We start from the raw sequence: 71,703 nt of genomic DNA on the forward strand, positions 1-71,703 counted from the left end.
ACAAATAAATTGTATCTTTCCTACATCAGGTATCACTTTTTTTCCACTGTTTTTCCTCCATAACAGTATCCTAGAGCTCAGAAGGGATTTTTGCTGTAGGGGCAGATGTGGCAGGTGTCACACTGAAGAATTCCTTTAAAAATACATACATCTATTTTATTTTTTAATTACTTTTGTGGGCATCTACAGCTCAGAAAGGAACACCTGATGTGTAGACGACTGTTAAAAGAAACACTGAAATGGAAGAAATGAGCTCCCCACAGGCAGCTCTGCCAGGTGACCGTTTGTGGGGTGAGATCACCTGTGAGGCAGCTCTGCCCCGAGGGGCCGGGCAGCAACACCCGAGAGAAGGTCGGTGACCTTTGGGTGACCCCGGCCCGGCCGCCCTCAGCTAGGAAGGGTGGGAACGCTCAGGTGAGAAGAGAAAGCGGCGGGAAACGACAGAGGCGTTCTAGGCTCCTATTGGCTGGCCGGCAGCCCGGACATCTATATAAGGTGCGCGGGCGGACAGGTGAGAGACGCAATCTCCACAGTTCGTGAGAAGAAGCGGGGTGCTGTGAGGGAAAGGCAGAGCGTAGAAGCGGCGGCGGAGGCAAGCGGACTCCAGAGCTGAGGTACGGAGGGGCCGGGGTGCGGCGAATTTGGGCTGAGGCGTGATGGGGTCGGAGCCGGACTGAGGTGCAACAGGCGGGGGCTTCGTGAGGCGAGGCGGCGTGCCCGGGGGGGCTTCGTGAGGCGACCCACACCAAGCTTGGCAAACTGCTGTGTGGGATAAGATGCTACGAGACAACGAGAAGCAGCTATAATAAAGGAGATTTATTAGCTGTTGCAGTATTCATTCATACAGGCATACTTAATTTCAAATCTGAAATGGGACTGTGGGTATGGGTGAAGACATGAGATGCTCAGTGTGGTTGGAAGGTGTGAAGTACTGAAGTACAGGTCTGCTGTCTAAGAATCTAAAGGTGATAAACTATAGGAGGAAAAGGTAGGATGCTCCAACAGAAATATAAACTTGAATGCCAGGTTGTTAGTTCTCCTCTAGGGCGATAAAATTTAAAAACTAGCAGTCTCACTTGTATCATCATTAGGGAAGGAGTAAATAAGATAAAATTACGGAACACAGAGTCTGAAATGAACGAAAAGACATGATGATCACTGGTCAAAAAAAACCACAACAAAACGCACCACTGCAGCAAGGGGACCACTCACATGAAAAAAGAGCAAAGTTGGCACAATGATTAACTTGATATGGAAAAATTGCTGCAGAGAGATTGAGTACCATTGCAACAGAGCCAGTGGCTGGGGGTCCCCTGTAAGCAGGGAAGCTGACTCTTTGGCCACCGCTTTTTGCGTGCCCAGTCTGCCCGCCTCTGTGATCTCCCGCGGCACCGGCTGGAAGTCCTCCGTGCGTCAGTGAGGTGAGGAAAAGCTGCTCAAAGTAGTTTTTGATGGGATGAGCTTGGGGGCCGGCTGGGGGGGGGGGGGGGGGGGTCAGGGGGCAGGGGAGAGGGTTGCAAGGCCTTCCTTGGCTGGGTGGTCGCGTGCCGGGTTGTTTGGCGATGCTGCGTTTGCCTTTTCCTTCAGGTGGGGGGCTTGCCACTCCGCAGGTCTAACGGTGTCCCCGCTGATGTTTCAGGAGCTGCTGCAGAAGAAAGAAGAAGCGGCGTGGGGACGTGGGAGGCAGGAGCGAGCAAGAAGAGGAAGCCGAAGCGTGCAGATGCGGGGGGGGAAGGAGAGAGGCACCCTGGGCAAAGCACCTGTCCCGTTAGCGGGGGCGCAGTCCCATTTGAGTCGAGCGTTGCCGGCGCCTTTGGCGATCTGGCCGGCTTTGTGCTGGGCGACCTCCCTGTAAGCAGGGCTCGGGTCTTTGCTGTAGTTGGCCTTTTGCCTTGCTGCTCCTTTGGCTGCCTGGGGAGCGTGGCCCCCTGTAACGCAGGGCGAGAGCCACCTCTCCGCACCCGAGTGGGAAATGGAGCTCGCCGGACCCCGAGGCCACCCTGTAAGCAGGGTAGTGCCGTTTGCCTGCCCCTCTTCCTCCTCCGGCCCCTCGGCATCGTTGCCTGGTGGTGGCCTGTCAATGCGACGGCCCCGTGCTCGGGGTGTGCGTCGAGGCCTCTGGCTTTACCTGCGAAGCCCCTTGGCGCGTTGAGGTCTGTGGCCTCCGTGCAGGCTAGAGTCAGGTCACAGGCTCCTGTCTGTTGCCCGTGGTTGTGGGTTTATTCCCAGGGTTTGGCTGCGCTGCATTGTCCTTCCCTTCTGGAAAGTCGTGCCTGTGTGTGTGTTCCCCTTCCTTTCCGTGTTTGTGTTTGTGGAGCGACTGAGCTTTCCCTTTAGGCCCCCACAGAGATGGCTGCAGCTTAGCTTTGACTTCCCGGGGGGAATGGAGGACTTTGGCGCATGCCGCAAAAGGGGTGTTCCCTCTTAGTCCCACGAGCGCAGCGAGTGTCCTGTCTTCCTCCTTTTTACTTAGTACAGATCAGAGCCACACGGTAGCTCTGTGGCCGAGGCCACCCTGTAGCCAGGGCTTGTGCCTGTCCTTGCTGGCGGCGTGACAGCCCCGTACTCGGGGTGTGTGTCCCAAGCCGCGGAGCCCTCTGTCCCTGAGCAGCCCGCCCGCCCTGTAATCAGGCGTGGGGAGGCTGTGGTGTTGCAGCCGGCTGCTTTAGCCATCCAGCTGGTGGGAATGACCCCTCCCTGTCCCGTCAGAGGGTGCAGGTTGAGGTGCTGCTTGTGTGTGGAGTGACCTCCCCGCTCGGCGGGTCAAGGTTGCTTTCTAGGCTCCGAAAACCAAGACGTTGGTGATGTTGTGCTGCTGCCGGGTGGGCCAGCCTGTAGCTCAGGCGTTGGCGGGAGCCTTGCGCTCCGCGGGGCTTCTTGGAGAGGGTGAGGTGTGGGGGTACCGTCCTGTAGGCAGGGCTGTGCGTGCCCCCTGTGTGTGCTTGGGGAGCTGCGTTCTGAGAGACCCCCCCGTACTCGGGCGGGAATGTGGCCCCGGCCTTTCAGAGGCACGGGGCTGCGAGATGTGGGGTTGGGCTTGCGCCCTCCCTGGAATCAGGGTTGGGATCCTGACAGCAGCCTTTGGCCGTGCCGCCCCGCTGCCTGGCTGCTGAGAGTTGTTCCTGCCGCTGGGGGGGAAACCGAGCTCTGTGGCTCCAGGGGTGTCGTCCGCCCGCCTGTAATCAGGGTCTGGGTGAGTGAGCATTTGTGCTCTGCTGGCAACCTGTGTGGGGTGACCGCCCCGCTAGTGGGGTGTGGGTCGAGGTGCCCCGGACGGGGAGAGAAGGAGCCTCCCTCGGGCGTAGGGATGGGGGCCGCCCTGTAAGTCAGGGAGCAACTGTGCCCCGCAGTCCCAGGCCCTTTGCAACGGAGCCAGTGGCTGGGGGTCCCCTGTAAGCAGGGAAGCTGACTCTTTGGCCACCGCTTTTTGCGTGCCCGGCCTCATTTGCCCAGTCTGCCCGCCTCTGTGATCTCCCACAGCACCGGCTGGAAGTCCTCCGTGCGTCAGTGAGGTGAGGAAAAGCTGCTCAAAGTAGTTTTTGATGGGATGAGCTTGGGGGCCGGCTGGGGGGGGGGGATTGCATGGCCTTCTTTGGCTGGGTGGTTGTGTGTTGAGTTTCTTTGCTTGTCTGGGTATTCCGTTTTTCTTCAGTTGGAGGATTTTTTGCTTATCTTTTCTCATGCTTCTTGTTTCTGTTTCAGGTGCCGCTGCTGAAGAAGAAGCGGCATGTGGAGCTTGGAGGCAGGAGCGAGCATTAAGTGTAAACTACTGGCTGTTAATCTTATGACTTATCTTTGGCCTTTGGGAGCCTCAGTTCTTATGTGTGTGGAGGACTTGATTGCTCTGCTTTTGATTGTGTTGTTTCCTGAGTATTAGTTTGTTTTTCATGTTGGTCTTCTGTTGATTTCTACTATTAGTCTCCTGCCTGTGTTTAATTTTGGTGTTAAATAAAGTCTTTTTTTCTTTAAACCTCTTTTTTCTTACTGGTTGAATTTTTTTGCCGACCTCTATCACAGAATCACAGAATGGGCTTTGTTGGAATTGACCTCAGCTATCATGGTTCTCCCACCACACTGCCACAGGCAGGACCACCACCCTCCTTATTTGATAGTACACCAAGCCTTGATTGCCTGCTGGGACAGGACATCCACAACCTTTCTGGGCTGCCTATTCCAGCACCTCATCCCTCTCCTAGTAGACAACTTCTCTCTGACATCCAACCTAAATCTTCCCTCTTTCAATTTGAAATCATTTCCCCTTGCCCTGCTGTTATCCATCCTTTGTAAGTGTTCGCCCCCCTCCTGTTTGGAGGCTCCCTTTAGGTACTGAAAGACTGCCATTAGGTCATCTTGCAGTCTTCCCTGCTGTTCTCCAGGCTGAACAAGCCCAGCTCACTCAGCTTGTCTTCATAGGGGAGGTACTCCAGCCCCCTGATTATCTTTGTGGCCCTTCTCTGGGCCTTCTCCCACAGCTTTCTGTGTTTTACTCCCTCATTATGGAAAATCATACAAGCTGAAGTGAAGATATTGGTGGATTTTGGTGCCTAGGGCTGACCGATGTAGCACAGCTCTTCCCTTAATCTTGCCCATGTCTTGTGTCAAGCAGCCTCAAGTGCAAGTTTTCATCCAGGTAAGATGCCTCCCTTCCATGTTTGCTTGTGCTTAAATCTTCTCCCATTGCATTTTTCAGAGCCCAATCTAGCCAAATGCTAGACATTTATTTGCATTTATGGGACAAGTGGGTTGTGCTTAGGGGTAGTTGTATGTCCCTGGTTCCCCATGAACTGTCAGTGATGTTCTCTGCTGGTGCTTCATTCCTTCTCTTTTTTCAAACTGGTTGTTACTGCATGTTCTGTGATAACTTGGTCTTGATTGATGGGGTAGGTGATTTTGCTTCTATGATGCTGTGGCTAATTTGGTGGGTAGCTTAGTCATTTGAATCTTTTGGCTCTTTTCTCTGCTTCCTGGGTGGGGGGAAAGGAGGAGAGACCAGGACAGGGGATGCAAGTAGAACTAGCTGCTGTCTAAGAAGGAGAGCGGGGTAAAAAGAGCATTAAAACAACGATGCTAGCAAATGGGAAAGGTAGAAGGTTAAGTCACCACAAAGGGAGTAGCAAAAGGTGTGATATGTTCTGATATCATCTTAACGCTAAGAGTGCTATCTGAAGTTAAGTTCTGAATGTTCTCTCATTGCTGTTGTAAATCCAGTAAAACTTAAATAGGTGTAAGTACTCTGTGTACAAGCTTCAATAATATTTCTGTAGCAATGCATAGGGATACAAATAACTTTTCCAGTATAGATTTTCCTGAACAAGTATCTACAGCGTCCCACCTCAAATATGTGGATCAGCCAGTACCTTGCAAAGACGTCTGTCTTTCACCTCCCTGCTTTGTTAGTTTATCTTTTCAAAGAGAACTGTGAAATCTTTCAGAACTTGCCATATAATATTCTTGTTTCAGGTAGAAAGAAGAAAACCGCTTTTGCCTGTAGGTATACAGAGCATGCTGAAAAGATCGTATTTTCAGACTTCCTGCATAATTTAGAATTGTTCTGGATCAAAGGCCAAACTTTTTTGAATATGGGCTAGAAAATGGGAGCATTAAACTGAGTGTATAAACTTCTATAGTCTGACAGTCTCAATGATACCTTCATAAACTAATTGCCTTAATTTGATGGCTTTTGTAGAAAAAAGAGCTTATAATTAATAGGACGTGCAAAGTTGGAGATAATCCTACAGAGATGATTCTGTATTTTCTAGTAGACTAGATAGAAATTGTGTGCGAGAGAGATGTCTGCGTATACTACATATATCCCAGCTATGTATTTAGAGCCACATGATGCTAGACCCATCGGAGCCTGACTTGTAAGGGGAAATCACCATACACATTGAAAAGAAAAAAAGAAATAAAAAGCAGTGTACTGCTGCCATTTAGCCCTCAAGGAATGGAAAGAATGATTGGATGATCCGCTTACTGCAAAGCTCCTCATGAAAAATAGAAAATGCACACCACCGGTTTTCATAGACTTTACCTAAAAACCTTTGAAGAAAGACAGTATTCAAAAATCATATTTAGATAAACCCAAGCATATTTCAAGAGAGAAGACCTACATCCCTGCCACTGCACAGAATGTTTCTGTGCCGCTCAACTTACCTACTGTATGAAGTCTCCAGCATCAGCCTTAGGACCCTGGAAGGCATCACAGGGGTGAGCCAGAAAAACCCCACAGAAAATAAAGTAGGTACCAATAAGTGTTTCTCTACACGGATTTTAAATTAATTACTCTTGAGACTTTTCTGTGTCTAGCAGTTGAGATGCATTCCGAGTGAAATAATAATAGCTTTTACTTGCATTTTAGCTGGATTATTAAGACTATATAGTAATAAGTTGTTAGATTCATATGTTCCCCTTTGACATTAACAAGTTTTTGAGTGGAAAAAGATATGCCATAACTGGAAGTGCAACAAGCTTGAAATGTGTATCACAAATTATAATTGATTTTGCCTTGCATTAGTTTTGAGCTTTTACAGTACAAAACAACAACAGTATACAGAGTAAAATAATATGGTTTTCATTAAACCAAGTTATTCATGAAAAGTTGGGAAAAAAAGCATAAAAGATCTAAGCAGATGGCAAAAAATTTGATCTTTAATAAAGAAAACTTGTTGTTTAGCTTCTAATGAACAGCAGCATCCTCTACCATTGCAGCCTGTCAGCACCACACAGCTGTAACTCCATCTGTCGGACCACTTAGTTACATATCTGTTCCTCTCCACAATATTCAGTTTCTGTGTTTCACTACCTCAAAAATACAAAGGTTTAAAATACATTTGATTTTGAATTTTTATGTAAAATATATTTCCATATAAAATATAATAGTATCATTTTTTCCAGAACAGTATTTTATATTTTCCCCTTTACCCTTATCTGCTGGTAAAGCAAAGCTGGCACATACAACCCAGTAACTACAGAGAGTGGCTGTAAAACTCCTGCTTGCTTAGGACAAGCTGCCGAAGTGCTTCAGACATGGGGTGAGAAGGGAGAAAGATAGTTCCTTTGAAACAATGGCTGCACACACATTCACTGTTCTGCAACCTGTACTGTTTTCATTTTGTGACATGTTCTTATTTCTTAAATTTACTGGTCCCTTATTTTGGAGAAGTAGCTTCCACTGAGAAATTCTGTTCATAGTTTTAAAAGTTTATTAATAGGCTACTTCTTTCTCAAAAAAAAAAAAAAAAAAAAAAAAGTGTGTTTTCTGTATTGGCATGTGTTATAATTTCCTAATGCACAGTGTTAATTATTGTTGACTGTCCCTATCCAGCCATCCCCTTATCTTTCCTGCCCTCTAGCGACCAACCAGGCTTCTAAGTAAGCGCTCTTCAAAAATCATGTCCCAGTTAGGGCAGGTCATGCCACTAAAATAAATGTGCTGCATAGCTAGAGGCTACTACACAAATTACACACACAGAATGGCCATCATACCACCATGAGTCTCTTCAATGGCTGACAGCAGTGGCATCAAGACTCCACTCTTCCTCTACGAAACCCTCTGCTGCACCCACTGGGTGAGAGCTGGTAAATATATTTCAGCAGTGGTGTTCTAACTCTATTGAATTGTACTGTTTATCTCACGGAAGAAACAAACATTGAAATATGATTTAAAAGTAGATTGATTTTACATGATGTGACCCTGTAAAAGGCAATCGAGTCTGAAAAGCAAGTCTTTGACTCGCTGAATGGCTAATCGAATCTTGCTCTTAGAGTACGTTTAAAAATAATTTTCCATTTGGAGTGTCCTGCTGTGGTTTTACACTCCAGCTGCTGGGAAACTGTAGTGGAAAGGGATGTCAGCCTATAGGTAACTTAGTGTAATGGTATGAAAAGAAAGGGGAGTTCCTCTGTTTAGATCTAAAATAGCAAGACATTTTATACTCAGGGCTTTTTCTAACTCTCATTGTTTTTCAGCAGCATTTCAGAGTGGTTTTTGCCAACGAAGCATAAGTAGAGTTCATACCAAACTAGTAAAATGAGTTCTAGTTGTAAACTTCTTTCAAGGGCCTTGGTAACAGGATGCATTCACACGGACACAGGTATTTATTCTTCCACAGACACATAACCTCTTGGTCTGCTTTGAAGCAGAAGCACTAATACTAAGGAACATGATTTAGTGGGCAAGATTGGTAGCAGGCAGATTGTTGGACTAGATGATCTTACAGGTCCTTTCCAACCTTAATGATCCTATGAATTTGAACTTAATGCATTTGCTACTTCTGCCGTAGGCCTGAAGAAGTATCTATGAACTCAAAAGCCTGTATACTTTTTCCAGCAATGTTTTCTCTCTGCAGATCTTGTTTTCTTACACTTTGTACATCACGCTATTATCATGGGTAAAATGGAGAGCGTTTCTCAGAAGTATGCCTTGTGATTTCTGGCCTGCTCACAGACTGCCTGCTTCTTCCAGACGGGATGATGTGACAAATAAATACTTAAGATCTCTGAGAGGTTCTCTGCCATGAGTCTTCCCAGCAGAAGACAGGTTCAGGGGGACCTGGCAGTGCCCATTCCCTGCCTGCACCACACTAGGGGCTGCCTGGGGCCCACTGGGTCTGACCCACACTACCTCTACAAACCCTGTGACCTGAAGAGGAAAGGCAATGTGATGCTTCAGGGAGTAACCACAATTCTGTCTCTCAGCATTTATGTGCTCTTTTGTTATTTATTCTGTATTTCCTCAGTATTTTTGGACAAGGTAAAGCATCCTGTCAGAGGAAGAGAGTTTTGCAGCTATTTTTTTCATAAACCCCCACCCTGCCTGTACCCTCAGTATTTTCAGCCCTGTTTGCCTAGCTGGAGTTGAATGATACAAACCACAGTGCTGCAGAGGAGCTGCTGGGAAGCTCTGAGATGGCTGCAGGCCCACACACTGTATCTGTGACAGTTTGTGCCAGAGCATTATGACTGCATGCAAAGCTGCAGATGAATTATGTGTGTGACAAGCTGAGGAGGAACAGTGCCCACAGCCTGACGTTTTCATACCTGCGGAGCACAGCTAGCAAATGGAGGAGAGCCAATGGGACGACACAGGGCTGCTTGTCACGGTGTGTGCTTGCTGTCACTGTGCTGGCTGCATCGTTTGGTCTCAGTTCTACTGTTGGCTGTGCGCTTGTTTTTGGGCTAAACTACACAGCCAGGAGCACTGGACCTTGACCTCTTCCTGCAGCACTGCTGTGGCCTGGGCAGCTGGTACTCTCCCTGCAAAAAAACATGGGCACAATTAGGGTTAGATTACCTTATTGCAGAGAGGGGTGGTGTTTAACAGAATGGAAGTGACTAAACTGCACAAATTAGCAGCTAGATCCCTTTCCTGGCTCTCAGGCCATTTAGTTTACTGCTGTAACAATAGCCTACAAGTTCAACAAGTTTGAGGTACTTATCCTTCCTGCCTGTGGAACAGGAAGCTCCTGGCCCCTGTCAACTACCTTTTCCAAAGTGTTTTTGAAAGATTACAGCATGAGTGGAAAAATGCATTTCAAAATTACCTAATTAATCCCTTTCTAGTTAGTCCCAACTAAGCTCAGACTTCCCCATCAGGCTTGTTAGGCTTAAAAGAAGAAAAAAAAAAAAGATACTCTCCATTCCTCCTCAGATCCTTGAACTGGCAGTCATGGAATCGCGGTATCATATAACAGCTTGGGTTGGAAATGACCTCAGAGCTCTAACCCTGGTCAGGGCCCAGGGCCCCACCCGGCCCAATCCTGATCATCTGCAGAGATGAGGCACACACAGCTCTCTGGGCAGCTGTGCTAGGGCCTCACCCCCCTTTTGCCAGGATAGAGCAAACTGTTTAAGTTATATCACTCCTATTTCATAAGTATGCAAACACTTATTTTTGAGTAATGTTTTTTGTTATGTAAATAAATACTTCAGGATTTATTTTGTAATTGCATCAGGAAGTTATTAGCACCATAATGCACTCAACATTTTTTTGAAAAAAAAGTCCTTTATTAGCACAACCTAATCGACATTTCATTAAGTACCATGGGAACGCTTCTACAGCTGTGGGACAAATCATCAGCTCTCGTGAAGATTTTCCCCTAGTAAGGATCAGGCAGCACGTATCTGTTGTCTGTTGTGATTCCTGCCAATCTGTGAAAAAACGTTGGAAAAACTGTTCTACCAGGAATGCAATGCCAGACTGTATTCATAGCGGTAAGAGCCTCTGCGAAGCAGAACAAGAGCCAGCACTACGGCCGCAAGACGTTCTTGCGGGGAAGCAGCACGAAAAGGGACGTTGCAAATCCACCGACTACCGGTACCCGCAATCGTCAGCCCGCACAGCGGGCACAGACCCCCCAGATCCGCGGCGGCCGGCCGGCACCACGTATGGCGCATGCGCGCCGCCTCCCGCCCGCCCCTTCCCGGCCGCAGCGAGGCCGCCGCCGGCTGCGGTTGCGCGGCCGTTCCGCTCGGATCCTTCCGCCGCGATGCGTCGGGCCCAGCGCCCTGCTCAGCGGCGCGCGTCCGGGGCCGCCGCCTTGCGGGGCCGCGGCCTGTGAGCGGAGCAGGGAAGGCCGCTCGGCCGCCTTCGGGGGGCCCGTCCCGGCATGGCGGCGCGGCGGTGCGCGGGCGGCGCGGCCGCTTTAGCCGAGGCGCCGGGCTGCGGCGCGGCGGTGGAGCCGGCCAGGGAGCTGTTCGAGGCCTGCAGGAACGGAGACGTGGAGCGGGTCAAGCGGCTGGTGCGGCCCGAGAACGTGAACGGCCGCGACACGGCGGGCAGGAAGTCCAGCCCGCTGCACTTCGCCGCAGGTACGGCCTGTGGCCGCGGCGCCGGGGAAGGGCCGAGGGTGGCCAGGCCGCGCATCTCCGCCTCCCCGAGGCGCGGAGCCTGTTCGGGCCGGGCGGCGGGGCGGCCCTCGGCCCGGTTCTCTGCCCTGGGCGCGCTGCCCTGCCCCCGCGTCCGGCTGCTGGGCTTGGACGGGCTGGCGGCCTCCCGCGTTCTATGGGTAAACGGGACGGCCCGGCCGGCCGCGGGCCGCGGCACCTAGTGCCGCCTGTGCTGCGGCGTGTGGGCTCGGCAGCGCCGAGTGCTTCTGTAGTGCTCCCGGCCCCTCGGCAGGCCTGCTTCGCAGCCTTTCGCCGGCGGAGGGTGCCGGACAGACAGCACGATTCCGAAGTTTTTTTGCATTTGTGTCGCTAACAAATAGACTTTGTTAATTTGGCACTTAGGCAAATAGCTGACATCACAGAACAACTGCTGTCTCTTCTGGCTGGCCGGAAGACTGTATACTACCTTTTCAGACAAAGGCACGATTGTGGCTGTTGTTTTCGTGGTGTTTCTCTGGTTGGATTGCAGCCTTAGTGGCAGGATCGTGGAGCAGGCAGGGTGCGAGGGCAGCTTTTAGCTAGGCATTGTGCATAACTAAGAAACGTGTTTGTTTCCCTGGTGAATTATTTTGGAAAAGGTTTCTAATTAAGGTGTTATTTTCTTACATTCAGTAAGTTTAATGGATTTGAGTTCCTGAGAGCTGCTTTTTTCAGACAGCTGTGATTCGCAGATTTGGGAATCTTGGTCAGCAGGGGAGCCCAGGGGACAACATAAAGCATCCTGTCAGAGGAAGAGAGTTTTGCAGCTATTTTTTCATAAACTCCAACCCTGCCTGTTCACTCATAAGCTGTGAACTTCTAAACGAATGAGACTGCCTAACAGCATTTGTAGAAGTGGGTTGTTAGGTTGGATTTTGGGGTTGCTTGCATGTTAGTTTTGGATGTTGTTATTTTGTTGCTTGTTTTTGTTTTGTGCCTGAGGTGTTCTCCATAGGCAGTGACCTAGTTTGCCTCTCTGAACAGGGCAGATCTGTCTTGGCTTTAAAAACCAGGTCTTCTAACTTACTGAAAGCTTTTTTCCATTAAATAGGCCTCTAATATAAGGCGAAAGTGTGTGTAAGTGCTTTTGTCCATGCTTCTGTCCCCTTCAAGCTTGATAGAGAGAATTTAACTGCCTTTCTCATAGGGCTGTAGCATGTGCAAAAAGTTTCTAGCTAGGGCAGGATGTAAAATGCATGTGTAATGTCTTGATTAATGTGCTTCCGCTGCTTCGGATGGGCTGACAGCAAAAAGGGCTCTACCTGCAGTAGGCTCAACTTGGAAGTTGGTCATAAGCAACTCCTTGATTTGGGGGTTAAGAATGTTTTTGTTTGTTTTACTTTTTCCATGTTATTCACAGTTTGAGTAATACCAACTTCTTTTGTCTCTGTTGCCCGAAGGAATTACATTCCAGGATGCAAAAGCAAAAGTCTGTTGTATTCTTGCTTTGTTTAGCCTAGGTGCGTGTTGTTAGAAAAAAATGTTACAAAACTTCTCTGACTAGTTTCGTTCACTTGCAAGGCTTTGTTTTGTGGAAGAGGTGGTTGAAACATGAAGATAGTTTTTGTGTTGCCTTTTTTCTCTTTCAGGGATATTCTGGGTTCTGAATTTGGTTCTTTTTTTTTTTTCTTTAACTATCACTGTAATGGGAAAAAAAACACAAACACAAATGCTCTTTTTTTCCTCTGTGTCCTAAGTAGCTCTGCTGCTTTGCAGTAAGAAATGAGAGCCTGGCCGCCTCCTCTGCGCACATACACACATAGGAAAGGCTTCTGTGTGTGGTGCCTTCCGGTAGGGATGCTCCCACAAGGCTGTGGAGAGCCCCTGTACCACACTTCATGGTGAAGCCATGTTCCAGAAACTGGTCTGATGCAGACGATCCTCCATCTCCACTCCACCTTAACTGTGGGTGGTTTGGGGGTGTTGCTCTTCCCCCAGCAGGGGGATATTTCCCAGCTGGGATGGCTTTGCCCTGAGAGAAGCTATGGGTATGAATTGTGTTTGATTGAACCTACGTACTGACTGGAGGGCTACAGAGTGAATTCTCTACAACTATAGTGAGGCTTGCCACAGCTCGTTTTGGATTGATGCTCATGTTGGTTCTCTGTGCACACAGCAAAGCTTTGATGGACAGGCATGTCTTCTATGCAAGAGTGATGTTTATCCATCAGATGCGTAACTGAGGCAGAAAGTTGGATCAGAGGCTTTTCTAACCCAACTAGTAAAGTAGTTTCTGGAAAACATTTTATGGTACCAAAAGCAGGTGCCAGACAGTCTGTTGTCAAATAGCAGCAGTTCTGATACGTTTACAGGACTGAGGCACTTGTGAAAAGTCTCATCTGAGTAGATCCTGTAAGAATTAGGCAAATTGTGGTTATGCCTTCACCCTAGAAACATGATTTCTGGAAATTTTGAAGATGTAAGAAAAATTCAGTGGAAGAATGAGAAATATGCTGCGTATGATTTAATATGTGGACAGTGTAGCTCTTCAAGTATATCTTCTACAGGAGCTGATTTTTGACATATAGTTCTATAGAGATTGCTTTCGTAAAGATGCTAGCAAACTAAAGTCTGAATAAATGTGTTTGTCCAGGTGGGTATTGAGTATGTGCACCTCCTCTCTGGGCAGCCTGTGCTCTGTCACCCTTGCTGTAAGGAAGTTTTTCTCGTGTTCATGCAGAACTTTATGTGATCCAATTAGTGCCTGTTGCCCCTTGTCACTGGGCACTTCCACTGCTGGGAAGAGCCCAGCCCCCATCCAGTCAACTCCTGCCCTTCAGATAATTGGAAGTTGATAAGATCGTCTCTGAGTCTTCTCTTGTCCAGGATGAAGAGCCTCAGGTCTCTCTGCTTTCCTTGTGGGGCTCCAGGCTTCTGTTTACTGTCTGTCTGGGAGAAGGAGTCACTGAAGTCAGGTTTAGTGAGGAATGCGGTATGAGAAACTTCAGCTGTGATGAAACTAAAACTGAAAAGTTCTGTTGGAAATAAAATGCTGGCGCATCTTGTGCGTCTGTGGTTCTCTCACTGGAACTCTGTGCAGTGGTCAGGAATAAATACCATTTTAGCTTCTGATTTCCTTGACTCCTGGCTGCCTGCTGAGGCTGGGCAGGTTGGGTTGTAACAAAGATTAAACCCACTGGCCCCGAGTGTGCTGCTGTTTGCAGTCACACAGTGATTTGTGCTGAGGGAAAAGCTCTCACGAGGAGCTTCATCCCACACAATTCTTGATTTCCCCTGGAAAATGGTTTGCAACTCTGATTTTTAAAGGAAGGAAGGCCAAGTCATGTGCACAAGGGGTCATTACCCAGCAGGTGCTTGGTACACCAACATGTGGCTCTTACCTTTCCTAATAAGTTCATGACTCAGATGGGTCTTCGTGAAGCTTTGAGGGAATTTTGTAGGCTGTGTCCCTTAGAGCATCTCTGTGTAGGCACAGGAGCAGCGGTTCTGAGTCGTCGTGTCCTCTTAACAAAGGTCCTAGAGAAAGCATGGGCACAGTTGGTAGTAGTTTGAGATACTGGTGTATGTGCCATTACATAAATGTGCAAGATACAGCTGAAATTAAACAGTAGTAGCTATAGAACTGGCTTTAAAGAATCCATTATTTTACTTATGATGCATTGCTAGCCACAGATGGGCCTTGTTTTTGTTGTCCACTAACATGAATGACATGAGTAAAATTGCCCCTGAAGGTATAATAGCATTTCTGTGCTTCAGATCAAGCTTTTGTAGTCACGTAATGTAGACTTTCTGGATATCCTTAAAGTGTGGTTGTGCATGCTTATCATAAATGCTCTCAGATAAATCTTTTACATTCCTAAGGATTTTCTTGAGAGAATTTCAAAGATGAAAACAGTGTGTTCATTATGCTAATGAACCTTCAGAGAGCAGGTAGCCATACTGCTTGTTTTAACCTGTGAGTAACGCTGCATATTTTTTCAAACAAGCCATGTGAAATAATTTTCAAACTATGTTATATGGTTTGTTTATTTTTACTTTATATAACTTGTGCATGCACAAGCTCACCACTTCTGCTCCCTGAGCTCATCTATTGGTCCTTCTGCAGATGTGCTGTGGGGTGGCAGAGTATCATACAGAGTAGTATTAGCTTTAATGGCCACATGAAGTGACTGAAAAAGAGGATTTGTTGTCAGTAGTCTGTCCTTTTGTTATGCTTTCAAGAAGCAGTTAACTCGTGGGAGCCCTACCAAGATATTCATTGTTTTAGTAATCTTGAATATTACTTTTTTACTGATTTTAATAAAATAATTTGGGGTGTTTTTGAAAATAACCTTCCTTTAGTAAGAAACACCAGCTGAGGTCTTTATTTAGAGTGATTGCTGTCATTTAAATACGTTGTTTCAGCATGGGTGAGAGGGACGGGGGGTTGTCTTTCCCTGCACCTTTTTTTCATCCTCAGCACATGAGACAAAGCTGTTTCTCTTCCAGGTTTTGGTCGGAAGGATGTAGTCGAATACTTACTGCAGAGTGGTGCCAATGTCCACGCACGAGATGATGGAGGCCTTATCCCACTGCACAATGCTTGCTCTTTTGGTCACGCCGAAGTTGTCAATCTCCTCCTGCGGCACGGTGCGGATCCTAATGCTCGGGACAATTGGAATTACACTCCCCTTCATGAAGCAGCCATTAAGGGCAAGACAGATGTCTGCATTGGTAATTTTCTTGCACTTCTACCGTGACTTGTTTTCTTTCACTGTAAAAAATGCAGTGTGTTGTATTGTAAAATGTAAAAGATAACCTTTTAAAGATTATTTTTACTTTATGAAGCCATGTCTGTAAGACTTAAAAATCTCTGATAAACTTAAATTCCTGCCAGTTTTTGGAGAAACAAATTGACTATAATTTTTAGATCTGTCTTTGTTAATTGCCCAAGTATAATGATTGACATTGAGGGAAAAGCACCTCAGAATGATCTGATAGATGTAGATATTCTTCTGCTTCTGCCCAGCCTCTTATTTTGCTTTCTGCTGTTACTCATAGTGCACTAAAAATAACAAAACTTTTCAGTAATGAGCTAGTTCTGTCTCTTTTCATAGCAGTCATGTTAAATGAGCTGAGGATATAAAGAAAATTTTAACAAGTTGAGCACGTGAATATAGTTGTGTGTATTGACTACACAATTCTTAAGAGAGAGGAAGAGATAGAAGTAGAGGTTGAGAAATTAGTGTTTGGACTGTGTGACTTCCTCCAGTTTACTTTATTCAGGAGCATGTCTGGAGAGCAGTATATGTAACATGGCCTGTTTGGCCCCAGTGTCTGTGCAAGGTCTATGAAGATGCATGGCTTGCTACTGCTGTGTGCTATTTAGGAAGCAGTCCCCTGTGGTTTTGAGGCAGTATGCTCTGGACCTGTCGAGAAGGAGGTGCTGGTTTTAGGGCATATGTCAGTCTCAGGTTTTCACTGAAATTGCTTCCTGCTGGTTTCTGATTGTTCCACCTCTGTTCAGACTTTTTTTCCTCATGTGTTTCACTAGTTCACAGGTGCCATTAAGGAATTCTGACATCAAAAGGTTGAAAGGGGAAGTTGGGAACAGTGATGGCTTTTTGTTGTTGCTTGTTGCTTACATTGTCTCATAAGTCTTGTCTTGTCAAATTGTTTTCTCATGAAATGCTCTTGCATTTTGAAGTATTGCTGCAGCATGGTGCTGAACCGACCATCCGGAACACAGATGGAAGAACAGCTTTGGATTTAGCAGACCCATCTGCAAAAGCAGTGCTGACTGGTACGTGATAATCTTTAGATTAACTAATAATACTCCAGTGATTGTAATACAGTATCTGTGTATTCTTTTTCCCTCAGTAACTTTAACTCATTTCTGTTTTAAAATTCTAGATAGAAATTCCTATATGGCCTTATCATGTTGTTAACAGGATGCATTTCGGATAAATACTTTGTTATAACAGTTAGGAAATAGCATCACATTTTAGTACTTAGCTCCCTGCAGCTTTGAAAGAGGATAAACTGTAAGCCTCAACTCATGAACTTAAATATATGGATATTTATTTAATAACTTTAGAAATTCTCTTCTATCTTCCAGGTGAATACAAGAAAGATGAGCTCTTAGAAAGTGCCAGGTATGTGTTTTTATGGACACATCTGGAAGTTGGTTACTTTTTTATAACTCTTTAAAGGTTTTCTGTGTAGTGAATATATACATCCATGAGTTGACATTCCGTCTAGGTAGTAAGCTTTGGCTGTTTCTATTAATAAAGCTACAAAAATAACTACATAAACACTTTTTTTTTGCTTTGCCTACTGAAACAAGTAATAAACATAATTTTAGATTTGCAGAATGTTATAGCAAGGAAAAGTATGAAACCATAAGCTGCTAACAATTTTAATAAAATAACTCTGCCTATTTCATATCTTGTTCTACAGGAGTGGAAATGAAGAAAAGATGATGTCTCTCCTTACACCATTGAATGTTAACTGTCATGCAAGTGATGGCAGAAAGGTATTTTTCTTTAAAAATGCAGTTTAAACTCTGTATCATAAACTGTTTATCATTTAGCAGTCATTGCTTGTACTGGCTGTCTTAGTTCCACCTTCTGCAAGCAACATTGTTTGTCCTGGCAAAGTTCTTAGAAATAAGGCAGTCTAAAACACAGAAATGAATTGCAGAACTCAAAAATCTGTCAAGAGGTCCTTTGTCCCAGAGTGTGTTAGAAATAAAGCAGATTCAGGATTTGTGTTAATTATGTCAATAGAAGTAGACAATGAGAAATGAACGCAGTTATTATGTGTCTGATTCAAACTCTCTGGGCTTTTTTGAAATTACAGGTGTTTTAAGGACTTCAGTAATTAGTACTGTTAATAAGTTTTGGAAAAAAAAAAAAAAAAGAGCAAATGCTGGTTTTGTGTTACTGATTACTGCTATGTTCTGTCGTTTCAGTCTACTCCTCTACATTTAGCAGCTGGGTATAACCGTGTAAAAATAGTACAGCTGTTACTCCAACATGGGGCTGATGTGCACGCTAAGGATAAGGGGTAGGTTCATTTTTCCTTTGTTCAGAAAAAATGAAAAATGTTCAAATTTGAGGTGAGGTATAGTAACAACATATTAACTGTGAAGCTTTTCTGAGCTGAGACTATGAATCTTTCTGTCGTGACAAAAATACTATGTGGACAGTCTTCAGTATTGTGAAGCAGAAGAATTTAAACAGAACTGACCGTAAAATATGTAGCCTTTCAGGTATTATTAGCCATCTTATTTTTGCTTAAGAAAATACATCAGTAAATCACTGGGGAGTCAGTAAATATCATAATGGCCTAGTCTTAATTTTATTCCTACTTTTAAGTTTCTGGACTTCTTTATCAAGTAATGAAAAATTGAAGATCTGTTCTTCAGAGTTATCTGTGGAATACATTTTTAAGCATTTGGTTGTTATCTCAGAACATGTAGTAAAATACGGATGTGCTGAGTTTGATTATGGTTGTATAAAGTATTTTTAAAATATGTTTTTCATTATATGTATGCCTGTGTATGTTAAAGATTATGGAAAACAAACTCTTATTCATCCTTTTATCCTGTGATCCCTTCACTGCTATGTAGATAGCTGTCTGATCAGGCAACTTTGTCCATTCAGTGTTGAAATGCACTTTTGTCGTTTCTCCTTTACTAGCCCACAGTAGAAGAGCACACTTTGGCTAATTTCTCACTGGCTACTAAGACCATTCAGCTTGGTAGAACATGAAACAGGGTTTAGAACTAGCTCTGCTGTTACTGTGGAATAATGTCTTAACAGTTACTTAAGCAGTACCAGTAAAACTCCTCTGGTATCCAAGGGAGAAAATTTTATAGCAGTGTTCTTGTGAAAAAGGAAGTAACAACTGTCACTCTAGACAGCTATTGCCTTTACTTCTTTCTCACTAAGATTCCAAGTCTTAGAGGAGCCCTTCAATTGCATTGAGACAGTGCAATTCATTTCTCATCTTCTTGTTAACTTATGTGTTTTTTGTTCTGAAAAAGGCTGATCAGTTTATATGGGCTCTTCTCAAGCTTCTCATTTCCTCGCATTTTCGTTTGAACAACTCAGGTACCATTGTTGTTTTTTTTAATGTTTAAGATGCAGCGTAGTATTATTAGCAATGCTTAGATTTCAGAATTTAAATAGGAGTACTAAGATAATTTCTCTCTTCTCTCCTGTATAGAGATTTGGTGCCACTTCACAATGCCTGTTCCTATGGTCATTATGAAGTAACAGAGCTTCTAGTAAAGGTTAGTCTTTGGAAAAAAAAAAAAAAAAAATTAGTTTGGATAATATTAAATAAGAACAGTTTAGACTAATAGACTGATTAAATTTGCAAATTTTTCATCTTTTAAAAAACTTAAAAGTTGATAGATTCTGCTTGCTGTATGTTAGTTATCAAGTTACAGAAGTTACAGAATTTTCTGCTTGCAGGGAAGCTTTCCTCTTACAAATGTGCTTTCTGTTTTTAACTCTTGTCTTAGAAGTTAAATGGTTTTATACCATCAAGTAAGTACTGCTGCTCTCAAGCTTTTCACTTTTCACCTTCACACATAAAAAAATAGCCAAACGAAAAGAGCAGTACTATGTATTTAAGAATAGAAAAGTGTAAGTTTCCTGAAGGAGTGAACTTTACAGCGTAAATTCTGGCCCAGAATCACAGCCCTCACACCAGAGAAAAAGAATGTAAACTGAATTGGCTTATCTGAATTGTGTTAATCTTGAAGATAAAGTCTGATACACATTAAACCAAGGGCTTCAAGACGTGCCCTGCAAGAGTCTGTGCCACAGAGGGACTTAGGAACTGTATCCATTCTCATCTGTCACAGTAAATCATGAATTAAAATAGCTGAGGGGTGCTGTCAGATGACTTGGGCTGCTTGGGTTCTCAGGGAGTAGCTGGTTTTCTACCTTGAGATCTCAGTCCCCACCAATCTCAGGTTTAGAAGAAAATAAGTTAAAAATGATTAAAAGAAGCATATTTTGTATTAAGTATAAACAGACAAGTTTTTTGTTTGTTTGAACTTCACAGGCCAGTCGTAAAGTGAATCTTCTGGTACTAGACAAAAAATGTACCTAGCCACTCCTTGTGTCTTAACTGCCAAGCTGCAATTGTATTTCCTGTTGGTATCTGCTCCAGTAATTACTGAATTATTTTTTGTGAGCAATACAGTGTTAACAGCAGCAGTAGGTATGAGCATGTCCAATCAGACTTCCTAATGGTTAGAACTGAAGGTGTCTAGAGAAGAATTACATAGATGTTAAAGTCCAAGAGTCTTACTCGCAGAACTTTGTACTTAATGTTTTAAACCAAGATTGATTTTTACTTATTTCTTTCTGGACGTCTTGGCTGTTGTTATTTGGGGGCGTTTACAGAATGTGTGTTGTTCTGAGCTACTGTAACTGTTCACTGTAGAGCTTTTCTAGAGCAACAAGTAATAGGAGCTTGTCCAGAAGTGATTTGATGTAGCTGATTTAGACTCTTAATTTGATTTGACCTATTGATGAGCTGTTTGATTTTCAGAGAAGAATACCTGATGAGACTAGCTCGCCTTTAGCTTCTGTAAATGTAACTTAGAGACACCAGAGGATTAAAAACTGCAATATGTTGAAATATTCAGTTATATTGAATGTGAAAATCTGGATAATGTCTTGGATACCATTTCCATACTAACTTTGATTTTTATTTTAACAATCTACTGCATTGATAAGTTTTTTTCTAGAAATATGGGTTTGATATTGATCTTTTTTTACTGCCTTCCTTTTCAAGCACGGAGCATGTGTGAATGCAATGGATCTGTGGCAGTTCACTCCTCTGCATGAAGCAGCTTCTAAGAACAGGGTGGAAGTATGTTCTCTTCTGTTAAGTTATGGTGCTGATCCAACACTGTTGAACTGTCACAACAAAAGCACCATTGATTTGGCTCCAACGCCCCAATTAAAAGAACGATTGGCATGTGAGTATAAAATCAGTTCTGCAGTTTTAGACTGGACTGTATGCTTAGGTTCCTTGAGGTTTTCCTGTGACCCAGCGGAAGTTGAATGTGGAAAATGCTTACACTTTACTCTTAATTGTGCAATGTTTGGCATTTTATTTCACTACTTAAGATTTAAAGTTGCTGGAATGTTTCTGAAAGTAGGTCAGTTTTATTTGTGGTCAGGATGTTTTTTATGGCCTTTCTTCCCTGAATACATTTTCCCTTGTGACCTTACCGGTACGGTTTTGTTTTCCCCATTTACTCCTGTCATTGCATCAAGACTGCTGAAATATACTTTTTTATTCCATTGTACTTTGTTAGAAGAAAAGAAAAAAATAACTGTTTTGAACATTGACTGTGTTTGTTTTGAGTACGCCACAATCACTTAAAAAAAAAAAAAAAAAAAAAAAAAAATTGATGAAAGGTGCTGATTTTGTTCAGCATACTTAACAGGTTGAGAAAAATGCTTTCAAATCCTGTCCGTCTGTGGTCAAACAGTGACTCTGAGGTATGTTGAAAATCTACACTAGACTTCATGGTGGCAACTAGAAATGGTTTTCCAAAGGGAAGTCAGAAGCAGAGATACTCTTGGACTTTGTACATATGCAAAGAGTGGAACCTAGAATGTGGTGGGTGGAGTAGATCTTGTTGGGTGTCTCTGGCTTTAGTTTAGAAACAAAGTGGGATTCTTGTGTTTTAACTTAACTAGTAAGTTCTATCAAGTGGTGTAAAAGCTTAAGTCTGAGCTGGAAATTTTTTGCACCAATGACTGTTGCAGGGGGAGAAGCCCCTTCAATGTCCTATCAGGAAATAAAATGGTTGTTTTGGTATAACTCAAAGAATCAATCTTCTTGATCCTTCTAGTGTTTAGGAATATGATGTTCTGGAATGTATGTATTTCTCTTTAAAGATGAATTCAAAGGTCATTCACTGCTACAAGCTGCAAGAGAATCTGATGTTGCTCGTATAAAGAAACATCTTTCTTTGGAGACAGTTAACTTCAAGCATCCTCAAACACATGAGACAGCACTGGTAACATTTCAGAATTTCTTAATTGTCTTGCATGTATCGTGACTGACCTAAACGTAGTAGGCGATACTTGAGGGCTCAGTTGCATTGTTAAACAGTGTAGTTGTATAATTCAGACCAGTGTCTAGAATTTAAAAAAATAAAAAAAAAAAAGTTGTTTAAGAGTAATGTTAAGACTAATACAAATTGCCTCTTTTACTTACGTTGTATAAATTCTCTTCTATAGACTGCTCTAATTTTTAGTATTAGCAAGTTAGATGTGTCAGCTTTGTAAAGCTTAAAATCTTTTGAGAGTTTGGGAAAGTATTAGAATGAATCTAAAGAGTTCATCTCTTAAGGAACTCCTTAAATTAGTAGGCTTCTTTGTATATTTCTTTTTATGCTGACTTTGCACACAACCAGATCTTAGTAAATAATAAAACCTTGTGTTGGTAACTGGTTATTAATGGTTTTTAATGTTTGTTGTTTTGTTTTGTTTTGTTTTTTTCAGCACTGTGCTGCTGCATCTCCATATCCTAAGAGAAAACAAGTATGTGAATTGCTGCTGAGGAAAGGAGCTAACATTAATGAAAAGACAAAAGAGTGAGTGGTTACAAGTGAATTCTAAACTTTTGTTTAGAAGATTTTGCCAAATACCTTCTGAATCACGTTTTTTTTTTTTTCTTTAAAGCTTCTTGACACCTCTGCATGTGGCATCAGAAAAAGCTCATAATGATGTTGTTGAAGTAGTTGTGAAACATGAAGCTAAGGTATGAATTAATATTTTTACTTTTCTTTTTGTTGTTTAATTTCTGTTTGTCTTTTCTTGTCACGAGAATGGAGAGCAGAGTAGACACTTGGCTGAATTTGTTTTGGTAGTTATAGATTTATACCCTTAAGACACAGACTATCAATCCAGCAGTACAGTTATGCACTTTAAGACATTGTCTTTGGTCCTATTTTATAAAATGTGCAGACATCATTTTTTTCATGTTATTAAAAATTTATAAAGTATCTTATTACCTGCTGTGTTATCAAGAAGGAGAAATTATACTCTGCTTTAAAAAAAAAAAAAAAAAATGGGAGATGCACGAACGAGAGGTTACTCAGAACTGCAAAACAGGTAGACTTCATCATGTGCAGTAAAAATTACAGTGAAAGCAAAATGTTACATCGGTACAGTGTTTTGACCCAAATTTCCACAAAAAGAGAATGTAGAAAGGAGATGCTCTGTAATTTGGGCTTGGGTTGTTCCAGACTGGTATTTTAAGTTCTTCTATATGGAAACTTGGATACAGCTTTTGGATGTGGCCTGCTGTAAAGTTTACAAAGTGATAATCAAAAGCAGTGGGACAGTAGGAAGTACAGATAAGCTTTGGGTACATAATTTTGAATGTTGGTTGCCTTGGTTGAAACACTATTATAAAGTCCTACATCTGAAGGACTGCTCTAAGCCAATGTAGATAAAAGTGACTTTACACACTGGCACAAAAGATGCCTGCTGCACGATGAAAATTACAGTCTACATCTGTATATGGTAAAACTGCCATAACTGTTCACACATGTTTACACACGTGATTATTCCCGTGATTCTAAAAGAAGTCTATTCTTCCTCTGTAAGTGCAGTTATAACTTTATGAACAGCTGTTGTTTGTCTTACCTTTTTGAAATGTCGTGACCTTTGATTAGAATAACATTCAGCGTATTTGCAAAGTAGGAAGAATACTTGTGAAACACTCCCATTCAGCAATGAAAATAGCTTTAACAGCGTTTTGCTGTTACTATTTCCTTTAAGAATGTATTCTAAAGATTGCTTTATTTTTAGGTTAATGCATTGGATAACCTTGGCCAGACCTCTCTTCATAGAGCAGCACATTGTGGTCACCTCCAGACTTGTAGGTTGCTGTTGAGTTCTGGATGTGATCCTTCCATTGTATCTCTGCAGGGCTTTACAGCCTTACAAATGGGGAATGAAAGTGTGCAACAACTACTGCAAGGTACAACTGATTTATTCAAGATGTGTTTAGGAAGTGATGTGATAACAGGTTACTTGCTATTTTGAGTTCTGTCAAGGAATAATAGTGAACAAACCAAAAAAGGTACTTTTTGTGGAAGGTAAAAGCTGGCTTGAGTTATTCAATTCTTATTCCATAACCACATGCGCATGGAAATGTCCTGCTTATAGGTATGATTAAATCTCTAGTGGTGTGCAGATTGTTGGAGCTGCTCCGAATGTTTAACGGTAAAGCCACCTGGAACCATTTAGTAAAAGTCCTGATATATGGAGGGGAGGGTACAGTCTTGTAAGTAGAAAATGGATTTAAAAAGAAAAAAAAAAAAAAAATGGTTGCTGTGCAGTTGCTAGCAGAGGCAACAGGCTGTGTAGATTTTAATGACTGAGGTTTAGATACTGTATGTGTAAGTAAGTTTCTTCAGATTAGTCTTATTCTGAAACTGAATATTTAATTGGTTTTACAGCATTCTAAAATTGGTAGGAATCATGTTCCCGTAGGCAACTTTTTAAACACTTGTAGAGTTAATAGGTACAGCTGTACATAATTAAAAAAAAAATACAAAACCAATCTATAGTTGAATAGCTTTTTCCATTAAGTCCTTGACTTCCTTTAAGTTCTTGAGATACAGAAATTATTTCCTATCCTAAATTATTTCAAGTATGTACAGTCAATGATCTGCCATGCAATCTCACTTGTTTTGCAGAAGGTATCCCTCTAGGTAATTCAGATGCAGATCGGCAGTTGTTGGAGGCTGCAAAGGCTGGTGATGTGGATACTGTTAAAGTAAGTTTAGATCTGTCCCAAAAATAAGTGGGAATTGCATCCTGTCATTTCTTCCCCCCACCAAAAAAAAACAAACAAACAAATGAATAGCTTTTCTTACTACTTTATGAAAGTTACAATTCATGGTAAAACCTTTCTGTTGTGCAAAAACTATGGATAACAAAATTTTGATGTTTTCCACCTCCTGAATTTGCATTCATTTCTTACATTAAAAATGTATGTATGTCACAGATGTGAGATTGGGAAGAGAAGGTAATTATTTTTTCAGGGGATACGACCTATGAAAAGTAATATTTCTATGTAAAAACAGTTTTTAAGATGAAAAAAGGTTTTTTCAGAAATGGGTGCGTACAACAGCATTTTATGACTCAAATTAGCATGTTTCTACACCATATATCGGGATTCATGTTTTGTCTGTTGGGTTTTACAGAAACTGTGTACAGTTCAAAGTGTGAACTGCAGAGATATTGAAGGGCGTCAGTCTACACCACTTCATTTTGCAGCTGGATACAACAGGGTGTCTGTTGTTGAATATCTTCTTCAGCATGGAGCTGATGTGCATGCAAAAGATAAGGGGTAAATAATCACACTTGTATATTTTCATGGCTATTGTTACTACTTACGTTTGTGAGCTTTTGTCTTTTGATAGCTGATGTGCATCCCATCTTTCTTCAGTCAGTCTTTTATTTTCATGGGCGCTTCTGTTACAATGAAGCTGTTAGAATATCCAGAAAAACATTTTGCACTTGAGACGGTTACTGTTATTCTGTTTTTACTTTTATTCACTGCTACTGGCATTTATACTACTTTGGTAGCAGATATATACAAATATATGCATATAAGCTACTATGGAAAATGTAATTTTCTTAAAAGAGTTTTTATTATAACTGTTTAAGGTATGCTGTGCTTTAGGTTCATATCTGTGTGTGAAAAGAGATTCTGTTTTTTTTTTTTTTAAGATAACCTTTTTATTATTTGTTTTCCAGAGGACTTGTTCCTTTACATAATGCTTGCTCATATGGTCACTATGAGGTTGCAGAGCTGCTTGTAAAACATGGTGCAGTTGTCAATGTAGCTGACTTGTGGAAGTTTACTCCCTTACATGAAGCTGCAGCAAAAGGAAAATACGAGATTTGCAAGCTCCTATTGCAGGTACTATATATGCTTGAGAAAGGTTACTTTCTTACATTTCTTATTCGGCCTGAAATGTGCTAGTACTTCTTAGACAGATTGGCTTGTGGTTGCTAAATGAATGAGGTAAACATTTCCCATAGGACAACTATTGGCAAGTGTATTTATTTTTTTCATAGTAAGTGGAAGGCTCTCTGCAAAGGAGTCAAGAATGTGTGAAAATATTTGCTTAGTAAGGTGAAAGATTCCTGAGATGTACAATATTTATTCTGTGTATGTGCATGCTTAACACCTGTTTTTTGTGTGCACAGCATGGAGCTGACCCCACAAAGAAGAACAGGGATGGAAATACTCCTTTAGACCTCGTTAAAGATGGAGATACTGATATTCAAGACCTACTTAGAGGAGATGCAGCTCTGCTAGATGCTGCTAAGAAAGGTTGTTTGGCTCGGGTGAAAAAGCTTTGTTCACCTGACAATGTCAACTGTCGGGACACACAAGGGCGGCATTCAACGCCACTCCATTTAGCAGGTCAGTGTTCTATTTAGCTGATTAGGGTTAGTAAGCTAAAGTCCTTAATTTAATATTCTATGCGTATTAGTCATCTGTTTCTCCACTCTTCTAGACTGTTTAACTTCAGTTTTCCTGTTCTGTTTAGCCCAAGAGGGTCTTTTATTGGGCATATATTGACAGAGGTTTTAAAATCGGTTAGCCTTAAGTGGGAAGCTGTCTTCTGTAACAACGCACTGTCTTCACTGGAAGGGACGTATTAACTTCCAAGTAATTAAGTGAATTATCATTCTCTGCAGTTTGTTGAGGTAGTCTTTAAAGGTATGTTGTATTCATTCTGTCCTTTTGCACCCTTCCAGCTGGTTACAACAATTTGGAGGTTGCAGAGTACCTGCTACAGCATGGAGCAGATGTGAATGCCCAAGATAAAGGAGGTTTGATTCCTCTGCATAATGCTGCATCTTATGGGGTAAATATGTTGGACTTTGAGGATATTTTCTTACTGAAAAAATAAGCAGTGCATTTCAGCGACAGCATTGTGACCAATACTCTCCAAAAAGCTTTTGCTATTGAGTTATAACGTAATCTTATTTATAAAAAAGTAAATAAGTAATTCAGTCATAGCAAGCTTATTGTCGTATGCAAGCAATTCTTTGAATTTGTAAAACAGTGGTATGAATTGACAGAGTTGTTTTCTGAATGTGCACACATGCAAAGTCAACCACTCAAAAGGTGTTCCACAATTTATTTCTATACCTGTGCCAGTTTGATTCTACCAACAAGTCTGATATTGAGATACTAGTTGTTTGTGGCTCAGGATCTTTGTGCTTGGATCAAGTCTTTAATTCTTCTGGATTTGAATTCTGTAGTAGTCCCTTTTTTGTTGTTGTTGTTATTTTTTCCTCCCCCACAAGAGAATATTAGTCTTTTATCAGAATGTAGTAGGTCAGGAAGAAAACAGCTCATCTTAAAACTTTTATAGTAATTGCAAAGTAAATGCATCATAAGGAAAATCAAAATGAGAATTGCAGAGAAATTATCAGCAGTAGTTGTGAGTTAACTTAATATTTGGTAGTACACTGGAATACACCCCTGATGGTTTTATTTTTCCAGCATGTGGATGTGGCAGCTTTGCTTATAAAGTATAACGCGTGTGTGAATGCTACAGACAAGTGGGCTTTCACACCTTTGCATGAAGCAGCCCAGAAAGGAAGGACACAGCTTTGTGCCTTGTTGCTGGCACATGGGGCTGATCCTACACTGAAAAACCAGGAAGGACAAACACCTTTAGACCTGGTCACTGTAAGTGTTGGGGTTCTTGGGAAATCTGTTCTTACCTGGTTCTTGTGGCGGCTTACCTTAAATGACTCTCACTATGGGTTTTCTTGTTCATGTGTGTCTTACAGGGAATGTTAGTAGAGCATTTTTAAACCTTTAAATATTTTCTTGCTCGAGGCTTATTTCAAAATGAGGCAGGGGGAAAAAGCACGAAAAGAATTTGTGCTTATAAATTAATGCTCTTAATTTAATACTTAGATTTTTAACTAATAAAAAAAGTGTAGTAATCAAATGTAAGCAAACTTTATAGCAACACGAATTTGGGAAACTATCTGACAGTTAGGGCTTTAATGGCTTGTCTCTCCTTCCAAGTTTTATAATACAATCCTAAGTTACCCAGAGTAAATTTGATTTCATAAAATCTAAAAAAAAAAAAAAAGTAGTTTTTCCTACAAACGTAGTTTTATTTAACTGTCTTATAAGCTTTTGAGAAATATTGAAGTAAAAACTTTTTGTTTTATTACCATTTGTGTTTATAAACATCTTACAGAATTGTCTGTGCTGTTAGCATAAAAGCTCTTTGTTGAATTGCACTGTAAATTGTATGTTTTCCAATATGCATTTGTTTGTTTTTTAGTATACTTGGGAATAAGTCTGGAATGATGATGATGCGTTTAGGATAAACAACTCTGTAAAAATGTTCCTCTGTTTTAATAAATTGTCTTCTGATGTTCAGGCAGATGATGTCAGCGCACTATTGACAGCAGCAATGCCTCCTTCTGCCTTACCATCTTGCTACAAACCTCAGGTTATAAGTGTATCTCAGACAGCAGGTTCTACAGCTGATCCCCTGTCATCTGTTCCATCCAGTCCATCCAGTCTGTCTGCTGCAAGTAGTCTTGACAATTTGTCTGGTAGTTTTTCTGAACTTCCATCAGTTGTTGGTACAAGCAGTGCAGAGGGAGCTACTGTTCTGGAGAAAAAAGAAGGTGAGGCTTTCTCAATTAGGAATGAGTAACAGTTTCTACTGTGTTATGGAATGCATGTCAAGTTTCCCAAAAGATATACGCAGTTTCTGTGACGTAGAACATACACAATATCCCTATTCATTACAATTCATTACACTGTCATTAGTGAAGAGCAGAAGTCTAAAAATCTTGCAGTACAAGATTTTATTATTTTCTCCTTACAGAGTATCTTCAAAAAATTCTTTCTTTCTTCTATACAGACTCAGAAGGGTGAACTGTCTTAAAAGAGAAATCAGATGAAATTTGACTCCATTCCAAGCAGTGTTTTACAACTAATTTTATCCAGTTTCTGAAAGGTTAGACCAGATGTTCTGAACAGGTTACTTCTATAATGTGTTAGTTCTCAAAATATTTGCTGTTTGAACATCCATTTCTATTAGGTAGGTTGTTGCTTATCTCATGGAGGCAAAAAGACCACTTCTGTGTGTGTGCACATGTACACAGATGTTGGAGTCAGAGTTGACTGATTGTTGTCACTAGTTAGTGACAGATATTTATTTCCTATTTTCACAAGGCCAGGAATTTCTTTACCTCCCGTAATTGTCAGTGATAGTAAGATTGTATTTTGTTATGTAGTACATACATGAATATTTCTTCTGAGGTTTTTCTTTTATCCAGTCTCAGGTGTAGATTTCAGCATAAATCAGTTTGTGCGGAACCTTGGCCTTGAACATCTAATTGACATATTTGAGAGAGAACAGGTGAGTGAGTATGTACACTTATTTCCAGATACTCTGTTAGAAAGTAAGGCAATAAATACTGACTGGTTAGAGTAGTGTAGTTAGGTATATTTAAAATAAGTCAGTGTTTCCAACTTGGAATGGAATGAAGGGAAGGTTCATACTTGTGGAATTTTTTATGTATGTTAATGTAGATGTGCATTTTATATATATGTGTGTGTGTGTGTGAATATTTATATGCATATAAGTAAGACCTATGAACAAGAGCGTACCAGTTTGAGAGTATAGCTCTGTTTCCTTTCAGTGGTATACATGGTGAATAGTAGTACATACTGATTAGAAATTTTTTATTTCTCAGTCAGAAACATGATCCTTGCTAATGATACCAGTTGCTTGGTTGTGTGTTTCATAGCATATTTATTTGCAGACAAAAGTTTGGAGAAAACAGTTGAATCAGAGCTAAGGGCAAGAATAGTGTCCTAAGTTGCATATATTTTCTTACTCGCTTTTTGCCTCAGCAGTTGTGCTGTATATTTCTGCTGTCATTGGCAGCTGTGTTGTTCTGTTTATGCTGTTGTACAAAAAATGATCTATCTCCCATTCTAGATAACACTTGATGTGTTGGTTGAAATGGGACACAAAGAGTTGAAGGAAATCGGAATTAATGCTTACGGCCATAGGCACAAAATCATTAAAGGAGTTGAAAGACTGATTTCTGGACAGCAAGGTATATTCTTGTTTCAAGTTATTATATAATACTGCTTTTGTAGAATCCGTTTCAGTAATACCTCAGATTATCCCAGGCAGTGACATTGTCTGTCAGTGCTTTTGTTAATTTTCTGTATCTTGCTCTGATACCTAAGTATGTTCGTGTTGCAAGCACTTCAGGCTGATTATCTGTTATGATACCATTTTCAGCAGTTGCAGACTCTGGGACTCTGCAAAAGGACAGGTTCCATGTTTTTCCACTGCCTAATGTTGAAATGAACTCTCAAGCAGGCAGTGGCTTATGCGTAGTTGCCTTGTCATGTATGTTGGAAATAGCAGGCTAAGCACAGGCACATGGGTTGATGTGTCTGAAATGTTCATTCCTGTGGATGGAATGAATGATAAGTATCCTCAGATAAATAAAAATAATTTTAATCTGTATTCAAACACAACTGCTATGCTTTGATGGCGTTTATGATGTTTTCATTGTAATGTACAGGGAGGGGTTATAAAAGGAAATACTGAAAAAGTTTGTTCGAAACCAGCAAAGTAGCTTGAAGGATGGCACTTTGACATCCTCAAAAAAATACGTTGCTGATGGAAGGCAGTGTAAATCATTGAAAATATTTGCTGCCTTATTTTGGGCAAAAGTCTTCATCCTGTAAAATGTGTTCTCAGAAAATGGATCTCTTAAAACTGTGTTAATGGTGATCATGCCAAACTGGCAGTCTTAAAGCAGTTTCTGAAACTGCTGCTATGTTTTGTTGTGTTGACAGGACTTAACCCATACCTGACTCTAAACACCTCCAGTAGCGGAACTCTTCTCATAGATCTTTCCTCAGAAGATAAGGAGTTTCAGTCAGTAGAAGAGGAGGTATGCCTCTCTTTGTAACTTCTCAGTATTTTTTGTTAGTTCCACTACTGATATGGCCAGAGGGCATTGCTGGACAACTGAAGTATGATTAATATTTATAAGTATAGTAAGAAACTTGCAGTAAGGATACTTCAAGTTTCCATCTTAATTATACCACTATTACAGTCTGTGCTCGTGAGATTGGTATTTTTTTTCTTAGTAATGTTGTTACTGCTGCTCATGTTTTTAACACTGTGCAATATAGAAAAGCTTTTGCATGTAACACAAATTCTATACTACCAATTGCCTGCCTGTTAAGGCATGTGTTTATGTCACTTCCTTGCGAAGTATAGTAATCACACAAGACAGTTATGAAGAAACAGCAGTCCAAACAGAATAAAAGCAATCTTTCTCATTTGAAATCTTCAGATGCAGAGTACTGTCCGAGAGCACAGAGATGGAGGACATGCTGGGGGAGTCTTCAATAGATACAACATTTTAAAGGTGACTGTCACGTTTTCATGACTAAGTGATCTGGCCAAAATTATCCTTGACTTGTCCATAAAATGCTCTGCAGTTATTTGTTGAATTCTGTAAGAGATGTGTCATTCTGAGACATGCACAGGAAAAAGATTATCCTCCAGGGAAATTCAAAGAGTAGGATGATATGGGAAAAACTACTTACAGGTTAATAAACATTTAAAAAAAAAAAAAAAAAAAAATTGACATGAAAGGACCTCACAGAAAACTGCAGAATATCTGAAGAAAAATATAGAAGGTTTCATAGGAAACAAAGGCTTACGTCCATTAAGGAAGTGTGAGCGAAAAGCAGGAAACAAGAAGTGAAAACAAAACTTTTGAGGGATGGAAGTGAAGGGACCTAGTATGGCTTGATTTAAAACCAAAGCAGCTTAAAGCAACAGGAAGTAGACAACCTTTGTTTAAATAATTCGGTAGAATTTCAGTTTGCATTTTCTGCTGGAGAAATGGTTGTTTTAGTCAAAATTATAAGTTTCTAATTTCTTAAATACAGATTTTATGCTAACCTAATATTACACTTCTGTAATAGAACAGATGCACTGTCTACACACACAAGGCTTTGTTACTGCTCACCCTACCTTTGCTTAGGGTACCTTAATTATTCTAGAGGTCTTCCACGAAGACTCTTCTTTATTTAGATGGCTTTATCAGTCTATTCTCAGAGGGATACTGCGGCATAATTGTGACTGGGCCTGCTAAATGCAAATTAAGAAGGTTTAAGATGTTTAAAAGTAATTGATTCTTAATTAAACGTATAGTATTTACTCAGTATTATACTGCAGTAACACTTGTGAGGGTAAATTAAAGAATTCTGTTGTTTTTTGTTGAGTTTTAAGGAAAGAAATATTCTTTTAGGTATTCTTTAAGCATTTTAAAGTGTTGTGATACAACTAATGTATGTTAAAAATCTGTCATGTAAACACAGGTTTTCAATTTGGGGATTAAATTATATTTTTACTGTTTCAGATTCAGAAAGTCTGCAACAAAAAGCTGTGGGAAAGATACACTCACCGGAGGAAAGAGGTCTCTGAAGAGAATCATAACCACGCTAATGAAAGGATGCTGTTTCATGGTGAGATGTTGGAATGTGTCTTAGATACTCATCTAACCGTCAGTGCTATTTAGTGGAGGGTTTCTGTTGGATATATGTATTAGATTTTTTTTCAAACATTTTATTAAGACACAATGCACAATGCACTGGATCCTTCTTCTGAAACTTGCACAGCCATGTTTCTCCCACAGGAGACTATGAAGTTCTAAGTGAAAACACTTTAGCTGTAACGAATGGAGGCTAAGGGAATATGCCTCATCCTTCATTAAGTTACCAGAACAGTGTTATTGGTTGTTTGATGAAAGTGATGAAGGATCAAACTATTCTACTATGAGCTGTGGGGGTTGTTTGTTTAATCAGTAATTAAATTCTTACAGCCTTTACTGGAATGATGAATAAATAAATAAAGGTTATACCAAAGCTAGTGGAAAGATGTCTTGCATGCAGTTATGCAGTTTGTCCTGATAGAGAAATTAAATACATCTACTGTGCTTTCCTACAGTGAAAAAAACTACTTAGTTCCCAACACAAGGTTACTCTTGGAAGTTGCAGTAACACAGCAATTATTGCTTGCCCAGACTGACAGAGATCAAAATACTGTCTTTTGATTGTGGTCTGTACCTGCATAAGAGGAACCAGCCTCTTGATGGAATGATCTTTTTTTATAGAAAAGACTTGAGATTATTTTCACTGTAACTCCTTACATAAATGACATGCCATGTTCTCTTAGAATAGCTTTTCTCTAAAAATTCCCTCATATTCATACCGTGGTATGAAAGCTAACTAAAAGAATACATTTTTTTCAGAATTAAAGAATATAATGCATCTCAAGATCCAGAGTCTAACTTTTTAATAGGTTATTTTTGAAGTCTAAATGTTATGACCATTGGTTGCAAGTAAATAAGGAAAAAGAACGCTGGAGAGACAAACGGCTTTTGACAATTGCTGCACAGTTTTGTTTGGAGTCTATTTTTTAACTTCTTTTTTAAGCGCAACTTATTAAGAAGAAAATGGGATTTGTGTAGCAGCGCAGCCCAGAATCTATGATATGAAGCCATGCTGAAGGGAATGCAGATTCACTGAGCTTTCTCTTGTAGCAAGTTATTTGAGATACTATCCTTTGCAAATACGTGATAAGCTGACACCTTTCGGCACCTATCCCTTGTGTAAAATCTTTAGCAAACTGGTTCTGTAAATTGGAGCTCGGAATTTCTGGAGATAGATTTCGCTCTGTGTGTGTGAGGAAATGGGATACCGAAAAGAAAAAAGTTGGGGGATGATAGTAAAATTGTTACAAATTTCTATGTGGTGTACTTTAAATATTTTACTTCCCTTCTCTTAGGCTCCCCGTTTGTGAATGCAATCATTCACAAAGGCTTTGATGAAAGACATGCTTATATAGGTGGCATGTTTGGAGCTGGGATTTATTTTGCTGAAAATTCTTCCAAAAGCAATCAATATGTGTATGGGATTGGAGGTGGCACTGGATGTCCAATTCACAAAGACAGATCCTGTTATGTTTGCCATAGGTAAGTTATGATCTTTTACATAAAAGAATCCGATCTTGATTTGCTGGTCTACAACATGGTGTGCAAATTAGCAGATTCTGTGGGAAAAGATTTCCTTGGTAACGAGGCCTTTTTAGCACTGCTATACACTGAGCCTAGCAGAGATGATTAAACAACCTTGATATTTATATTACAGAACCTTCAGCTATCTTCATTGTATATAACCAAGACTTTGCTCTTAAAAATCAGACTTAGAGAGCAAGGAGGGTCTGCTAGCTGCTTGTGTGAAAAATGTAGCACTATCAGTGTGCTGCCCATTTGATCATCTGTCACAGAGACAGGAAAAACTCAATGATGCTCAGATGCTGTATTGAGGAACAATTTGGCGCTTTGGAAGAGATCATCTCATGTCACTGCTGCTTCAGATGATAAAATATAGGCATGGATTTATGTAATCTCTGATACTACCAGCATTCTTAAATCCCCTTAAATCCTTGAGTCTGAACCCGTATTCACTTTATACTGTTACCATTTTCTGGTACTCTCAAATAAAAATAAGAATCTTCTTGAAGTCTAGAGAATGTCAGTTTAGTCAGGCTGTTAAATAGAAATCTAATGTTAGAGCATCAGGGAACTGTGATGTTAGCATGAATAATTTGAGAGCGGGGACCCATAAAAATTAAAATGGAAAAGGGGAGGGGAGGGAAAGCTCAGTGAAAAATCTTGAGTGCTTTGTTAAGCACACTGTGTCCAGTAAGTATTTGTTTGCTATTAAGAACCCTTTTCTCAGATGGAAGAACTTTCCCAAAGATGCCATAACTTTTGTCCTTCCAAACAAAATTTCAGAATTTTGCAAACTCCGGAGAATACCTAAAGTGTTCATAAAGTGCGCAGTTCTCAAGCAACAGTTTAAAATTACAAAGACAGTCTTTCTAGTGCTATACAAGCATTCTTTAGTCATGATCCTTTTTTCCCTTTCAACACAGGCAGTTGCTGTTTTGTCGTGTAACACTGGGCAAGTCTTTCCTGCAGTTCAGTGCTATGAAAATGGCCCATTCTCCCCCTGGACATCACTCAGTTACTGGGCGACCCAGTGTAAATGGACTGGCGTTGGCAGAATATGTCATTTACAGAGGGGAGCAGGCAAGTTGCTTTTTTGGTTTGGATTTTCAGACTCTTTTTTTTTAAGGCAGTGTAGTATGTTGCCTTTTGTGGGGTCTTTTTTGTTTTTGTTGTGTTGTTTTCACTGTGGTAGAAATAGCTGTTGTCTTTAACTCTAGCTGTGGCTGAAAGTGAATTTTCTTTGTTGTCTGAATACTTGAGGCATTCTGACATTTGGCATTTTGTCTTTTTCTTTGACAATAGACATATTTTTTTTCTTTTACAGCAAATGTTCTGAATGTATCCAGAAAATGTAAACTTAATAAAGAATGTGTGTTACTCTTTCAGGCTTATCCAGAATACTTGATTACTTACCAGATCATGAAACCTGAAGCCACCACTGAAGCTTAAGACAAATTACGTTTGAGAAACCATCAGACTTGGATGTGAAGATACCAATGTCTGCCATCCTGTTAACTGCAATGAGTTGTTGAAAAAAAAAAAAATCTTCCATCCACAGGTGGTGTGGTAGCAAATGTGAATAAAATCTGCCGTTTTTGACTTGATAAAGCTTTAATAATGTATAGTATGTTTTTCTAAAATTTCAGAATTGTCCTCTTTTTCAGCACTTTAACAGACACCATTCCAGGCGTAAACTGCGGTTTGCCTGTACTAAATTAAAACAAAAATTAACTTGAAACAATGGTTTTATACAATACTGCGTTGAAATATAACAGAAATTATAATGCTCTATACAGGAAATCATTTTACTAATATTGTGTTCTTTAAAACACTGCATTTACACTGAAAATGTTTCCGTTTGTAAAACTGTAAATAAGAGCTTTTGTACTAGCTTGGTATTTATTTACATTGCTTTGTAATATAAGTGTTTTAGAACTGCAACCTTGTACAAAATTTTTTTTTTCCAAATGTCGGTTTGTTCATCTGTTTGCTTATGCACAATAGATTTGAAAAACCAATTTTTTTTCAGGGTTTATAATTTGTTTGGGGGAGAGAAAGCAAATTTTATCTGAAGAAGTTTAGAAATAGCCAACTTTAGATTGAATATTCAAATTTTTGTTCTGTAGTTTTATTTATGAAATAATACATTCCTGAGAACGATAGGCTATGAAGATATTCCAACTGAATGCTAGGGTGTTCTTCCACCTCTTTACTAGAGTCTCGTATTTTTATTTCTGTAAAATGTCTTCTGAAGTTTTTATTTAACTGTAGCGATAGTTGAGCTGTATCCTTCACTTCAAGGCTAGTAGACCTTGCGTGTTAGTTTTAATAAATTATTTTCCTTGAATGTAGTTGGCAAATTAACCTCAAGGAGGTCTGTCTCGAGTTCCTCTTGCTTCCGTTTAAGCCAGGAAGTTAAGTGGTTCATTCCTAATGTGAGGGTGGCAGCTTGGCCTTCTCCATATGATTATTTTGCTAAATGCATCTCCTTGTTAGTGCCCTCAGGATGTGAGTATTGCAAGGTGGAAATGTTGAAACCATCACGTCGTCTCCTGTGTTTCTTCCATGTTCATGTTCAAGCTGCAGTTGAAGCACTTGTCTAGAAGCGTGCTTGCCTGCAGTGCTTCTGAGTGAGTGGAGCGGATGGAGGCACAGCTCAGGGCCCTTGTGCTCAGGCTGCTGGATGAGCAGCGCAGAAGTGGGACCTGCGGTTCTCCCGTGGTGACAGCTGCCCACGGTCCTCTGCTAAGGCACTGCTGTGGAAAAGGAATGCCAAAGGTATCGCCCCGTGCCAGGTCACGTTCAGGGTTATTGAATTCGCTGATGGGTTCAGTCGGCCCTCTCATAGCTTTCATGTGTATTCTACTTCTTTTCCATCTGCAGTTTTTGCCTACATATTTCAAAAATTCATTTGTTTTTAACGTGGTTAGGAGTATGTTTGAATTGTTTTATATTTCTGCATACAGCATAGTGTCCCAGAAGACAATTTGGTTGCTGGCCATGTTATCATACCATGATTTTAAATGTAGTAACTGGTCAAGATAATGAAAACGTCTTGCTGATGTGGTGGTTATGTGATTATGCTCTATGTAAAAATGTATTGAATCTTACCCAGTTATGTGGGGAATCTGAGTAATAAGATTGCATAACTTATCTCTTGCAGAAAGTAACGTTGGCTATGAATAAAAAAGGCTTTGATTTTTAGGTACTTTTCCCAGCATGTTGCCTGTTCCTTTGGTGTAGTAACGCTGGAATTGGTGTTCATGCAAAACCTGTTAAGTATGTTTAAAACTTCTTTGTTATTACTACAATGCTTCATTCTCTATGAATGATCACCTAATGTCTTGTAAAATATTGTGGTATGATAGATTTAAGTGGTACCACAACACTGGTTTTGTCTGTTTGGGGATTTTTTGAGCTGTTTTGGTTTTTTGTTTTTTTTTTTTTTTTGCATGACATACCTTGCACTCTGAAGATGGAAGCTGTAATGATTTGATAATATTGACTATTGAGGTGAATCTTTAATCTCGTGTGCAATTAGTTCTGCTTTACTCATCCTAAAGTGTCTTTACATGTACTGTATAACATTCCATATTCATTTAACACTAAATAAACTTAATTCACCGGTTTTCTGGTAGCATGAGTAATTACAGATGTAGTGTGTCAACCCATCGTTTTGAATGTTAGCATGCATTAGCAGAGGGGAGATTAATTGCATTAGAGAAGCGTGGACAAAAACCTGTAAATACTGTGGAAACTTGTAGTTTGGTGTATAACTAACTAACTGCTTTAGCTGACAGTGCAGATGTTTTAGTGAGCTGAAGCTTCCATCTACATTTATTACGCATTTAAAACTGCATTATCTGGTCCTAAGCTGGAAGAAAATGGCCTCGAATTGCTTCTATAAAATGAAGAGTAGCCTGAAAATTTGGACCTTTCAGGTTAGCGTATTGGTAGCAGTGTGATAAACAACTTACTGATAGTACTAAGTAAATAGTTCTCTTTCAATAGGAGTGTTTGTGTGGTAGGTGATTTCCAAAACCAGACTTGAACAGAAGGTGTAGACAGAGACGATCACTAGATGGCAGGAGAGTAAATCTGTAGTAAGACAGAAGGTGATGAAATTCCTTAAGGTATCTTGGGAATAAAATTACAAAGAAAATCATTTCTGAAAACTTTGCCTATCTAGGTTGTTACCAGAAGCAAAGTAAATTTAACTTTCCATTCTGCATTTTGTAAAGTAATTAGTGTGAAAACAACTGCTTCAACTAAAGAAATTGAAAATGTTAATTTTTTTCAAAACTATATTCATAGTAAGAGTTCAGTTCTCAGAAATAATTTGGCAAGACTCTTCTGCTGTATGTAACTGAAAACTAAGATTTATCCATGCAGTGTGTGTCCAGTGTTCAAGAGCTGCGTTGACACTGATTTTGAGTGGAGTAGATTGTATAAAAGGAGTTGCTCCTGTCTTTTCTACCTGAACTTCCCCATTAAGCATCGTGCTGTGTGTGCCTGTACATGTGTATTTTTGAGTATGCACACACATGCTTTTTCCCTTACCTCGTTCACTACAGAGGAGCAATAACACTGGAGTTGCAGTGGCTGAGGATGGTGGCAGCAGGGGCAGTGCTGTAGCTGAAGGTGCACAGGGGGCACGTGCCTCTTGCTGCCCCATACCAGAAGCCGTGGGGAACCAGAAGCCGTGGGGAACAGTGCTCTGGAGCAGCATAGGGAGGGGATTTTTACTCTGGCTGTGTGCCTCCCCAGGTGACCAGGAAGAGCTGCAGGCAGCCAGAACAGAGAGCAAGACAATGAGAAAAAGCACGTAGATGACTGGTTTGGAGTTAATGTGTTCTGCTCTGAAAAGGGGAAGGTTGATAACAGAGAAGACAGGAGGGGAGAGAGACACTGCCTTTGAAGAAAGAAATGCAAATTGTAAGGGTGCTGTGAAGTTAAGGTTATTTCTGTCTCATTTTTGAGTCGAAATGGCAAACAAATGTTGATGCGTAGACATTACAGGGATTTCAAAATAGCAGCTCTTGTTAAGAGCTCAAGTAGTTGTAAGGAGAAAATTGCAGCCAATTCAAAACCATCACTTTAGACCTGGGAAGTAACATATGCAAGCAAATGAAATAGGATTCAAAACCTGAAAGCAAACATCCTGAGCAGTAGTTCTTAAAAGGATTGTTTGGTAAGCAGTATCAGAGACAACTGCCAGTCAAAACAGTGCAGCAGCTCATACCCTTATTCTGTATGCCACTGGATGGAAGTAGTCTGGGAGGCATAGTGAAATCATGAAAACAATTTGCAAGAGATACAAGAGTCTCACGTTATACGCATAGCAGCTTTTAATAGCCAAGAACCTGCTGCAAGCAAAGTGTTCTGCATTAGGTGTGCCCACTGCCTGCCTCCTGAGCCCTCCCTTCTCCCAGAACCGCCAGCTTTTTGAAAAAGGACTTAATGTATGACTTAAATGCTTCGTGTATCAAGTTTGGGTTATGTTTACTTTTGCAGGAAGAAGAAGTAATGATGTAGTGTTGTGCAATTAATAGCTTAAATGTTGTTAATTGTGTAGTAGGGTGAATTATGTATTACAGATGCTTTATTGTAATATCAATAAATAACATATTTTCATTTTAAAACTATTTTAAAAATAATGTTTAAAATGTCTCCTTCACTGGACTGATTCTGCAGCGCAGGTTTGGGGGATTTGGTGGTTCATTGTCTTTGCCTGACTGGAACACTGCTATGACAGCAGGGTTGGACTTGCTGAGCAGATTCCTGGTTTTAGATTAACAAATGTTCTCATATAAGTAAACAGGATAAAATTCCATGTGTTTGTCTCAGAATTTCAGTATTTTCAGAAAAAAGTAATCAGGACTGTATTTATTAATTTAGCAACAAAGATACTGTATAGCTGTGAACTGGAACAAACTCAGGCACAATGTACTTGTCCTTTTGTATCTAATTCTGAAGGTAAAACGTAACCAGGAATCCCCAAGCAAATTAATGGTATATGTCATATAACTTAAAAAATTTATTCTGATTTCTTCTTTTTCATAGCGCTTATCTCTTTCAACGTAGTGGAATTCCTTTATCTATTTGTACACAGTCTGGGTAGGTTCCTTCCATGTGCACTCTTTAACAGTGCTACCTGAAGAGGAGTAACAAGCATTGCTCTGTTGTCATTACTACATGGAGGTCAGACCAGGATTCAGAGCGTGGCCTTGCAGAGGAAAGGCTGTGCACACGGCTTGGCTGGAATGGCATGTCCCAAGCTCAGCCCTGGGGGCTCAGCAGGCTGTGTCTGATGGCATGCGGCAGGGATGTACGAGTCCTACATAAAGTGTAATTTCCATCACCTATAGATAGCAGTCAGCCTGAAATTGTCTGTATTGATGGAAAGTCCTGTCTTCCCAGTTGTTTCTCTGCAGCGTTCTCTGTAACTGAGCCTGGTTTATTTTTCCAGCTGAGCTGTATACCAGGGTGTTTCAGTCAGAGCTCAGAGAGCCACAAGATCCAGTGAGAAGCTGAAAGGCATTCCAGTTTGGATGGAAGGAAGTTTCTTACCTAGGAATAACATGGATGGCTTTCACACAAACATAGCTGCTGTTGCTCTTTACTGTACACACCTGTGAAAGCAAAATAAATTGATCTGGGTTGATAATAAAGAACCTAAATTGCAATGGGCAATTTTCAACTTCGTATTTGAGTAGGATAAATGTGTGTACGTTTTTCTTTGATTTTGAGAACTGTACTTGCTTTGAAGTAGGATATTTTTATTCTTGATGTTAAAAGCATGAAAGTAAGATCATGCCAAAGCTGTTTGGTGTTTTAAGCAGCTTCAGAGTAAGAGGCATCTGCCTCCATGAAGGGAACTATGTCCACTTGTACTTATAGTTTAGAATTCAAGAAATTAAGTTGAGAAGCACATACCACTAATTGTTAAGAACAAGATAGAGTAATCTGCATATTAAGGCTGTAAAACCAATGGGAAATCTATAGCTCTGTATGTGGAAAGCAGCACAAGGGAGACCACCAGTTCTGACAATCAGTCATTCACATTTCCCACTGTTTTCCCCTATTGTAGCAAAATGTGAGAAGCTGCTCTCAAGGCCACACATACAATGCTCTCTATTGGTCTTTACTGAGGCATGATCAGCATCTATGCTGAAAGTGCCAGCATCAAAGAAGTGCTACTTGATGACATCTGGCAGCCTGGCTTTGCTACAGATAGATTTATGAGCTGTGAAAGATGGTCAAATTAACGTCTTCTGCATTCTTGATAGGATTAGGGTTTCTGGGACATGCGGGCATTTGCATATCCCCTGACTTTCCACATTGGCATTGTGTTCGTGGCTCATTTTAATAGATTTTTGTGAGGGGCTTTCTCCCTTTTACATCCTGCTATTTTTCAGTTGCTGTTGGCAGTGACACAGATGTGTTGGTTTAAGAGACCTGGTAGAAATCATACCTCTTGGTCTGACTTCTTCCAGTTAAAATCTTAATCAAGAGCAGCAGCAGCAGTTGCAGTAAACTTAATTTCACTTGAGGAAAGTTGTGCTTCACTGGGGATGAGCTTGCATGTGTGCACACGTATGCATCAACTTGAATGACCTTTTATCAGAGCAACACTGAAGTTGTTGCTAGGAGTTAAAGAGATATCTGACCCAAGCCAAGCCCAGAAAAATGCAATTCAGAGCATTTACAGAGATGACGAGAACAGAACTGCTATCAGTTCTCTGTAACAAAGATTTCAAATGTTTGGTGATCTTTAGAACCAGAAGTCAGAATCAGATGATTGTGCCCCTTTGCTGCAATGAGGGAGTGGGGATGCTCCAAAACTTGGTGCCTTGCTCCACAAAATGGTCAGCACTTCTGGGAGGGGCCCAGGAACAGCTGCCAAAAGCATCTGCCAGTTAACTGCAGGTATTAAAGAAAATAGTAGAAGGCTGTGTCTCCACATGCAGTTTAATGCACAACCATTTCATCTTGCTGTTAAGCACCAGTATATCTGTTTTGCCTTTTATGTAGCACTAGTATTTCATTTGGCAGTATGATGGTGAACTGAGTGTTTCTGCTGCCTGTCTATAATGACAGTTTTTGACTTTTCACTACAGCCTACTGTGGGTTTTCTTGACAAAAGAACAGATTATGCAGACATTTGGAGTAGCAATCCCGCTTTGTTTTCCAGTTCCAAATAGTCTTTTTTTCTGATCATAAGCTGTCCAAGCCTGCCATCAGAGAACTCAGAGAGAATCTATTAGAACACCTTAAAGCTACCTCAGAAGTAAGTATTTTGTACCTCCTTTCTTCCCATGTTTTCTTCTTGGGTTGCAAATTTTTTATGGCATAAGGACTGTCTCTACCCAGATGTATGCAGTTAAGCCCTTCAGGTGCTCCTGTAATACAAGTGATAAGCAAATCTCTCCATTGTCAGACCTGCTGCTCTGTCTTTTTGTCTTCCAGGGAGTTTATCTGATCACTGCTGAGTGACACAACCCAAGTCCTGTTTCTCTGATGACTGTGGCATCAGTCTTTCTGCAGCCACTAGGAAATGTGCGTGCGGAATATGGAAGCTACACTGGGTCACCTTGATTGTTCTGTCTGATTCTGTCTGATGATGCTAAGGGACATGCTGCTGTTAGCTAATTTCAAATCACCCTTTCTTCAGACTAGGTTTACGGAAAGATAAATGAATGGATCTTTGTGCACTCCTAATCACCTTCAGTTGTAAGACTGAACAGCTTTTATGCTGTAAACTTACAGTTTTCAGAGTTTTCAGCAGTTCTGTTGCTGAAAGCCATGCTTGCCTGGCTTTGGACCCTCAATTCATCTCCTATGTGATGATCTCCCTGCTGAAAGCTCACTCACCCTTTAAGCTGGATTGGATCCCTCATCTTGTTTGTAATAGAGCTGCATAAACACTTGAGCTGACATTAAAAAAAAAAAAAACAAAAAAACAGGGAAGAGAGAAAAAGACAGGAGAAGGACAAGGCTGGCTCTTTCAAGTGTAAGGCCAGCTTCTGCTGGGGCTGATGGCATAAGCAATGTTCCTCAACCTTGGCTTGCCAGTGAGAGATAGCTTGAGGTCATTGCATGAGCATGTGGTGAAAGGGATTTCCAAGGTGCACAAAAAAAAAAATGGTGTACAACATACCACCTTTCAAAGTTTACAAATAGTAATTATATGTACTTAGCCCTTACCTGGAATATGTAACACTAAAAACAAATTAGCTATTCATCTTTAGGAAATAATGACTTTTTCTAGCACCATCTTCTGATCCCCCCACTCCAGCTTTTGCACTCACTTCCATTCCAATTTAAAGTTAGATGATGTCTGTTCTCCAGAGCTGGCTAGCATGGCTTGGCCACGTAGGGGCTTCAGGTCCTGCTGGAAGCAGTGCCAGGCAATTTGGGCTACCTCTGCCAGCCTGGTGCTCTCAGAAAGAGTCAGCCCAAGGCCTCTTGGTGGCCCAGTGCTGTGTTGTCCCCACGTGTGTGTCCTGCACACAGCCGGCCTTCACTGTAGAACTGCCTTCATCTTCCAGAGAGATGGGAGACCCCGTCTACCTTAGATCTACATTTTTAAATCAAAGCATTTTTTTGTTTGTTTGCTGGTGCTGTTCTGCTGTTCTGCTGCATGACTAAGGCACTGTCAAGTTGTTGGCTATGGGTTCATTGCAACAAACCGTCACATTACCTCTGCTGTTTACCATGGACTAATAAAGATTTCAAAAGCCCCCAGAAGCTATTAAGATGCTGTTGATATGCACATCTCTGGCTGGCTGTGTCGGCTGCGGGAGCGCACTCATTGGCCCCTCGCTGGGTGGGATGACATCAGGCCCTGCTCTCAATAGGGCCTTCAGTTTGCCTCAATGTCTGCTGAGGGCTGCGAGAGAATAGAGCGGAGGGGAGAAAGCATCCACGCTACATGGCCTTGAATCCAATAAAAACACAGGCAGCTTCAGCTGGGGATAATAGAACTTTAAAAAAAAAAGAGCGAGACCGTAGTCTTGGAGCTGCTATTAGCAGGGGATGAATCGCAAGGGACCATTTCATGCCAGGGTACTTTAGAGAGTAGAATCCCAAAGAGCCATTAGCTCTCAGTGAGAGTCGTGTTGAAGCCCTTTGCTGTCAGGACAGAAGCATGCATATAAATTTTATACCATTTGTCTTTGAGCAGAGACAAAAGATCAGCTCTAAACCCTCAACATCTTGTCTCAACTAACATGAAATAATACTCTCTTGTGTGGCTGTCTTGTTACCTTTTACCCATCAAAAGAAAACGTGATAAATTTATTCACAATATCCAAAGGTTTTGCTCTTAAAATTAAAAAAGGAGATGAAAATGCAAGGAGTTGAGTCTAGATTTATTCCTGTTAGTACAAATCATATTGCTGCTAAGGGTGGCGACTTTGGAATGAAACAGCACTTTGTTTAGTTGAAAAGAAATACAGCTTCAAAGTCAGCCACTGGGGTTTCATCCACAGCTTTTCACTAACTTAACTTAGAGCATGATGTCTCTTATATTCTCTAGTTCCAAATACAATCTTAAATATATACATATATATATTTCTGTCAGACTTTTTGTTCTTTCAGTTTAAATCATACAGAGGTTTTGGGACCTGAGACCTTCACTTAGTCGTGCAACAGAAGATGCTGAGTGCAGTAGGTTTGCTCAGACTAAACAGTGCCTCTGGTTATGATTTACAGAAAAAGATCCTTTAAAACTTTTTGCTCTGAATTCAGTTTGTTGTGTGTGCTGAAATAGATCAATTCTGTTTTAGGATTTTGATGTCTTTTGTTAAAGAAAAAAAAATCTTTTCTATATATGTTCTGTGTTACAGAGGTATTGTATTCCCCTTGATAAATAGTTACCTTATCTTCAGTACTTTGTCACCGTGTAATAAGAAATGATACGTGGCACTGAGGGACAGGGTTAACGGGCATGGTGGTTAGACTGGATGGTCTTTTCCAACCTACAGCGTAATTCTGAGTTTGCCATGATCCTTTCAGCAAACATTCTCTCATTTTATGACAGTTTAAATAGAGAATAGTGGAATATTAGAGTCTCAAATCAGTAAATTCCTTGCTATACAAGGAATAATTATTCCTGCATTTCCTCTGAGAGATGATCATAAAACTTCTTTTGTTGATCCAATAGCTCTGCAGTGGGTGTAAAACTGAAGTAACATCAGAATTATTCACTGTGGTTCATTTATGACAGCACACTTCTGAATGGCACAAGACAAAACTGAACAGGTGAGCTCTACATACTCAACAGTTTTACACGTTTGTTCTATCACATTTCCTAGAGCAAAGTATGAGACAGCTGCTCACACAGCAGTAGTGCTGGCTCCAGGTAGCAGAACCCTCTTCCCAACATGCACACTGGCAGAGAGCAGTCAGGAACACGAGCACCCAAGCAGAGTGTGAGAGCCAGCAGCGAGGTCAGGGCTCTGGAACACGGAGATACATCACGTTGTTGCTGTCAAATAGGCATCTGTGTGTTCCTCTGGGGCTTCAAGACTACACGGGTGGGCCCACAGCATTTGTCACAGGAGGTGTACGGCTCTGCAATGGGAAGGCTGGAGCCAGGAGTGGGATTGCAGCACGGCGGGCAGGCCAGGCTGCTATTCACCACAGGAATGCAGACTGGTCTGCTGCCTCTTGCTGTCCCTCTCACGCCCTCGTCCCCTCCAGGGACACATGGCAGCATTAACCTCTCGAATGCCTGAAATAAACTGGCAAAATATTTGCCTTTGCAGCAGCCAACACGGAGCATATGCATTTCCCAAAGCATGGCACGTACGAAGCGAGGTTAAGCCCCAAAACTTGGAAGTGTTTCTAAAGCTGCAGATATTTTATGTGTGATTGTACTCAGATCCCACCCACTTAACGAAATGTTGTGAGGGCTGGGAGAGTTAATCTGAGCTTTGGAATACTGTATGGGTAAAAGCCTCTTTCATGTAACCACATTAATGTACCGAGCTTGGAATTCTTATAAATCCAAATTATTACAAAGGAAAGGGTTTGGTGTTTGGCAAAACCACAAAGCCTGCCATTCACTTGCATGGCTTTGCTTTGCTTTACAGTGGGCTTCAGAAAAGAGCTCAAGGCACAAGAGAGAGACTAGAATACATTGAAGTCATTTAAAGAGAAATTCCCAGAGATTTAAGGTTCTTTTATCCAACCCACTCTCACTTGCTTTTTTGTTCCTCTATCTTATTATTTGTTAATGGTTGTTTTTAAGTTGCACCACAAGTCCCCACAGACACACCATCCTTCTTTGGGATCCCCCCAGAGCAGATTGTGCTCAAACCCGGGGAGAAAACAACAATGTCAAATAACCACAGGTGTCACAGAAACCCAACACTATAGCCTCATCTCCTTTTCTAAAACCCGATTTTCCACAAACAACTAAAAGAGATTCTGCAGGTGGCTGAGGTTTTACCAGGCCTGGAGGAGGAAGGTGGACAGCCTTTTCAGTGGTGCCTTGTGGCCCTGGAGCAGTTCTGATATGCTGAGAGTGCAGAAGGCAGTGCCTGACAAGTCAAATCTGTATTTAAAGTATGCCCATGACAGCTCAATAACAACAGCACCTTAAATTGCAACTTGTACTCTATATATTGCAGTATATTGGCACGCACTGGCTTGTTTTCAGTTTCCCTCTTAAAAAACAAGGGTAGATAGATGTTCCTTCAAAGCAAGAGCTAGAGTTGTCCACATAGTGCAGAACCATCTTTTGCGGATATTGGACTGCTCTCCCACCTCGTTCCAGACTTAACCTGTAGGTGTCAAGCTGACTTAAGAGAAAAGGAAAAGCTTTAAGGCAACTCACAGCCATGGTGAGCCCTACAGCAGACATTGCTGTGGATATCACTGCTATGTAAAACACTGACAGATGCCTGTTCTTAGTTTAGCTCTGCTCGGTTACTGAAGAAAGATTTATTTCATGTATTAACCTTATGGCATCACTTTACAGGCAGGGATTGTTGCAAACAACAAGACAGCTTGCTATATTTTTTAACCTCACAAATTAGAGTAATATGTTGTAATTCTACCTCCAAAATCAGAAAGTGGTGAAAGAGACTTTCAGTTTGCTATTAATCACAGATTTCTATGTGTAAAAACCACAGGCAAAGCCAGCTGTGTTACAAACATGCCCAGATTCAGCATCATTGATATTTCTCCTAAGGAAAACTGATATTGTAATTCTGTTAGAAACTCCAGACACTGAGATACTTGTTTATTTGTATAACCTCACTGAACACATGTGAATTCAGACTAGTTGCCACCTTTACTGCGCAACCAAAGGAAAGAAAACAATTTTAATTGCATACAATGTGGGGCAAAGATGATTTTCTTTAAATCCTGAAAACTTGAAAGAAGTTACATCCTCTGGTATTCAAAATCCAGAAGATAAAAAGCAAATTGATTTTTTAAAGATAAGTCATGCTTTTCCTTGAATGACAGCTTATTATCCTGGTAAGTTTAGCTGGAAGCAACCTTGTGAGAGTAACAGCACCTGCAGCTGCCTGTGGGGAAGTGCCCTCTCGTTAGTGGAGCCTGGGATCACCTGCCTGTGGGACAGCACAGCTCATAAGGCCTGTGGGGTAGAGCTGGGCTGGGTTCTAGTATTGTGGTCAGGCTGCTTGTTGATGTAGGCTCTGGCCAGAAAGAACTGAAGAGGGAAGGATGAGATGGCAGGAGCCATCTAAATTAGGAATCAGGGAGGTGGTGAAGGATGGGCCTAGCTGCAGTGGGAGAGCAGAGGTAAGGCTGGCTGCAGCATGGGCCTGTGCAGGCTTGGGTGCCTGGGTTAGATTGGGGGGATGACAGGTTTGCGTTGCAGGGTTGGAAAGGAATGGATTCTGGTAGAGGTGAAGATATTAGCTATAAATTCTTCCTGTGCTTGGTTGGCTTAATGGCTACAGTCAGCTACCATCTAATCATAGGAGAAGGATGACAATACTATTGATTGAGGAGGCATGAATCTACACTGCTTAAAAACAGTTCTATGGATCTGACTGATTTTTTTATCCTTTGGGATCCACAATACCCAAGGTACAGAAATTTGGTATTTGTTGCTACTTAACTCTGGACATTGGTATTATTAACCATAGATTAAATGAACATGGTCTCCTGGATTGTTATATTTCATTATTTTGTGATGTGTAGGAAAGGCTTTGTGCTCTTTCAGAGAGTAAGGAGGGTAATGCAGTGAAGCACTGAGCAAGGATCCTCTTCTTTCTCTTCTTCATGGGGCAAGACATTGTATTTGCTCAGAATTCCTAGTTGGTTTTGTAAATGAAGTGTGATGTGGATTAGCAGATCAGTTGCCATGGTGTTGCACCTTTGCGTCTGATAGTATGAAACACAAGCTCTAAAGGCACTGCACGAAGCTGCTGTGTCAACGCCATGGAAGTAAAACAAAGCTGCATATTATTGCAAGAGAGCATGCAATGCTATGGCCACTAGCCTGCTACATGGCTGGTTGTGTATCATAAGGGAAAAGTGAGATAGATTATTTTTTTAAAAGTGCAAATTATGCATTGACAGTCAGCCTTTTGCATAGTGCTGCTGAGCAGTATCCAAGCTACTTGCTATGAAGAAAAATACCTTGGGACAAAGAGATGTATGCAACAGCTTCCCACAGCCCTCTTGTGGGAGCCGCTTGGCAGATCCTTATTGCCTTGTGGTGGTTTCCTCCCAGCTGCCCTCAAAACCAGAGCTTACAGGTGCTCCCACTTATGCCTGCATAGGAGCACAGGAGCACCTAAATGTATCCGTGTGGGCAGCCAAGGAGGGCTGGCTTGTTGAAATTCTGTTCTAACTCAGTAGCGTTGTGTATGTGGACTGCTGTGCTTATCTGTGAGATGGGATCACATTTGAGATCCTAACAAACACTCTTAGCTGTGAGAATCAAACCTCTGTGATGTTACTTCCCCTGTACGAAAAGATAAAATTCTGTCTACTGTTGTAAATAATGCAGGGTGGCCATGTGTTGTAGAAATTGCTGTTCCTTTTCTTGTAGGATGAGAGCAGGATGTCTAAATGAAAAAGCAAGACTGAAGAAAACCTGAACTATCTCCATCAAAATGTACCGGAGTTCTGCTTCAGTAAGTGGATGAAGTGTTCAATATCTCAAACCCCTCCTCCACCTTTGTAAAGCAATTTGCTTCAAAGAAAAGATGCTTATGTGCTACAAGGACATTTCCGAAGGGAGACAACTAGAAAATCAGCCTAATTCCTTCTGTTTTGCTCTTACTTGTGCTGAGTGCAGGAAAACAGATAGTTAGGAAAGTCTTGCAAGGTTTTTGCAGGACCTGGGGTGCTCTGGTGCCTTTGGCCCTCAGTGGGTGGTTTGAGCAGGCAGGGGCTGCACCTGTGTTCTAGGCAGCATCTGGATGGTGTGGCTGCAGCTGGTGGGAAGCATTTGTTATCTTATTGGCCATGAGTAGATAACATTTCCTAATTAAGTGGCAAGAATATATATATCCTGAACACATCTGTACTTTTAGTTTTCAGCAATTTGAGGAAAAAAAAAAGCCTTTTCAGTGCATGTCTCTTGATATTCTGTATAATCCAGATGCAATGTGAGAGAGTATTTTATTGTGAATGGGAATGCAGCTTTAGTGATAGCTCATTAGCTAGGTAAAACATCATTCACTTCCGAAGCATTGTTTGGAAGAAACTCTTCTGCTGTGAGAGTCTCTTCACAGCTGTTCTCTCAACTCTGCCTGCTTACATCTGACCTGATCTGCTCTGTGGGAACATGTCTGGGCAGCTTGTTCTGTGTGTGATAGATCTGTGGGAGCAAGGCAGCTTTACTAGGGCTACGCAGTAAAATCTTTGTGCTGCATTGTGGTACCCATGGCTTTTAGCTGGACAGTTTCACTGCTCCTTGAACCTGTTATATAAATTTGTGGTTATTTGTTTTCCGTATCATTTTCAGTGTGCTCCATGCTGCACACCTCACCAGCTCTTGGCAGCCACTCGCTGCTGTGCTGCAGGCTCTGGGGAGAAAGGAGTTACGCGAGTTTCCAGAGTGTTATCAAAGTTGGCACTTTATTGGAGAAAGGTTTAAAAAAACTGACAAAGTGGAGGGGCGAGGGGCTACGAGGGCCGAGTGGCTCAGCTCAGCCCTGCCAGAAGCCGGCGAAGAAGGCGCACAGCGAGTGCCAGCGCTGGGCGCAGTAGGTCTCGGCCAGCTGCTCGGGGGAAGGCTCGGCGGAGGCCGCGATGGGGCCGGGCGGCACCAGGCGCAGCTGAGCCTCGGGCGGCGCTCGGCCCGGTCCGCAGAAGCGGGCGCTGAGCGGGCCGCCCTCCGTGCAGGGCCGGCGGCGACGGCGGAGCCGGGCGACGATCTGCCGCCAGAACTGCCGGCTGCGCGCGCCGTAGGCGGGGCAGCGCCAAGGCTCTCCGCGATACACGCAGCTCTGCTCCGCCCCGCGGCCCGACGGCGGCCGGCAGCTCAGCCGCAGCTCGCTGCTCCCCGCCGCCCGGCGCACCTCCCAGCCGCACCTGTGCTGCTCCGGCGTGGAGAAATGCCCCGACGGCGCCGCCTCCGGGCCCGGCCCGCCGCCCGCGGCCCCCAGCGCGGCCAGCGTCAGCAGGGCCAGGGGCAGCCTCATCTCTCAGCGCCGCGGGTGCCTCCTCCGGTGCCTCGGCGACGGCGCGGACCGGCGGAGGACCCGCCGCATGCCCCGCGCCCTGCGGGGACACGCGGCTGTTGGGGGGCGGCCCCGCTCTCGGCTCGCCTCAGCCCTCTTCCCTCCCCTTCCCCCCCCTTTCTCCGGCAGACCGGGAGCTCTCGGCATCGGGGCTGCCAAACACAGCTGGGGACCGAGCCGCTCGCCTCGAGTCTCCCGTCGCACCGCTCCCTCCCCTCATCCCGCCATGGCACCGCTGACCCCCAGCCTCCCCGGGAACTCACGGTGCGCGGCGGGCAGCTACGGGTGCGGGGAAGGCGAGACGGCGGCTGGCGGCGGCGGGGAGGGTGCGGGGGTTATCAAGGGCCGGGGGCTGTCCCCCTGCCCCTGCTTCCCACTTTCCCCGACGCCCCTCCCCAGCCGCCGCCCCCGGGGATACGTGGGGCTGTCCGGGGCCCCCGGCAGTGCCCGCCCCCTCCGCTCGGGGTTTTGGAGCTCTGACGGCCGGGCCGGGGGGTCCCGTCCGTTGCCGGTGGTTCTGCGGGCACGAGTTATGGCTTCAGAAGTATCGAAGTGGGGAATTCTAGGACGGTTGTTTTCCTTAGCTTGGGAATTTTATGTACAGATGCGTGCGTTCCTGCGTATACCTACACCATCTCTCCCCGTCGATGGGGCGGTCCGTGAAGCAGTGCCGTTATCCCGAGGCAGAACTGCCGGCGGAGCTCAGCCCGGCTGTGTCCCCGCGGCTGGGAATAGCCCGAGGGGGACACCTAGTGACACCTTGGTGTCTCACGTCTATAGGAGAGACGTGCGAGGAAGCGGTGCCCTTGGAAGCCAGCTGCACCCAGGCACGTAGATATCGGCTTTCGCACATTGGTTATAGGGCCTCTGAGCCTGGCTCGCGGGCAGCTGCCCTGGTTGCTGAGAGCAGAGATCTGGCTTAGAGTGGCAGCACTGGCAAAAGCATGCTTTAGTTACCCTGGGTCTTCAGGGATACCAGGCATCCTCTGATCTTTCCTGATTGAGCTGTTCTGCTTTGAGCAAGTGCTGTCCAGCAGGATTCAATGGGGAAGACTGATACTGACTTGTTTGTCTTTAAGTCCTTGAAAAGAAAAGAAAACAAAACAAAACAAAAAAAAGAAAAAAAAACAAAACAACAACAACAACAAAAAAAAAACAACACTACATTTCTGCAGAGATTGAGCACAGCTGCCCGAAGTGTGGGGTGTGGAGTTCTTTCTCCAGTTCAGGGGAAGATTAGGGAGTGGTTCCATTTCCCAGGTACAGGAAGAGCTGACATTGCTCTTCCTGTTTGATTGTTTTGGGAATAGGAAACAGCAGGGGAGAGAGGGTCTGGATAAGGAAATACGATGGCAATAAACCATAGGAGAGACTTTACAAACAGAAATTTCAAGTAGAAGCCAATAGCTCCTTTCCTGGAAATACGTATATACCTACCTCTGCAGGACATGACTTAGCTGCTGTTAGCTGAGCACAAGATGCTCTGCTTGGCATGTTGGGTTGAGCAAATCCCTTTCATAGGCACTGAGGACCTCCCATGGATTGCAGGCGGAATCTTGGCATCCAGCCTAGGGATGTGGGTACCGTGAGGCACCATAATGCACTGCATTGTGACTATTTAAGATCTTCTGTGGCTCCAGGGAGCATAAGGCGTATCATGTGCCTTAGCTTATTCATCCACCAAACCGTGGTGCTGCATTCAGATTGAGGTCCAACCACCTGTAATTGTTATATTCTATTACACCGAGCTCCTTTTCCATTTTTCACATTCTTAATATCATTTATGCAACATGAAATGAGGTTGTCCCACATTTGAGATCACTTTTAAAGCAGGTTATCTTACGTATATCAGATTTGGAGGGAAATAACTGATTTAATGAGCACTTTATTGTTGCACTTTGCTTTGGACAGGTTTAAGTAACATACAAGTTATTACTGATCAGGAATTGAGGAAATAAAAGGAAACAACGAAAAACTGCTTAGACTTCCTATGTGGTAATTGTATCTTCCCTGATGTTTTTTTGCTGTGTTCTCCTGGTACATATTTGCACACTTTCCTCCATTATTGAGACTCAACTTTTGTGGTAAAGCGGATGTTAGTTCTCAGTACTGATTACTTCTGTATTAATTCTCCTGCAAGTGCTGCGGTTTTCTCTCAGTTTTGATGAGCGTGTGGGGGGAAAAAGAACACCTCTAATTTCTTACCAAAGTCTCTGTATCCCTTTGTTCTATTTGCAGTTAGTAATAATAATAATCTAGCCCATGTTGCTGCTGTGGTTTGGTTTTGAATTTCCTTTCCTCCCCCTCACCTGTACACCAGGACAGAAATACTTGCTTTATATCTATAGAGAACCTGAAACCTCTTGGAAGTTAATGGCCCTGTCCTTCTAAATAAGTAGACTCATGTAGGGAGAAACTGGAAGGATTTACAGTTGTGCTGGGTTAGATTGCAGTTTGGAGTCAGGCTCGAATCTGGATTAAGGCTGACATAAGCACTCCCAAAACAGTCTAAAGCATGGGAGTCAGGTCAGTGCAGAGAATCATAGGATACAGGTCTGTGCATCTCCAGGATAAGGAAAGCTGACTGAATAACAGCGCTGCAGAAACAAACCCATGTAAGGCTTCGGAGAATCACAAGCTGAAGCAGAGACTTTTGTGGTGTAACTGTGAAAGGCAGGTGGAATCAAGGGTATCACTCATAAGATGCTTGAAGCTAGCCCTTGTCTGGGATGTCGTATACAGTTTTAAGGACTGATCTTAAAGATCAACAGGACTGAGGGCAGAAGCACAGTGAGTATGCTACAGACCTAAAGAATATGACTTCAGATGAATTATTTTAAGCTGTGGGTTTATTAACTTAAACAAGAAAAGAACTAAGAGGAAAAACATAGCAATAGAAGATGTTCAACCACTGCATGAAGCTGTCTCCTTATACATCTTTCCATTTCAGAAGCACAGTCCGTAGCTTTAATCACAGTTATTTTACCAGTGGGTGAATTATCCTGGGTTTTTTTGTTGTTGTTGTTAACTCTTTGGACAAAAAAGGATTCTTCCATGTATAGGCTATTTCACCCACATAGAAGATAGCATACAGGCAATCAGGTTAGGGTTCTGACTTCAGAGTGTGGATCTTTCAAAATTCAATTGAGTTCCAGTTAATGGGAAAAATGATGCTTATTCTTCTTACTGTATAAGAGTGCAGCAATAATTATTGCAAGAATAGACTTGCTTTGTGGGTGTTAAGTAGCCACAGCCTCTAGGCCTGTCATCCAAAGTTCCTTTTCAGAGAAGTAGGTGGTATAAAGAATGATGATTCGTAGATCTGAATTTAAATACACTACATGAACATAGCTGTGTTTAACCTACTTGTCTGAGATGCCAGTCTTCAGATTTCTTGCTTTTGGCTTGAGAGAATAAAATCATGTGGTAATAAATGTTGTCTGCAGGGAGGCAAGTAATTGAGAGCCTCATTCTGCTTTTGTTGAGAACAAGCCAAGATCTGGATGGTATGAAAGACAAGAAGTGGTGGCTGAAGAGCCATGGGGAGACAGGTGTCTCAACCTTTCCCGGCAGAAAGGCAATTTAGGCCTACCCAGCATGGTGCCCAGCTCTCCAAGCTATAGGGTACTTCAGAGCAAAGTCACTAAGCGTGTTTCATTTTTCTTCCAACACAAGCTGGTGAATAAGCATGGTTACTGGGAGGTATCGTAAGATTATTTGAACATTAATGTATTATTATCAGATTTGACTTGCAGACAGTTGAAATCTGGGTCCTGTTTCCAAGAGTACAGTGGGAGTAAAATGAAACAAGAACTTTCTTGTTGAAATTTTGTTTTCTTCTTAAGTCTCTTCTAGAACCTACTGAAGTGCTTCTCCAAGGTCAGAGTGAAGGCTTTGTCTGGGTTTACTGCCTGGTTGTGGGCCAATTCTTTTCTTCCATGCCAATAAGATTCCAGTAAGTTCTACTCAGCCTGTCACTTAAGAAGACTGATTTTTGCAAAAATTACAGAAATGTTAAGAAAAATTTGTAGCACTGATCAGAGATTTGAAGACTTACAATTTCTTGTGCTGTAGAATCTGTTTAAAATTTGCCTTTCAGTTACCAGGTCATGCTGCTGCTGAATACCGTCTTGGTGGCATTTCAGAATCACCCCAGACTACGATGCTGCCCCTAATTCATTGGCGGAAAAAAAAAAAAAAAATAATATATAGACCACCTTTTCCATTTCTCACTCCTGCAGGCTTTTTTTTTTTTTCAGCTGATCTGAGTCACACATCTGTTGATCTCCAGTGCTGTTTTTCACAGTGGAATTCAGGAGATCTTTGTGATTTGGGTTGTTGGTAGTGATTCCACTGCTCTATAGGAATCACTTTGTTCTCTGCATCCTGTGTTTTCATTCCTTGCTTTGACTCGCTTTTTATCCACTCAGGCTGTACTCTTGATAGGAGATAAACAAGTACCTGCTAATTTTTCTTTGTATTTTTTCTGATTTCAAATTCCACCCATTCAGAGTTTTCTTATCTGCCTTCCACCTTGAGGATGCTTCTCTTTCAGACATGTTAAGCTTGCCGTGCTTATTCTTCCCTTGTCATGGAAGGGAAAACTTAGGATTTTTCTTCATTTTCATTTTTCAGATGCATGTCAAGGATTTATTGTCACCTTTCAGGGAAGAAAGGTGACCTTGTTTCACTATTTTGAATCTTCATTCCGTAATTAATGGACTGACCCAGGCACTGACAATGCCCCTTGTTTTGCTTGCTGTGCTGAAATACCTCCACCACTCCAGCTTTCTTATCAGCTGATCAAAAATGTAAGCCTTGTGAAAGGCTGAGCTTCAGCTTTCCCTCTTTTGTTATTTAATCTGGTTCAAAATAAATCAGCATCTGCCCTGACATAGTGAAGGAAATTGCAGAGAGGAAGGATTTCTATCACTGTTTAAGAGAATTTCACTGGAATACCAAAAAAGACCAATTCTTTCTTAGGACTTCTAGCTGGTTATTCTGAATCATTTAAAGAGGCAGAAGATACATTCCTTATTGTTTTAGCAACAGACAGACATACTTTAAGTCGAAAACCATGCAAGTGCTATAGGATAAAAGTTCATTCCCTTCTTCAAATTGGCTTTTACCCTTTTAGATGCATGAAAGGAAAAATATCTTCGGAATGCTTCTAGAAAAGTGAAGTTTTTTGTAACTCAAGAAACACATCTCAAGACTATTTCTTTGCTGGCTTTCACAATGTTAGTGGAGATGACCAGTGTGCTGGGAAAGGAAGATTTTCATTTCATAATTTAAATGAGAAGAGTCAGCAAAGACTAAAAGAGAGAGAGAGAGAGCTAAATGATGCAAATCAGTTATTAGAAAGGTAATACAGAATATTTGTATCAAATGGTGTGTGAGAGCAGTTTTATTCAAGACGCAGCAGGCACAGTGTGAGGATATCAGGCAGCTGTTAGCGTGAAGCCTGGTGTGCAGCATGAGATCCCCATTCCTCTGTGGGAGGAAACACGTACACACCACCAAGAAATAGAAATAGTGTGGCCAGCGGGAGCAGAGAGGTGATCGTCCCCCTGTACTCAGCACTGGTGAGGCCGCACCTTGAGTATTGTGTTCAATACACTACAAGAAAGACATTGAGGCCCTGGAGCGTGTCCAGAGAAGGGCAACAAAACTGGTGAGGGGTCTGGAGCACAAGTCTTATGAGGAGCGGCTGAGGGAGCTGGGATTGTTCAGTCTGGAGAAGAGGAGGCTCAGGGGAGACCTCATTGCACTCTACAACTTCCTGAGGGGAGGTTGTGGTGCAAAAGGTTCTGGCCTCTTCTCCCAGGCAAATAGTAGGACCCGAGGAAATGGCCAGAAGTTGTACCAGAGGAGGTTTAGGTTGGACGTTAGGAGAAGCTTTTTCTCTCAAAGGGTGGTCAGGCACTGGAATGGCTGCCCAGGGAGGTGGTGGAGTCGCCATCCCTGGCAGTGTTCAAGAGGCGCCTGGATGAGGAGTTACGAGAGATGGTTAGTAGCTTGTGACACTGGGAATGGGAGGGTGGTTGGACTGGATGATCTTGAAGGTCGTTTCCAACCTTGCGATTCTATGATTGTAAGAAAGCTCAGGGGTGGGATTTCTTATTTTTCTTTGTGTGAAATGTAAGGAACGTTCTGAAGATGTTAGTTTGGAGGGTTTCACAAAAAGAAAAAGTTGAAGCATGTCTCAAAAAAGAAATAAAAATGGTAAGTATTTGACAAACAAGTAGTAAGTGGAAGACTGATCTCTTGAAAATAGATTAAATATCTTATGGTTTGAATAGACCACTTCAAATCCAAATATTGCAATGCAATTGTTTTAAAATGTTGGTTTCTAGAACGAAAGGTCTGATCTGTGATTTTTTCCAGTGCAAATTCTAGAGAACCTAAATGGTACATGTATTTTAAGCAGGCTGACCTGGTAGGTTTAACAAAATGTTTTATTTTGTTAACAAATAGTCTGTTTTTTTTTTTTTTAAGAGAAAAAATGCAACATGAGTAATGTTTTCTGTCATCCCTATGAAGTATCCTGCCTGAACTTTGAGAAAGTTCAGGTGTTCAGTTTATTCAGGGCTTAATCCTTTTACCAAGCTGCTAACGGTCTGAGGCTGGACATTTGATTTTCCATGATGTGTGCTGGCATGAAGACTTACAAGGAAGAGTAAATGTCAAAAATTAATTGTGAAAGGTGTCATGTATCCAATGATCTATATCCTGTCTCTCCCCCCCATCCTCCCAAAGAAAAAAAGCCACACGACTGCACAGCACACCTTTACTGTAGGATAGTGTGTATTTTGATGCTTGCACAGAGGCTTTACCTGATCATCTTGAAGCAGTGGGAAAACACTGTTATATGTGATCTAAAGAGGAGGTTGGGCCTGCCCTACAAACTAATGATTTTTAATGAGCCAGAATACACAGGCTGTACAAGCCTGTGCCAACTTTGACAACATACAGTTTGTGGCTCTTGTATTAAAAAAATTAAAATCAGCTTGGTGTTGTGTTTAAGTAGAGCTATAATATCTCTAAGAGTGATATGCCATGATGAGTTTTTCCTTTCTTACCACATACTATCCCTTGCTAAATTTGGGATCTTTTGCCACTGAAATCTTTTAATCTAAGTGAGAATATAATGTTAGTGAGGAAGAACATGTTTCATTGCAACCATGCTACAGCTGAGCCTAAGAATGATGAAGCAGAGCACCATGCAGGTATCTTACTCACGTGGAACAGACCCTGCCCACAAGTGCCATTGCACTGGAGAAGGAACATACTCTTGAAAATATTAGTAAATATTAGTAATTCTTTTTTCCTAACTGGAGCAGTAACTGAGCAGAAAGTTTCTATTGATCATTGCTGTGAATGTGAAAGACTTAATAGCAGGAGTGACTGTAGCAGAGGGCTCTCTGGGTTATGACAGCACAGCTGTTTTCTTTTTTAAGCTCTTGAAGAGCTTTAGATGGAGGCTGGCAGCACAGCAGGCAGATCTTACCAGTCTGGTGGGAACTCATGGCTTAGAAGCACTGGGTCCATACTGTGAAATATGCTTGCTTAAAGAGAGAATATTATGGTTATTAATTATCATTATCAGTTGATTTAATTTATTGGGCTGACAGTGCTAATGTTCTGCTATAATCCTAAATCCTAAATGTAAGAGACAAAATGTCTAATCACTGGTTTGCTGCCTTGAAACTCAGCTCTGTTATATAATTTCTTCCCTCTATCAACAAATACCAAGAACATTTTCTGTGATGCTGCTTTTGGTGACCATATTACTGATCTGGTCATCCGTAAACACCTTATGCACTGTTATTTTATGCATACATTTATTTAAGTTACTTTGGAAAACTGATAGTTCATTTTCTGTTTTTTCATATTTTTATTTCCTGAAATGTAGGTGGAACACTGGAAAGAGTTTTCAGATTGACCATCAAACAAAAGACAAACCAAGCTCTACATAGCTACTAAATATCATTACAACTTGTCACTTTTCAGTATGATTTCTGGTTAATTCAGCTTTATTAGCAGCAACAATTGCAGCAAGTGTGCAAAACCAGAATGTATTATCCCATCTGCATCACTTTTTCCGTTCATTTAGTCAGAGTCTGGGGAGTTTCCCATGCTGAATCAGGTATCTTCACTTCATTCAGTAAGTCATAAAATAGAAGAGTTTGAGTCAGAAGGGAACCCTTGAAGGTCATCCAGCGCAACTCCCCTGCAAAGACCAGGGACATCCACAGTTAGATCATGTTGCTCAGAGTTCCCTCCAGCCCGACCTTGATTGTCTCCAGGGCTGGGGTGCCCACCACCTCTCTGGGCAACGTGTGTGCCTCATCACTCATAGCGTAAGAAACTTCTTCCTTATGTCTGATCTAAGTCTCCCGTCTTGTAGTTTGAAGCCATTTTCCCTTGTCCTATCACAGCAGACCCTTCTAAATAGTCTCTCCCTTCTTTCTTTTATTCCTTTCTTTCTTATATATATATTTCTTAATGTTTTCAGAACTTTCACTATTAGGCAGTTATCCTATTGTATAGATAGCACAGAAAAATATGGACTGTGGGTATAGGCCAGGTGTTGTTCACTGGGTTTTCTAAAATGTCTTGAATGATTGGAGGCAAGGATGAATAAAGGATAACAAGCCCAGACTTGAATTACTAGAAATCTGTTGAAGCCAAATATGCTAGGAGAAAATCTGTGCTCTTCGGTGTAAATTTAAAGCAGTGCTTAAAACAATAACTCTGAGGAATAGGCAGTATGTGGTGGTATTGCCAGCTGCGTGTTCCTGTGTGCAGGGAAAGGGGGAGGATTCAGAAAAGTGACTTAGGTTATAACAACGAGATAAATGAAAAGTTTGGTGGTGGTTGTCATGTAACTGTGGTGATGAAACCGCTTCCAGGCACCACATGGGGCACTGGATGGATGGTGTTTCTCAGCCCCTTGGGAAAAAGCAGCTTATGGAGAGCGAAGGATTAATTTTTCAACATTGTTTTTACTGAGGAAAAAGTCAACTAATTGAAATTCATTCACTTCATGTGGTGTCTGGTATGTGTAGGTGCAGCATCTGAAATCCAACACGAGAGACATGATTTTGGCAACAACAAAGCAGCAGATGCTTGTGACAACTGAGTGGTGCAACAGATTTCTCTTTTGCTACTTAGGTCAGCTGTTTTTCACTGAAATTAAGGTTTAAATGCAATGTTAAGATATCATCTTAGTACCAGCAGGAGATATATAGATATATATATATATATTTATGTACACACACATGGTTGAGGTATGACCTTGGCTTCTTTTACATTGATATTTTCAACTCAGCAAAGCAAATGAGTGCATTTAGGAAGAAATAAAGGAAGGAGGAAGGAAAACTAATTTTGGAAAAGCATCATCTCCTCCAATACTTCGGAACCACTTTTTGCAGTATATAAAGGCTAACAGAACTGTCACAGGCTTCCATGAAGTGCCCGTCATGAAAACATCCAAGTGGAAGAATTGAAAAGCTTATTTAAACGTAAATCTGCACATCTGTACGACTGCACTGGTTTTTGCTGTGTGAAGTGGCCGCTTAGACTTGAGATTGTGAACCATGTTTACTTTTGTGATGGTTTCCTTTTGGTTTTCTTCTCTACTGCTTTGTTTATCATTTAGTGATGGAGCACTGATTTGTGGGAAGAGCTGAAGCTGGAAACGTTTCTGCAGTAGCTGCACGTCTGTGTGCATTTGGGAACAAGAAAGATGATGTGTGAAACAGGTATTTCTCTCTAGGTTAGAAGGCTGGAAAGAGGGGGTTGGGAGCAAATCTCAGGCTTTATGTGTTAGGATTTAGGTGAAATGGAGTTTACTTTGAAACTGGTTTTGTTTTTTAGTTCTTTTTTGTTGTTGTTATTAAGGTTTGAATTGCAACAATGTCACAAGGCTTCATGTTTTCTCATGCAAAACAAGCAACACATGATTTTTCAGTACCTTCTAGTTCCTGAAACAGGTATGTGTTGGGGCAATGCTGCAGATGTAACAGGCTTCTTAGAAAATGGCAATCGCAGAAAGTTTGTGTATAATGCAAACTAAAATGTAATGTAAATGACATGACAAGCAAACAAGTAAGCAGTAGGCAACAGAACACAAAAATGGAACCAGTGTCAAGTATATGCATGTATTGTAGTTAACTTCTGAAAAATATTGCTTAGAAAACAAGATGAAACATTGTCTCAATGTGGTGTTCTAGTACATCTAGTACTAGATACTAGTACTGCCAGAAGGAAAAGAGAACGGGAATTATTTGCCTTAGCAGAGAAGGCAGCTGGTACACATCATAAAGCCCTGCAAGGTATACTGTGGTGGAGCTGGAAGATGTTTTGATTAGTATATTTAGACCTTGCTTAATAAGTGTTCAGATGTGGAATCTGTCAGGTTGGACCATTTTGACACCAAGGATATTTGAAGGCTATTTTTTAGGTCATCTTGACATTAATGGTACAGTAAGTGGGAAGCTAGGCATGAAACTGAACTTCTTTCAGGCAGAGAAATACCTCACATATGGTCAGCACATAAAGGAGCATCTATTGATCTGAGTTATGAAATTTGTGCTTAAGGAATAGCCCTGTGTAGATGTCCTAAAACAACACCTTCACTATTTGTTTGGTGTTTGGAAGTAACCCAGAAGCAGATGAAGTGCTGCTGAAGTTCTACTTTGGAAAGTGCCTCTTCTAAGGGATTGTAATGGTGCAAATATGAAAGAATTTTGTCTCTTAAGTCCTGCTGAAATGAACCTTTGGATTTTTCTTGTAATTCTAATACATCTCATCACACTTGAGCCTAATGGTATTAATTGAATCTTGCCTTATGTAACTCAGCTGCTTGTTCAATTGCAAGAAAAATATCAAACAGAAATCACAGTCAATCAATGAGAAAAGTTCTTAGCAACAGAGGTGTTGCTCATTTACTGCTCAGGGAGCTGCTTGGGCTAGTGAGGTGTGTGATAGCGAGGTTATCATTCAAGAACCTCCCCACTTTAGGAAAATCCGAATACATACAATATCAATATTTATATATTATTATTAAATCATCAACGGATGCAGTGGAGGGCTCTGCAGTGTAATTTTCGCGTGAAGCACCTTCAGTAATATACCACTTAAAAGGAGTATAAACAATTTATAGTATAGTATCTCTGAAGTTTGTTACAGGCTTGAGCATTACATTTTGTTTACTACAACAGTTTGTACAGCTGTAAGATATCGTACTTTGTATCATCTGCACATCAATAAAGACCACTATAAGTTAGGTACTAACAAACTTTCTACAATTCTATGAAATTTTTCCAGAATCACTCAAGAGCAATTCTAAACTGTCCATTTAGTAAGCTTTGGAAGTAAAGGCCAAGCTGTTTTCTTCCTTAAGTCAATACCCATTAATTTCTAGGCACAATCTGACTTCTTAGTGAATCTTATTTAAAACATAACCAAAAGAAGTGATACAAAAAACCTTTTCCATTCTTAGCACAAATATGACCAGCTACCGGGCATTGGTGCTGATTATTCTTAAGAGAACATTGCTCAAATAAGGCTTTCACCACCTAGTTTCTGCAACCCATTCTGTCATATATGTTTTCATCAGTTGAGTACAAAAGTCTTGCTAGGGCAGACAGCTCTCAAACAAGAGCAAACCTTGTGGGTAGGTAGACTTTTCCTTTCTATTGATTAGCAACTTTTATCATTAATAATGAGTCTGTGCACATACTTAAAAAATAAAAAAAAAAATAGATGTTAAAGTCTCCAGTGAACAATAATTTCTTGCACCAGAGACAGGAGTGTGGCAGGCAGTAAGGGGCTGCTCATCAGGACTGTTTTTATTGGTGTGCCAGGACATTCCAGTATGGCTCTGTTGTGGAACACTGTGGAGTGAGATGAGATGCCTTGCAGCTTTAGAATGTAGTCTTGTTCTTTTGGAGGAGATAAAAGATGCTGCCACTCTTACAATATGACTTTCTGATTTGTGCAAGGAGGAAGAAATGTAGCAAGAAAAATCCTCAAATAAACTGATACCAATCCTTTAGCTTCTGAATCCATGTGCAGTTCATATATGATCACTGAGAATATAACCAAAGAGAATCAAACCAACAAAAACAATGATCTATCTCTTTTAAGGAAATACTGGTTTGTTCAGGATTGCTCCCCAGGTGAGGCACTGAGTGTACTGAATGACAGCTGTTAAATTCTGGTTGAGTGGGTGATGTTAAAAGGTGGGTAATCGCTAGGAACAGCCTAGATCCACATCATTAAATGCTGATTCCAGAGTTTGATACCTGGAACTGCTCAGGATCCTTCATAACAACAGATGGATTTTCTAGGGGTTGAGCAATCTTCCGACTCAACAGAAGATGATGTTTTAATTAAGCAATTTTTAAAGTGTAAACACAGATTATTTTGTATAAATCCAGACACATGGCTTTGAAATAAACCTGGAACTAAAACCAAACAAAACTTTCAGACCTGTATGTACCTATATCATATGAAACCATGAGAGGGAAAAACAAAAAAACAAACAACAACAACAACAACAAAAAAACCACTGTTTTTAGTAGTTACATCTAAGAGAGTAGGTTTTCTATGTAAATTTTGTTATTACACAATTCTCAGTATCACAAGTTAGTTTGACTGAAGAGCTGGGGCAACCAGATATGTGGGAAATATCTACCTGCTATAAAAGAGGGTAAGAGGTGAAGGTGGCAGTGAGAAGAGGTCAACATGTGATTGCTGTGTGCTTTTGGAATGGGGTTTATAATACATGTGTCACTCCCCTGGGGTAAAAACAATGTTTCCCATCCCTCTGGTTTGGGATTTTTTGAGAATATGGGCATGCTTCATGTTGTAGGCAGTGAGCTGTCTCTGTGCGATGGCTGTGTGTGTGAAACATGCAGTTACTTATCCCTCTGGAATGGGGTGACGGTGTCTCTCATGCCTGTCAAGCCCTGTAAAGGCATTAATAGTCTCCAGGGGCAGCTCTGACCCATAGTCCAATTGCAAAGTGGCTGTCACACGACAACACTTGGGGCTGCTGCCTGGGATAGCCTGTGTTGGCGCACTCATGAGCCTCTTCTCCATGGGGAGCTCCTCTCTGTCTTCCTGCTGAGGACTTACTGCATGGGGCCCGGGCTGTGCCCAGGCTGTGACAGTGGTGGGTGGCATGGTGGCAGTGGCTCCTTCCTTTTGGCAGGTGGTGTCCTGGTGGTAGGAGACCAGCTCATTGCTGAGGTGGACTCTCTCTACTGCAGCCCTGGTGGTGCTGCAGCAGAGGGACTGGCAGCCCAGCAGGTTGCTGAAAGCCCGACGGAAGTCTGCATTGAAAGCATAGATGACTGGGTTCACTGAAGAGTTGGCCCAGCCAAACCATACAAAGACATTGAGGGTGGTTTGGCTGACACATGGTGACTGCCCTTTGCTGTCGCTCTCAGGCTGGCAGAAAGGTAGCATGCAGTTGAGCAGGAAGAAGGGCAGCCAGCAGCAAACAAAGACTCCCATTATGATGGAGAGGGTCTGCAGCACCTTGGTCTCCTTGCGCAGGGAGCTCCGCAGACTGGAGGCAGGCTCCTTGCTGTGGGCTGGGCACTGCCCGCCTGCTCGTTCCAGGGTGGAGATGCGGCGGATCTGGGCCTGGGCAATGCGATAGATCCTGGTGTAGGTGACGATCATGATGGCCACAGGGATGTAGAAGCTGATGAGGGAGGAGGTGATGGCGTAGGTGCCGTTCAAGCTGACATCGCAGAGGGAGCTGGGGTGCCTTCTGTCCTTGGTTTTGTGCCAGTGCAGCTGCACGGGGACGAAGGAGATGAGGATGGAGAGGGCCCAGGCCAGGGCGATCATGGCGCAGGCCAGACGCTGCGTCATCCGGCGCTCGTAGCGAAAGGGGCTGGCGATGGCCCAGTACCGGTCCAGGCTGATGATGCAGAGGTGGAGGATGGAGGCGGTGGAGCACATAATGTCAAAGGCCACCCAGGTGTCACAAAAGTGGCTGCCGAAGAGCCAGAAGCCACCGGCCACCTCAGTGACTGCCTTCCAAGGCATCACCAGGATGGCCACGCAGAGGTCAGAGACGGCCAACGACAGCACAAACCAGTTGGTGACTTTTGTGCGCAGGTGACGGAAGCGCAGGACAGCCAGGCACACCAGAGCATTGCCCGCCAGCGTGCCCAGCACCAGGGCGCCCAGCAGGCAGCCCGTCAGTGCCTGCAGTGCTCTCGGGCCGCCCGCCGAGCTCGCCATGAGGGCCGCGCCTCGGGCTACTCACCGCACCCTGCCGTGCCCGGTGCTGCTCTCTGCCGGTGACTGCGAGGCGGAGGCACCGCCTCGCTGCTTAGCATCGTCCCGGAGTGCGGCGGCCGAGGAGGTCGGACGGATGGGCCCCCGAGGGCTGGTTCTGTGCTGCTGGGCAGAGCCGCGGCCGCCTACCAGCAGAGGGGCAGTGCTCGTCAGAGCCTTCACAGCGCACGGCGTGTTCCTGCGTGAGTGCCGAGTAGACTGCAATGAGATGCCTGGTTTCCTAAAGAGCAGGGTAATGCTTGGCATCTGCCCACACTGAGCGCTACTAAATCTGGGAGGATGCTGTGGAAGCTGCCTTCTCACTACAGTGTAGCAACTCTGTTTTGCTGTTTACTCTTGAGTCGAGAAACCCAGAGCGTGGAAGCCTCAGACCTCTCCAGCATGGGTTTTTTATTTTGGCAGAAGGCTGTCCCTGCATTTCCACAGAAATTAGCACCCAAAAACTGCCTGTGGAGATTTCAGCCTAAGGTGTCTTGTGATGCATTTCAGTATTTCCATTTGCTTTTACAATGGCATACTGTTGTTATATAAATGTGTCTTGCATGCATTTACAGCCTGCTTTAGAAAAGGTGTCCTAATGCAGGGAGGGAATAATCTTTTCTTTTTGAAGAATGCGTATGATAATCCCATCACAAGAAAAGGATATGTATGTTGGAACGTGAATAGCAAAGATCAACTCATGTCATTACTTAGCTTGTCAAACAGGCACCTCTTTCTAGAGGAGATTTTTGTTTTATTTTCTTATTTGCTTCCAACTAAAACTGCTTCATCCACCAGTGTCAGTGTAAATAATTGCCAAGCCAGGAACTGTCTGATTTCCTTTATATGGTGAAGATATTCCTGGTAGTTAAAATAGAGACTGGAACATTTAACATGAATTTTGAATAGTAAGGCTGGCAGCTTACCCTGTAAAAATTAGCATGTTTGGGATAAGTAGGCTGTATTGTGTCAGCTCATAACAGATTGTTAACATTTGGTCGTGGCTTTTAAGATTCAAATTGCTTTGTGCCTTGGAGACCATATTCTTCATAGTGCAGCACTGTGTGCTGTTCTTGCTGCTTCTTTCAGTTCTCTGGGAACTGAAATACATTCCTCATTTGTCTGTAAGACAAATTCTTTATTTAACAATTTAGAATTTTCTCTGATAAAATACATGCTTTATTAAAGTAATAGTTGCTGTCAAAATAACATAGGCTGTAAGATGCAAGCAGGCGGCACACTTTGGCTTATTTGGAGCCATCTGTATTTCCACATAAATGGATTTTGTCAGCATCTGCTAGCTGTAGGAAGTCTCTGGCTTTTATTCCAGCGCTAAAAACTAAATCTTTATTTGTAAGAACTATATACATTTGCTAATTTTATTCGATACATTTGCTCTTCTTTAACAATCTATGAAACGATCCTGAAGAATGGAATCTGTTAAGAATAATACACAAGACAGTAGATGAAATTAAGGCACAAATGTACCAAAAATGAAAGCAATGTTCTTGTATGTTCAGCAGTGCTGCTACATGGCTCTATAGCAGAAGGTAGGCAGCATTATGGAAAAACCTGTTTTCAGTGTCTCCGTATATCTCCAGTTTAGCATTCATTAAAAAGGAAAGTGAATGTGCTCATACTGTTTTGTGTGCATACGTTTTTATGCAAGTGCCCTACCTTGAGTTTTTGAGACTGCTGGCTGAAGTCAAATCTAGCTGAGAAGCAGAGTTCTAAAAAATTAAGTTCCTAGAGATGTAATTGAAGTAGGAATTGAGGTAGAAGTGAGAGCCCCTACTGGTAGTCTCACTGGTAAAAGTCTGTGTTGTGGATACAACTCTTATTAGGCACAACTGAGACCACAAGAAGTGAGATGTTATTAATGCCCTGATTCTAGAGAAAATATTGACAATCACATTCATCTTCTTAGATACCAGGATGCAAGATGCAAATGCTTAAGAAACCATACAGTGAGTCAGAGGCAATGACAGGAATAGAAACACTGCCCCACTCGTCTTTCTATATTGGTCACGGCAGAGTGAAGAGTAAGCTTATCGCAGAGGGAGGAAAGAGAGATGGGGAAAAACACAACACACTGTGAAAGCCAGTGTGTTGATAATGTTGCAGACTGTTTTTAAGACATGTGGATGTTCCATGCATTAAACTTATCCAGAATAAAATAGGAAGGGTCCGAGAACGATACTGTAGAAGATGCTGCTAGGCTGGGTGAAATAGTCTCTTGTGACTCCAGAATATTTGCAAGCTCATTCTTACTTGAAAAAGGAAACTTGCTCGGAGAATATGTGTAAAACATATTGCAATGTATATAAATGCATGTAATCTCTTCACACTGTACATTTTTTAAATGCCATCATTGTACTGGAAAACTGTCTGCTCAGTGGAACTTTTGTCAGAAACCCAAACCAGTTTCCTTCTCCCTCTCCTTCCCTTCTGCTTCTCTCACTTCTCTCTCATAAAGCTATCTCATCCAAGACTCAGTGCTCATATATTTATAGCACACATTATAGTTAAGCAGAGATCTGATTCAGAACTTAAAATTAAGCCTTTGATAGTGTACTATTACCACATTCAGAGCTCAAGCCTCTGTAGGTCCCTACTGCACTGGCTGATAAGGTAACTACAGGTCAAACTACATCTGCCATCAGGCAGCCCATGACCCTCCAGGCCAAGGATGTGCCTCCTGGGTGAGCATGCAGCCCTTGCACGCTGTGCCACTGTGCTCCTGCCTACTAGCATTGCTCCACAGTGAGGCCCAGCTGGAGGGCACGTATCGCTGCAAGGTCTGAAAGGCAATGACTGCACGCTGCAGGCCACGCTCATCCAACGCCAGTCGTTACTGCTTTGTCAAATGGATTTAATGTCATCAGAGTTGATCAGCTAGTTCTTTTACTTCTGATACTTTGTCACAGTGAGTATAACCAAGTGTATGAAGTAATATTGTTTAGTGGAATGTGATTACACTGTGTAAAGACCCATTGAGGATGTTGGTAAAATGAATCTCTGAAGAAGTGGTCCACCTTACAGTCTGAATGGCAGCATTTGAATTGCACTAAACTGGGTTTTGTGATTACCTTTGCCACTACTGCTTTTGAGTGACTTCAAATGCCTTGGAAAAAAATATCATGTAGAATTGAAGGCAAAAACAAAACATCTGAAACAGGGATGATTATCTATCTCTCTACCTATTTATTTTGCACTGTATAGCTAAAGAATGTATCCAGCTTTGTGCAAGTGTATGCTTAAATACATGTGTACGTGTATTATCATCTTGACTCTAGGTAATTTATTCCTGTTTCAGTGCGATGTGAATTTCATTAACCTGATCATATATTGAGACTAGTAATCTGTTTGTACAGTGAAGCCAACATTTACTGTTGAAATTAAATAGCATTTTTATTACAGAGATATATGTAATTTATATATGCATTTATATTACAGATATATGTTTAGCACAGAGATATGTAAGCCAGAGATATGGCTTACCTGCATAATAGAATTGAAATTCACTGAATAATTCATTGTTTCAGAAGCTGTCTAGACAAGTTAAAGAAAGAATAATTAAGTCAGCAGCAAGGTATCAAAAGCATGCTGAGTCTGTTCATGCCCAATAGAAACAGTTTGAATTTGTGATGTCCGAAACAGAGTCCGTGATTGCTCTTCACATTTTAAGTTAATATGGCTCTTAAACTGATAAAAGTGTTTAATAATCAGCTCTTGAATTCAGACAAACAAGCAGGAGAATAATGATTACAGGCAAGTTGTTCTTCCACAACATTTGCTGGAATCACAGTGCAGTGAGTACCGAGCAGTGAAGACACCACCTCTTGCATGTTTGGACCACTGAGCAGTTAAGAAGGTATCCTTGAGAGATAAGGGAAAGTTTCTTAATATTTTTATTAATCTTTTTTGGAGGAATAATATTTAAAGAAGTTTCAGTGTTAAAGAAAAAGCACCATCGCTTCTTTATTGCTATTTTCACAAAAGCAAGACAGCATTTTTTACCAGCTCAACAAAAACTGGTGTTTCTTTGCAGAAGCTTTGCTGATCAGGTTCTTTCATACCAGGCTAAGGTGTTTTAGTCTACTGTAGTTGACAAATTCTCTAGATGCAGAGTCTCTGTCTTCTCTGCATATGTAATCTAAACAGAAAAGTTCTGTCTTCTAATGAGTGGATCACTGAGGTTTTGTTTACAGTGAGCTGTGGGTGTGCATTGCAGCACGTCCCACCATCTCCACCCAGATCAGGAGATTTACAGGAGCACAGTCTGGCTCCCTTTCTGCTCTTGCCCTGAGTTTCCTTCCCACAGATGCCCAGGTGCCCAGGAGAGCAACCAGGTCAGCACACACAGGGATTTCTAATGGATGGGTCAGAACATTTCTACATAAAAACAAGAATATATGGAGTTAAATGCTCAGATGTTTTTGGAGTTTGCTCAGTGCAGAGATCACAGATGCTGTTTGGGGCATGGCGTGGGCTTCTAGCTGATACTGAGGCATTTGGTTGAGACTCTAGTGAGCTGTCCTTTTCAATCTAGATGTTCTGTGTAAATCCCTCTCATTGGAAATGCCTGGAGATATCACTGTAGAGTAATAATTTAAATGTAGGTGCAGTATTTTTAGCTTCCAGGTCTGACACAAAACTTGCGTGTTTTTGCAAAGTGTACATCCTTCTATCCAGAGGTTCACTTCTGTTTGAATGTCTCCGTTGTTTCCTTAAGCAATAGTTAGCACTGCTGTAATGGCTCTGCTTCCTTCACTGTTCCCTTATTTGAACAATTCTGTTAATGCTGTCATTTTATGAAATTCTACCTTTTTACATATAATTAATGTGGTTAGCACATGACTACGGTAAATAATAGATTCTGTTAATAACGAGAGTACAAAAGATGTTTAAGTGATTAAAATAATCGGTAGTTTTAAAAACCTTAAGACTATGAAAATCAAGTTGTGAGGAGGCTGAAGCAGTGTAGGAGATCCAATCAACTGTCACTTCAATTGCAGCTTCAATATGAACAAACATGAAAGAAAAGAAGTCATTCAAAGGGTTTACTTTTCAACTGAACATCCCATAACTGTGCAATTTACCACAGCTATCTTGCTTGAATTGCTTCTATTTAATCTTTTCTGTTAGCAATAAATATGCAAAAAGAATTATATTATTTCTTAAATTTAAAGCTGGCTTTATAAATGCAATGACAGTCAAGACGTTTTCCTTCAAAAATGATCATAAATCCTTATTGTGATTGAACAAATGAGTTCAGCATTGTGCCAAGAAACAAGTGAATACTTATTAGTAAGTAGAAAAATCATGTTCATGTTCCAAAACAGATGAGGCTAAATGAATTTATTTCAGTCTGCTGAGTAAAGGCTCGGCTTAAAGGCAAAATCTGTCTTTGGTGGTAGCTTTGTTCTGATCAGCTTCAGTAATTCAGCCCATTCTTCAGTGAATTTCTGAAATGATATCGCATTGATAATGATATCACATAGTTTTCTCAAGACATTTTTCCTTCCATCACTCTTCAGAACTGGCATAAGTGAGTCACTCCTTTTTTCCCATCTGCTGTTCTTGGTAGCCCAGCTTTAATCAGCTCCCCAGCCCATCCCTCCCCAGCACAGCTGCAGTTATCTGCTCTCACCAACAAGCTCAGATCAGGAGCTGGTTGTCTTGCATTGCCCCTGGCCTGCTGGCTCTAGCTTTCCTGGGAGGGTTGGCAGTGACTGAGTGCTGCTATTTTCCCACTCAGCACCTTCAAAGGCACTTTTAGACGGTGCAAACATTCCATATTAAATAAAGAAGATAACTCAGGCAGAAATGAAAGGCCCAGTATGACATTTTGGTACAGTCTAAAAACCCAGAAGCTTTGATGCCCCAGCAGCTCTGGTGCAGGACTCCTAACTTTCTGATGTCTGGCAGGCAGGGAGCACTGCTGTAAGGCAGCTGCGAGTATGCCTGGAATAGCATTCAGTTGAGTTGGCTTCTGACACAGCCCATCATTTAGGAGGCAGAAAGATGATTTTAGTGCAATTTTTGCCCTCTCACATCTGAGCTCTATTTTTAAGTTCCGCTGCACAAAAGCCAGAACTTGAACAAAACAACACATCCAGCTACTCGAGTACTTTGTGACAACAGCTGCCCTTTTACAGAGAACCAGAGCAAAGCGAAGAGCTTTTTGATTTTGCTTTATAAACAGAAATGCAAAATACACTATACTACTATAGCAATCGCTACCTTCATTATTCTAACCAGTGTTTAGTCTAGATTACAGTAATCAAGATAACAACTGAAAAACTCTATAATAAAGTGTTGCTTGTTTCAAAGTGTCATGTCCGTATTCTCTAGGACACAAACATTTCATTGATTGCCATTGCATTTATAAAGCCAGCTTAAAGTTGAAGAGATGCAATCTATCATATGATTCCAATAGAGGGCACACGCAGCACTTTGCAGGATGAAAAATTTCTGATAACCACTTGTACTAACTGATGTGGCAGAATCATATTCAGATTCCTACAGAAGTTAATAATTTATGTTCCACTTCAGACAAAAGGGTTGGTTAGGAATGTGTCTCCTTGGTTTGCTTTACAAGATGCAAATTTCAATTTTTCAGAAAATCAGTGTTTTTCTTACTTTGTTTTGTCCAGGTCCCCATGATGTGTAAATAGTTTTTGGACGGAAGATGCATGTTATTTTCAGAGGCTAGACTGAAAATG

The 71,703-nt window shown here is 41.8% G+C and overlaps 2 protein-coding genes and 1 pseudogene across 3 annotated transcripts; 1 reads left to right on the top strand and 2 right to left on the bottom strand.

Annotated features, from left to right (window-relative positions):
- Nucleotides 1-10,607: 10,607 nt before the first annotated feature.
- TNKS2 (tankyrase 2) lies at nucleotides 10,608-35,438 on the top strand (the record flags this gene model as incomplete). Its single annotated transcript, XM_079536240.1, has 27 exons — nucleotides 10,608-10,809; nucleotides 15,316-15,540; nucleotides 16,514-16,609; nucleotides 16,925-16,961; nucleotides 17,266-17,341; nucleotides 17,780-17,874; nucleotides 19,039-19,105; nucleotides 20,626-20,812; nucleotides 21,744-21,865; nucleotides 22,353-22,444; nucleotides 22,533-22,611; nucleotides 23,667-23,838; nucleotides 24,560-24,639; nucleotides 25,070-25,215; nucleotides 25,626-25,791; nucleotides 26,082-26,301; nucleotides 26,640-26,749; nucleotides 27,394-27,582; nucleotides 28,295-28,547; nucleotides 29,205-29,287; nucleotides 29,873-29,993; nucleotides 30,751-30,848; nucleotides 31,257-31,331; nucleotides 32,334-32,439; nucleotides 33,761-33,947; nucleotides 34,913-35,069; nucleotides 35,376-35,438. 27 exons carry the CDS (start codon nucleotides 10,608-10,610, stop codon nucleotides 35,436-35,438), a joined length of 3,504 nt encoding a protein of 1,167 aa, XP_079392366.1.
- Nucleotides 35,439-50,134: 14,696 nt separating this feature from the next.
- Nucleotides 50,135-50,629, bottom strand: FGFBP3 (fibroblast growth factor binding protein 3; the record flags this gene model as incomplete). Its single annotated transcript, XM_079536522.1, has 1 exon — nucleotides 50,135-50,629. The coding sequence occupies one exon, from the start codon at nucleotides 50,627-50,629 to the stop codon at nucleotides 50,135-50,137; it is 495 nt and encodes a 164-aa protein (XP_079392648.1).
- A 12,972-nt stretch (nucleotides 50,630-63,601) lies between these two features.
- On the bottom strand, nucleotides 63,602-64,939 carry LOC306947199 (D(1) dopamine receptor pseudogene; annotated as a pseudogene). Its single transcript has one exon. The product of its transcript is annotated as a D(1) dopamine receptor pseudogene (transcript).
- Nucleotides 64,940-71,703: the final 6,764 nt, after the last annotated feature.

The sequence above is a fragment of the Tetrao urogallus genome (genome assembly GCF_951394365.1).
Source record: "Tetrao urogallus genome assembly, chromosome: 5".
NCBI classification, from domain to species: Eukaryota; Metazoa; Chordata; class Aves; order Galliformes; family Phasianidae; genus Tetrao; species Tetrao urogallus.